General features: G+C 39.3%; 2 protein-coding genes, 1 long non-coding RNA gene and 1 pseudogene across 4 annotated transcripts; all 4 read left to right on the top strand.

Moving 5' to 3' along the window:
• The first annotated feature begins 6,286 nt into the window (after positions 1 to 6,286).
• LOC146460310 (putative ATP-dependent DNA helicase Q1) lies at positions 6,287 to 7,214 on the top strand. Its single transcript, XM_085088328.1, has one exon. It carries the CDS (start codon positions 6,324 to 6,326, stop codon positions 7,212 to 7,214), a length of 891 nt encoding a protein of 296 aa, XP_084944454.1. The 5' UTR covers positions 6,287 to 6,323.
• A 19,505-nt stretch (positions 7,215 to 26,719) lies between these two features.
• Positions 26,720 to 30,807, top strand: LOC146460308 (uncharacterized). 2 transcript variants are annotated; one of them, XR_014857664.1, is made up of 4 exons: positions 26,720 to 27,175; positions 30,222 to 30,320; positions 30,456 to 30,516; positions 30,648 to 30,807. It is a non-coding gene; the product is annotated as an uncharacterized LOC146460308 (long non-coding RNA). The 2 variants fall into 2 exon arrangements; XR_014857663.1 differs by having other exon boundaries at positions 30,456 to 30,807.
• LOC146460309 (uncharacterized) lies at positions 27,464 to 28,341 on the top strand (annotated as a pseudogene).
• A 15,811-nt stretch (positions 30,808 to 46,618) lies between the features above and the next one.
• Positions 46,619 to 51,039, top strand: LOC146460307 (uncharacterized). Its single transcript, XM_085088244.1, has 2 exons — positions 46,619 to 46,841; positions 49,779 to 51,039. The coding sequence occupies exons 1-2, from the start codon at positions 46,656 to 46,658 to the stop codon at positions 49,911 to 49,913; spliced, it is 321 nt and encodes a 106-aa protein (XP_084944370.1). The 5' UTR covers positions 46,619 to 46,655; the 3' UTR covers positions 49,914 to 51,039.
• Positions 51,040 to 70,000: the final 18,961 nt, after the last annotated feature.

The raw sequence follows: 70,000 nt of genomic DNA, 5'->3' as shown, positions 1-70,000 counted from the left end.
ACTGATTTTATATTCAATGGAGGGCATTTAAAATTATACAGAAACGACCCATCTGTATTGCAAAGGTAAAATAAGCATCTGATAGACAACCTCTTTGCTAAAATACCAGCATTTACACATACTCCGGTAGGACCCCTATTCGAAAAGAACTTGGCAGTTGTAAATACACGACAGGTTGTTTCAGTTTATTTGAAAAGGCGAATGGAATTAGGATTCAAAACAGGCTCTAATATACATTTTCAATTTGTAGTGCATTGTTTCTTTCAGATAATTCTGAAAGTGATTGTTAAACATAGGGATCGTCAAGATCTTCCACAGCTAGCAATTAATTATATTATGTCTTTGTTGTTACCTGGGTTGCATTAGTCAATAATTTAAGAATGAAACAATAAACTGTGACCTTGTTATCAAAACCAAAATAAAGCTGATTCTTAAGTTCTAATTAAAAAGCTATCTCCCTTAATTTTTTTCCCCCTTAGAGTGACTTTATACTCAATTGCCAGACGATTTTACTCGTGAAATGGATACCCCTTAGGAGTGAAAGGGTTAAAGTGCAAATGGGACAAAGGGTATTTTTCAGGCATAATTTCATCAAAAGATTAACATGAATTTTTCCAGCTGAAACAAGACAATACTTAACTGCCCTAAGTCAGTCCACCAGTACACAACAGATGGACAATGGTAAGTTTGAATAGGAAACATACCAGAGTATAATGTAAATTAGCCTCGAAACTACTATTGTGAAAGGTTAAAAACAGTTATAAAGCCAAACGACCTTCCCAAAAATTAATAGTTCTGACAAAAGTAACCCAAAATTGCATATTTACAACTGTATATTTACAAAATTTGCCATTATGCTGTTTTAGATAGGCTCTAAAAAATTAATGCAGAAGCCATGAATGAAAGAACTTACCCAGTAGCATACATGTAAGCCAGCACGACACCTGGAATTCTTAAACAATTCTGAGCCACATGATTCCTCCTGGAATACGTTCACCCATGCTTGTTTACATTGCTTCTCATGACTTTGAACCAGTAAAGTTAAGTTAAGAAAAGATAAGCTTAGAAAAAATTAATAATGAACAAGTGAAAAAAAAAGGTCAAGTTCTTTCTCTGCTTAGCCATCCAACCTAAATTTTCACTCCATGTTTGGAAGTATCCATGTAATATCTGCTCGTGATATGTCAATGCATATTTCAACAGATGCCAATTTACTACAGAGTCCATTTGAGGAAATGATAGATGTGGACCAACCTCGTTCCCAGGGTCTCTCATCTTCCCGCCCAAGCGAGAGAGGAGAGACCCTGGTTGGGTCTGGTCACGTGCTACCTTGACAATTGAGAACATCAGGGAGGGGTCCTCTTGTAATCAGGCAATTTCCCGCTTTGAGCTTTGTCGAATTCAAAGCGAGGCTGATCGCATCGCGCTGTGTCCGCCATTACCCGCGATGTTTTACAGTAGCCTTCAGGCAGCAATTTCGAATAGTATTTATTCCAACGTTAATCTAAAGGTTAAGCAAGTATCATGGTCGTGATGTTGTTGACGTCTTACCAACTGGATATGGAAAGTCTGTTATATTTCATCTTCTTCCTTCGCTGTTTCTCGACAAAATCAACTGTGGACGTCGAGCAGCGCAATCGCATCCCGTAGTAATTGTTGTTTCTCCTTTAAATGCGCTGATTAAAGATCAGATCAGAAGGCTTAAGGAAGGAAATGTCAATGCAGCTATATTAAACGTGAAGAACAAAACGAACTTGGAGGATTTGGAACTCGATTTCAGCGACGCGAACCTCTCACAGCTAAGAGATGCGAAATACGAAGTCATCTTTAAGGTATAAATATATATCATCGGACGCCACACATTATCGGACAAAAACGGAAAAACTTTGTTTTCCACTAAAATAATAAAAAAAAGGTTATGAAACACCAACACTTTGACTAGATGGCATGTAATCGCCGCGTGTACCAAGTTGTCTGTCGTAAATCCGCCGAAATATAAAATAAAATTAGTTTTCTTACCTTCAACAACCATGGCGCTTGATTTTCCCAACAAATTTCCGTCGACAAAAAAAAAAAATTTCAATAACGGGCGCAAAACTGCAGAGATTGCCCTGAAAACTGGCCGATCGCAACCTTGTCCTCCATTTTCTTTCCCATGAGTCCATTGGGGCTGTTTTTTGCGATCAACCGCTGGTTAAAGGTGTTTTTGCCTGTATACGCCTGCGATCTATTATCGGACGGCCAGCTTTCATACCGAAACAGGATTTGCGTGCGCAATGTGTCTGGCGGGAATTTTGTCCAGGATTTCCAAATATCCAGGTAAGTTAAGCTTAAAATGCTATATTTTGGCTTATTTATGTGGTCCTTGATCAGTTAACAAGGGGAAATGAGAAATTAGCTCCTCAATTTATAATTTTACGTGATTTTCTGAGTTTTTTTTAATACCGACCCATGTCTTTCATTGACAAAAGGGGATATTCCAGGAAACGGTTTACAATACTATGTCTGACGTTCTAGTGGTAAAATGTAGTAATTTTACAATTTTAAAAAACATACTATTCGGTGAAAGGAAGTGGATCTGTAAGAAAAGGGGTGGGGCACTACCAGGAATAGGGTGGGGTTCCTGGGTGGGTCAATCGGTGAGTAAAAGAAGTAAAGGAAATGTACTTAAGAGCATTTCTAAGATAATCATCCACATCCTTAGGGTCAAAATGCCACCAAAAAAAAGAAAAACTTGGACAGAAGAAAACATGGTTGCTGCCATGGAGGCCGTAAGAAATGGAGATTCCGTAAGAAAAGCGGCTGCAGATTGGAATGTCCCTAAATCAACTTTTGGGGATAGAATAAGTGGGCGAACTGAACACGGAGCTCTAAGTGGCCCAGAACGAATGTTAAGCGCGGAGGACGAAAAGAAACTTGCCAGTTATCTGATTGACGTCAGTAAGCAAGGCTATGGTAAAAGTAAAGAAATAATTTTGTACATGGCCACGCAGATCGCCGTTAAGCGAGGAAAAAAGGTAGAGGGGTGCCTTTCAGAGATGTGGTGGCGACACTTTCTAAAGCGAAATCCTGAAATTTCTATGCGAGCGACGCAAAACTTTGGAATCGTCCGCACGTTAGTAACCAGGACAACGATAGAGCAATTCTACGAGCGCCTTTATGAAACCCTCACAGATAATCCTTATGAGTCATTATTGGAGAAACCGCACTTGATTTTCAACTGTGACGAGAGCGGCTTTGAGTTTGACAGTATAAATAAGACGGTGGCCGCAGCAAGAGGTGCAAAACACATTCCACGCGTTTCCAAAGGGCAGCATGAAAAAGTGACAGTGCTGGCCTGCTCATCTGCTGCAGGGAATAGCCTACCTCCCATGTTGATCTATAAGAGTCAAAGTGGGCGCGTACCAAATGGGGTTCAAGAGGGCGCACCGACAAACACCTTATTTACAGCACAGAAGTCTGGCCGGATAGATAAGGACCTCTATTTAAAGTGGTTCAATGAACTGTTTCTGAAACATATTCCCGAGGAACGGCCTGTCTTGCTTTTGGTTGATGGCCACAAAGCGCACGTCACGCAAGACGTAATCGAAACAGCAATCAGAAACAAAATCCTTGTCTTCTGCTTGCCTGCTCATTCATCTCATCTTCTCCAGCCTCTGGACTTGTCCTTGTTTGGCCCGCTGAAACGGGGATGGGTGAGGGCGTGCGCAGCTTTCAACCATATTGCTTCAATGGTGGTCAATCAGCGTAATTTCGCTAAGATCTTTAACGTGGCCTGGCACTCAAGTAATACTCCACAAGTCATCCGGGGAGGATTTAGACGGGCTGGTATCTATCCGTTTGATCCGACCCTGTTTGACTACTCCAAGCTAGCGCCAACCATTGGTTCATCCAGCCGAGACGCCATCAGGAATTCAGATCCACCCACTAGTGAAAGCTCTCCTCCAACTGAGGATGATACAGTGGGACAAGATGGTTTTGCTACCGAGCCTGCTTCCCCTTGCATGGAACTCCCACTAATGCATGAGGTTGATGTGCCCATTACTCCACCACGCCCATCGCTTCTTCAAGGGGACCCATTTCTCTCATCGACACCCAGTGGGCCAAGTACGCCAAGTACACAATCCAATTCTCCTGGCATATCAGCAGCCTATGAAACACTGACATCGTTAGAGAAGAGAATTGGGAGGACGGAGAGAGAGAGATTCAGACGGCGATTTCAGAACGGTTATGACATAGACGGCGACCACCAGTACGACACATGGGGGGAGTTGTTCAGAGATATCGGAGGAGACAAGGTTAACGCAAATTGCCCGTGCCAGTCCGCCTGCCACTGTACTTGCGATGGATTCGGCTTTTGTGACTGTCTACAAATGGGCTGTCCTCTACTGCCGACAATGTTGAGTGTACCACCAGCTGCCACCTCGCCCGTGAACATGTCGCAAAGTGCTGAAGTCCCCGTGTTCCCTTCTCCTCCTTCCAGCGAACCATCGCCTTACAGCACCTCCACACCATTAGCACCAGCTGCCACTTCGCCCGTGAACATGTCCCAAAGTGATGAAGTTCGAGTGTTCCCTTCTCCTCCTTCCAGCGCGGAACCATCGCCTTACACCATCTCCACACCATCTGGATCTGTTCATATCGACGGAGATTTGTGCAGCATAATGTTAGATCCGAGAAGAAAAACTACCGCAAACAGAAAACGGGGGAACAACGCGCTGAATCCTAGCAACAGCTGTATAACAGGCCAATTGTTTGTAGCTGCGTTACAGTCAGAAAACGAAAGAAAGGAAAAAGAAAAGAAGGAAAAAGAAGAAAAGAGAAAAGAGAGAGAGAGAACGGCAGCGGAGAAGAAAAAGAAAGCAGAGGAAAGGAAAGAGAAAATGAAGGCAAAGGCAGAAGAAAAGAGAAGAAAGGAAGAAGCAAAAGAAGCCCAAAAAAAAAATAGGGGAAAGAAGGGGAAGAATGGTTCACGTGCAAAGAGAAAGAAGACGGCGACCGCAGAGGAAAAGGAAAAGTACCATTGTGCGAAGTGCGGCAAAGAATACTACACCGAAGAAGAAAACCCATGGGTAGAGTGTGATTACTGCGGGGGATGGTTCCACTTTCAATGCACGGATCTGCCAGTGCTTGATTCTTTCAACACACTCGTGGACTACACCTGCGAGGAGTGTGAAGTTCGGGGCTTCCCAAGCCACAATGACTATTAAAAAACCAAAAAAATTTGTAAGCTCTTGTTGCTCCTAGATTAAAGAAATAATTTACGTTCTTCTACACTAAAATTAGGCCCTCATGCAGATCATTTAAGAAGAAGTGACATTGAACTGCGAACAGTTGACAGGTAGCTTTAAGTTACAAAGAAACTTTGTTGTTGATGCAAGCTTCTGTTTTGGGTCATCATAAGCAATAGCATTCCGAAATATTAAACTAACAGAATTGTATACAGTACCCCTTTTTCCCTCAGTCTGTATCATAAACAAGAAGAAACTCTTTGCTCACATATTCTTGTGTGCTGAAGTCCAGCATGATTTTGTTCTTGAATACCTTGTCACGTGAGAATAAACGTAGCAAACTTACATATATCATAGAAATATTATTGATGATCTGTCTGATCTGGTCAGTACGTCATGTAAAGTTATCTATAAGTCATGTAAAGTTATGTATATTACACATGGTTATGTCCCGGGACATTATACGTAGGCCTACATGATGTTCTGACCCTCACACTTCCCAAATTTGGGCACCAAACAATAGTTGTATCATATGTCCGATAATAGATTCGCATGTCCGATAATCGATCAATCCAATCGAGCCTCTGTGAGTAAGTTTTGTGGGAAATGTGACGCTTTTTACGCAATTATCTTCTGGGACTATAAAGAGTACTCTATTACTATTTTAGAGGAAGAATAAATCGGCTGTTTCTCCATCGCGAGCTTCAATAGAGCCGGAGAGGTAAAAAGTGTCCGATAATATATATTTATACCTTACACATCCCGAAGCCTTCATATCTTGCAAGCAAGGACTAGAGTTATTCCAAACTCAGAAGTATCAAAGAAATGTTCACGCGATTGTAATTGATGAGGCCCATTGTATTTTGGAATGGTGAGTTTGGGAGTACAGTATGTGATATGCGTAGTTCTTTGCTTAGCAAAACCTCGCTGAAACTTCGCTTTTCTTTTCGTACAAGCGTGTGAAATTTAAAGCAATAAATATTTTACTGAAAAAGTACATGGTAGAGTCCCAAAATATCCTTAAATAATATTGCCTCTTTTCTTTTGTTTATTAGGGGAGATGGTTTTAGGAAAGATTACTCCCAATTGGCAATGCTGTGTGCTACTTTTCCACAAGTGCCAGTTGTTGCATTAACTGCAACAGCAAGCAAAGCAGATGTCAAGGCCATAAAGGATTCCTTAAACATGAAAAAACCATTGGAAGTGATAGGGGATCCAAACAGAGCAAATATTTTTTATGAGAAGGTATTTCGTAAAGGCGATAACATAGACTTCTTCGAAGAATTACTGAAGCCTATGGCAAGTGAACTGAAACAAGTTAAATTAAATTATCCATTGACAATATTATACCTTCCCTTAAAATGGTGCGGGTTTGCATTTACATTTTTTGAAAAACAGTTAGGAAATGAGCAGTACTATCCCTTGGAAGCTGAAGCCTTACCTGAAAATAGACTGTTTGCACAGTACCATGCCCCACAGACGAGTGCTATGAAGGATCAGATTCTGAAAGAATTGGCTTTACCAGCATCAAAAGTCAGAATAATATTCGCAACTGTAGCCATGGGAATGGGTGTTGATATCCCATCAATAAGGTGCGTTATTCATGTTGGACCACCGCGTACAATTCAGGAGTATTTTCAGGAAACTGGAAGGGCAGGCCGGGATGGGGAGCCTGCAACTGCGATACTGTACTACAACAATCGAGACATTGCTAAAAATCGAGAAGGAATGAGTGAGGACATTAGGACTTTTTGTCACCTGGAGACTGCCTGCCTGAGAAAATTCCTTTTGAAATGTCTTGATACCTGTGGACCAGGCACAAAAGTTGCAGCTCACTTCTGTTGTACATACTGTAAATCTAACTGTGATTGTCTAACTGAAAATTCACAAAACTCTGCAGCGATCATAGCAATGATTTTCCGCCTATATTATTACAGCATATATTTGAATTCGAAAGAAAGGGAAATCTTGCCTTCTGCCTGACAAGTCAGGAAGTTTTACCATTGATGCGTCGGAGGCACAAAAAACGTTTACAGTCAATGGAATTGCCAAGAGTATTCCGATGGCTTTTACTAGCCTAACGAGTCCGTCATCCATGTGTCTCTATTCCAACAGAGTGACGGGACCAAGCTCAGTGCACGTTATATTCCCCACATTGCAAATGCCTATGCACATGAAATATTCTTGTTTACTGAAATAATAAAACGGCTTTCCTTTTTTAGAAAAAGAAGAACGAAATGTTCAAGAGCAGAGATGGGAAAATGATGAGAAAACGCGATTTCGGTTTGTGGGGCAAGTGGGCAGATTTTTCCTTAAAATTTACGGCCCAACTTACCCCGCAAGGGGAAGGCAAAAAAGTGGAAGGTAGTTGGCTTGGACGATGCTCAACCAGTATTGGCCAAGAACTTGTAACGAGGTATTTTTATTAATTTACGGACGTATGTTATCTAACATTTAAATGTAGAAGAAAAAAATTCCCTTTTAACGAAAATATGATCATCTTTAGTTTAGTTGTAATAGGTAAGCAAGTTAAGAAACTATAAATTAACCCCGAAAAAGTGTTTTCCTTCCTTAAAAGGAATCGAACCCATGGCCTATGAGTTTGTGCTGCAGTGCTTCATTAACTGAGCTAGGAAGATCCATTCAACGAAAGCAGTTAACTGTCAGAAGTTGTTTTAGTTTATTCCTTTTTTCATAAATTTTCTGTTCTCAGGAGAGTGGTTGTTCCTTCAAGCGCTTTCGAAAGCAGGAGGGGCAAGTTTGTGAGCACTCTTTGACAAGCGTTTGGCGGGGGTAAATGTTTTATTTTCGGAGAGTTTACAAACAAGGAAGTCATAGAGTTTTATGAGTGGCTCAAAGACCAATACGAGGAAGCAGGAGATTACGCTTTATTGGAAGAAATATACCACCTTGGCTACCACGGTGAAGGATACTGGGTCCATTCTGACCACGTAAGTATATTTACCATGAGTATTCAGTCTATCAGGGACTCCTTCGGCATATTCTCAGTCTATACCTACAGCTCTGTTTTTCGATTTTTTAGAGATTTTTTTTTTGATTTTTTAAAGGTGACTCGGGGTTTTAGCGGTGTACCTCAAGGCACCTTGTATTTTCAATGTTAGACATTGACTGAATCTTTAGTTAATGAAACATAAATAGCCTTGAAAGTTGCGCGCAACTCCCCATCAATGTTCTAACAAGTTGGATTTTATATTAAGCTCCACGTTCAGGATGGCCAACTGTTTGCCGACTACGCGCACAAAAAATTCATGAGGGAGGACCTACATATAAGAGGAAACGTCACTTTATGATCATATATCTGAATTGTGGATCACATAATTTGCAAGAATTTTGATTGGAATTTATCTTCCCTACGTTCCATTTTGTTTGATCGTTGTTTATTTCTTTGAATGCAATGATTTAGTTACTTCGAGTTGGGCCAAACCTTGGCCAGCAATGACGCTTCCTTTATAATGGCTAGTTCCTTTGCTGAGTGGCGGACAATAAGGAGTGTCCATAGCGCTCGGACAGGTGCCTTTTGGATTTTTTTTAATTTTTAGAATATGATTTTTTGCCAATTGAAATTACCAAATGAAGGTGAAAATAACACACCTTGGCATCCCATTTCAAACATTTTTCAAACACCAAAGGCTCCTTGAAAAGGTCTCTGCTTTAGTTAACGTCTGTCGAATTTAAAATAGACCCGATTCTCCATACTCAGTATGATATTTGAATATTTAAATATTTTTAATGATGAAAAAAAAGTTGTAGTTACAGTTTATTGTGATTTTCGAGCTCTATTTTTGGACTAAGTATCGATCTACAGTTTAAGCAGATGGTGTAAAATCTTGAGCTTGATTAAAATAAAATACAGACTAGAGTCATTAAACTTGAGTTTCAAAACTTATGGCGCAACTCCTATAAGGAGGAAAATAGGCTGACTGGTTTGTTTCAGAAACAGATGAAGCCAACATTGGGTTAATAACTAGCAGCAAAGTTATGAACGTGGGGAAGTCTACCTCCGCCAAAATCATTGCACAAGGGATGGGTGTTGCAGAGAGTCATCCCCTTTTAATGGCAGGAGGCGATGGGATAACACCCAGGACCCTCCTTGTAAGTATTTAAAGAAAAGGAAGTTCAGGTTGAAAATCAGGTGAGGTTGAATTAATGGATTTCGTTGAATAGAATTCATAAGTGGAATGCATATTAGCTTATCTTATCCTGACATCTTAAGAAATATCTACTCTCTTTACACAACCCCGCAGAACCTGGACTGATTAAAATGCGAGGCTTATGTACGTAATGTAATTACAAATATGTTCATAACGGAGAAGAGTTAGAAAAAGAATCAAAGGATCAAACAGTTTTAAATTTGACATTGTCTTTACAGAAAAGTAGTTATGGACATCATGAGCAAGACAACTTGGCTTGGGATATTGGATGATGCCAGATTTCCCAAACCAACTTCAGAATTCCTGCTGCAGTTGCAAGGAAGATTTGCAAAAAGGGGTCCACAACTACGGGCAAAAAGGTGCCACTCGGTAGCCTTCTATTGACCTCAAACGAAACTGTTCCTGCCAGGTAAGTCCGCCAATCCCAATGCTAGATTCTTCCTAATATCACCTCCCTTCGAATCTTTACCCGTATATACACAAGACGTAACATTACGACGATGGGTTCATCCTTTCCTCATATAAATAACTAAAAATAGGCAAATAACTATAAATAAGTAACTGTATAAAAATGTCTAGATACTTTTTATCTTTCAGGCTTGATGGCAGGGTTATTGTTTTCCCTTATGTAAACAGTTTTTAAAGAACTCGACCAAGACCTGAATAAGCTTCGAGCTCTTGTTGCCAATAATAAGGTACGCTCAGTGTTAGGTTACTTATACGGGACAAATAAAATGCATCCCACATAAGACGCAAACTACCCTGTGTAAACAACACATTAAGACGCGTTTGATTGTGGAACAATGTTCGTCTTAGATAAGACGCATCTTCGCTACATTTCAACGAAATGTGTTATTTATACGGTACAGTTTGCGTCTTTATTCGGCAGTTTTGGAAATTGTTCTAGGGACTATTTCTGATTGACAAGTTGCATTGCAGGGCTTACTGGCTGCATGGGCGATCAAACATTCTGAATTATGAAAAATGCCCACCGATTTATTACGGTTGATTCCATTCGCTGATATACAGCTTGCCAATAAATTAGCCAATTACAAGTTACCGGATATAGAAAAAATAAAACACTTCCACCATCTTATCAAACCCGCGAAATACTGTAAGTTGGAGTCCCGGAAACTCCAGGCGATTGCTGCAGTGTTTCTCAGTGCAATTTCAAGGTAAAATTTGGAACAGTATCTAAACCTGGTTATATTTCTTCAGAAAATCTTTTCAAACCATTGAAAAGAAAAGATTCATACGGTAGAATCCTTGCCGATACTTGCAGAGCGGTTGGACTTGAAGTGGAAAACACCAAGTTATTTACTGTGCATGTGAGCAATGCTTGCAAAATTAGAAATTTGCGAACTTGTGCAGTCAGGCTGCTTGCAAAACTCTGCCAAAGCAGAACATTAACGTATCCAAGCAATACAGCAACATCAGCAGCAGGCAGCAGGAGAGGAAAGAAGTCTACAAATAAGAAACAAAGAGGAAAAGAGTGCTTTGGTGGCAAACAGGGGAGGAGTGCTTGCGTTGCCTAAGGTAAAAGTGCCAATTCAAGCAATACGCTTAAACAAAAAATGCCAGAATCGAAGATCACAGCGTGGGAAGAAAAAAACAAAGGCGCTCACCAGGAAAGAACTGGATGATCTCGGTAAAAAGCTAGAGGGCAAACGTCCAAAACGGTACATTATGAATCATTACACTCTTAATTTGCCTTTTTCAAATGTTCTTCGCCCAAGAAACGTAATTCTTATCAGAAAAATAGAATAGAATGCTATTCTTGTTAAAAGAATGAGAAATCTTCCGACGAGAATGAATTCTTCAAGCAAGAATAGATTACATGCAAATCTTCTGGGAAGAACAGTCATGACCAGAAATCTTTTGAGAAAAATAACCAGTCCTTTTGCAAAAAACCTTTAATCTTATACGAAGAATGCGAACCAATGTTTTTATTCACCATGAGCATGCATGCCACATGAATGTTTTGAGTTTTCACGCAGCTGCACGTGATAATCAATGATTTACTAAAGAAGACAAATATAATATTTTCTTAATTTTTTAACATATCAAATCATATCATCTCAATTAACATTACACACATTTCTTTTAGAAGCTTAATAAAATATAAACAATTAAAGTGTACACACGTGCACAATATAAAATTGCAACAGCGTGGGCTTGAGATGAGATGTTAGATAGTTATTGAGGTGCGCAATCATCTCATTATATCTAACTAACGAGACAAAACCAAACAGGGCAGGAACAGACGGGACAAGAGCAGACGGGACAGGAACAGACGAGACAAAACCAGACGGGACAGGAACAGACAGGACAAGACCAGACGGGACAGGAACAGACGAGACAAAGCCAGACGGGACAGGAACAGATGGGACAAGACCAGATGGGACAGGAACAGACGAGACAAAACCAGACGGGACAGGAACAGACGAGACAAGACCAGATGGGACGGGAACAGAAGAGACAAAACCAAACAGGGCAGGAACAGACGGGACAAGACCAGACGGGACAGGAACAGACAAGACAAAACCAGACGGGACAGGAACAGATGAGACAAAACCAAAATTCATTAACTAAAGCTAGCTGTCGAATCCTTTTCTCTAAAATATATTTGCCCAAGAAAGCAGTACGTAAACCGTGAACTGAATGAAGATAATTGAATTGAAGTAATGAATCAGGTAATACGTCAAAGTTCAACCTTTTACTCAAGCTTTGACCAAAACTGGAGGCTTGAGTCTTTAACGTTAATGTTAACATGCACGCATTTAACATTTTGACAGCAAAATGTTCATATTTATGATTCCAGGAAGTGTATGACTGGGTTGGCTCTCAGAAGAACATGCCACTGCATTTCACCCTACACAGGGGAGATGTACTGGTGCTCCACCAAGATAAAATCTTAGGAGATGAAACTGTCAACCTTGCAGAAAGAGTAAGTGCGCAGGAATTAAAAAATGTAAACCATTTGAAGTGATGGAAAAACACTATTTAAAGTAAATGGAGGTGGCACGGTCAGTTCCTGATGCAAACATTACATTACTGAACAACATCAGGTTAATAGTAGCACCTAGCTACAAAATTGATATTATTTCGTCTGAACAGCCTTTCACCAATTGATCAATCATTGTTGTAATTTCATTTTTTTTTTCTTGTATTACCTACAGGATAAACAGGAAGTGACGAAATTGTTGTTAGACCAGGTAAGGGACCATTTGTTTTTTGGGTATCTAAATTGGGAAAGCAACAACCTTGGGCAGCTGAGATTTAAAATCCAGCATCCCTAACAAGATGGAAAATTGGCATGTTTTGCTTTGCGTATAAATTAACCATTGATTTGGGGGAGGTGGTATGGGGAGATTTAATGCATTTAGCTGGTAGTACAAAGAAACATGTAAAAATCTCATTTTTAATCATTACACAAGCTCATGTTGGATACAAGATGATGGAAAGCCAACAGGGTGCAGAGCACCTAGCTGGCTATAGTTATCTTGTATGACTCATAAGTTTACTAAAACAGCCATGAAAGATAGCTAAATCCTATTGTTTCATTTTTGTTTAGAGGTAAGCTCTATGCTCAAAGCGAGCTGTCTCAAAATTATCTGGTATTTCCAATCCCAGAGTGTCGACGATTAGTTCTTTTAAAATGCGCACAGTATGTCCTAGGTCCGCAAAGTCCTTTGTCCATGAAGACCTTGTTCCACTTTTGGTGGGTGGTCCATACACAATCAAAATCGTCACGTTCTGTATGGCTTGATCTCAGGAGGTTGCTTTTTTCTTGGAATCTATTGTAGAGGGAGTGGGTAGTTCATCCTGTGAATTTAATTTAATTTTTTCTTTTTCGAAAATAATACTTTTTCCAGAAAAAAATTCTGCTTAAATGCTTCAATAATGGTTTATGGTTTAAAGGGCTTTATTTTCAAAAGCCTTAATATCTCTGCGCTTCATATCTCTCTATCTTTTGCACTGTCATTTCTGCACCAATGAAATGCATGTTGCCATGCGAAGTCAAGAGTTTTTGGGCTGTCACCTGTCAGCTTGTTATCCCCAATCAAAAATACGTTGCCTCACGATCTTAACCTGATTTCGCTGTCAATTCCCAACTCATGGGATGTGACGTCTGTGTGCCCTTTTTGGCTTTGCTTGGCGCACAGTAAAATCGAAATTTGGTCCTTTTTCTTTTAGTCTCAGCGCTAATTTCATATCCTTTTTCATTTTTCCTGCCAATAAATATAAATATAAATTTGGTATCTCTTTTAATGTTTTTCCAATTGCGATTAACAAGTGGTGACGAGTGCTAAATACAACTGAGTGACGCATCACGCCAAACTAGGAAGACCAGCAGACAATGTGGCCCATGTTCCATTTGATAATAGACTGTTGGAGGTTTCAAAACGCAAGAAAATGATCAAATGATAGAGTAAGAGAATACTTTTCTGAGTGTTAAGAATATTTTTGTTTTGGCCGAAAGTGTTCTCAGACCTTTGAAGACTGTTTTATGCAATAAGGGCAAAAGGTTTGCTGTTATCTCCCTCTGGTCTTCATCCACGTGCGTGGGTTATGTAAGCGACCTTGCAGACAACGGTAATTATGTCCTTCCACAAGCCATGCCACATGAATAGAATAGAATAGAACTTTAATAAATACTCCCCCCCCCCCCCAAAAAAAAAAAGGTTTTTCAGTACCTATTTACAAATATAAGTGCAAACTATATCTAACAAGTTAATATTGTTAAATGCTTACTGTACTGCTCTATAGGCGAAGGTCCGTTGGCCAGTGGCTGACCTGAATAATGGGATTTCGAACTTCTCATTAACACTTCTCATTCTCACATGCCATTCCGCAAACTCATTCCACCTTTTAACCTTGACAAATGTCTAGTTAGTATTGCTGCAGAGTACCAGCAGTAATGGATTTTATTAAACTTTTGTTTGGGGACAGAGAACTGAAAATTCACAAAAGTCTGCAGCGAACATAGCAATGATTTTCTGCCTATATTATTACAGCATATATTTGAATTCGAAAGAAAGGGAAATCTTGCCCTCTGCCTGACAAGTCAGGAAGTTTTACCATTGATGCGTCGGAGGCACAAAAACCGTTTACAGTCAATGGAATTGCCAGGAGTATTCCGATGGCTTTTACTAGCGTAAGGAGTCCGTCATCCATGTGTCTCTATTTCAACAGAGTGACGGGACCAAGCTCAGTGCGCGTTATATTCCCCACATTGCAAATGGGTATGCACATGAAATATCCTTGTTTACTGAAATAATAAAATGGCTTTTCTTTTCTAGAAAAAGAAGAACGAAATGTTCAAGAGCAGAGATGGGAAATGATGAGAAAACGCGATTTCGGTTTGTGGGGCAAGTGGGCAGATTTTTCCTTAAAATTTACGGCCCAACTTACCCCGCAAGGGGAAGGCAAAAAAGTGGAAGGTAGTTGGCTTGGACGATCCTCAACCAGTATTGGCCAAGAACTTGTAACGAGGTATTTTTATTAATTTACGGACGTATGTTATCTAACATTTAAATGTAGAAGAAAAAAATTCCCTTTTAACGAAAATATGATCATCTTTAGTTTAGTTGTAATAGGTAAGCAAGTTAAGAAACTATAAATTAACCCCGAAAAAGTGTTTTCCTTCCTTAAAAGGAATCGAACCCATGGCCTATGAGTTTGCGCTGCAGTGCTTCATTAACTGAGCTAGGAAGATTCATTCAACGAGAGCAGTTAACTGTCAGAAGTTGTTTTAGTTTATTCCTTTTTTCATAAATTTTCTGTTCTCAGGAGAGTGGTTGTTCCTTCAAGCGCTTTCGAAAGCAGGAGGGCTAAGTTTGTGAGCACTCTTTGACAAGCGTTTGGCGGGGGTAAATGTTTTATTTTCGGAGAGTGTACAAACAAGGAAGTCATAGAGTTTTATAAGTGGCTCAAAGACCAATACGAGGAGGCAGGAGATTACGCTTTATTGGAAGAAATATACCACCTTGGCTACCACGGTGAAGGATACTGGGTCCATTCTGACCACGTAAGTATATTTACCATGAGTATTCAGTCCATCAGGGACTCCTTCGGCATATTCTCAGTCTATACCTACAGTTCTGTTTTTCGATTTTTTAGAGATTTTCTTAGATTTTTTAAAGGTGACTCTGGGTTTTAGCGGTGTACCTCAAGGCACCTTGTATTTTCAATGTTAGACATTGACTAAATCTTTAGTTAATGAAACATAAATAGCCTTGAAAGTTGCGCGCAACTCCCCATCAATGTTCTAACAAGTTGGATTTTATATTAAGCTCCACGTTCAGGATGGCCAACTGTTTGCCGACTACGCACACAAAAAATTCATTCATGAGGGAGGACCTATATATAAGAGGAAACGTCACTCTGTGATCATATATCTGAATTGCGGATCACATAATTTGCGAGAATTTTGATTGGAATTTATCTTCCCTACGTTCCATTTTGTTTGATCGTTGTTTATTTCTTTGAATGCAATGATTTAGTTACTTCGAGTTGGGCCAAGCCTTGGCCGGCAATTGCGCTTCCTTTATAATGGCTAGTTCCTTTGCTGTGTGGCGGACGATAAGGAGTGTCCATAGCGCTCGGACAGGTGCCTTTTAGATTTTTTTAATTTTTAGAATATGATTTTTTGCCAATTGAAATTACCAAATGAAGGTGAAAATAACACACCTTGGCATCCCATTTCAAACATTTTTCAAACACCAAAGGCTCCTTGAAAAGGTCTCTGCTTTAGTTAACGTCTGTCGAATTTAAAATAGACCCGATTCTCCATACTCAGTATGATATTTGAATATTTAGATATTTTTAATGATGAAAAAAAAGTTGTAGTTACAGTTTATTGTGTTTTTCAAGCTCTATTTTTGGACTAAGTATCGATCTACAGATTAAGCAGATGGTGTAAAATCTTGAGCTTGATTAAAATAAAATACAGACTACAGTCATTAAACTTGAGTTTCAAAACTTATGGCGCAACTCCTATAAGGAGGAAAAAAGGCTGACTGGTTTGTTTCAGAAACAGATGAAGCCAACATTGGGTTAATAACTAGCAGCAAAGTTATGAACGTGGGGAAATCTACCTCCGCCAAAATCATTGCACAGGTGACGGGTGTTGAAGAGAGTCATCCCCTTTTAATGGCAGGAGGCGATGGGATAACATCCGGGACCCTCCTTGTAAGTATTTTAAAAAAGGAAGTTCAGGTTGAAAATCAGGTGAGGTTGAATTAATGGATTTCGTTGAATAGAATTCATAAGTGGAATGCACTGATTAGCTAATGTTATCCTGACATCTTAAGAAATATCTACTCTCTTTACACAACCCCGCAGAACCTGGACTGATTAAAATCCGAAGCTAATGTGCATAATGTAATTACAAATATGTTCATAACGGAGAAGAGTAAGAAAATGAATCAAAGGATCAAACAGTTTTAAATTTGACATTGTCTTTACAGAAAAGTAGTTATGGACATCATGAGCAAGACAACTTGGCTTGGGATACTGGATGATGCCAGATTTCCCAAACCAACTTCAGAATTCCTGCTGCAGTGGCAATGAGGATTTGCAAAAAGGGGTCCCAACTACGGGCAAAAAGGTGCCACTCGGTAGCCTTCTATTGATCTCAAACGAAACTGTTCCTGCCAGGTTAGTCTGCCAATCCCAATGCTAGATTCTTCCTAATATCACCTCCCTCCTAATCTTTACCCGTATATGCACAAAACGTAACATTATGACGATGGGTTCATCCTTTCCTCATATAAATAACTAAAAATAGGCAAATAACTATAAATAAGTAACTGTATAAAAATGTCTAGATACTTTTTATCTTTCAGGCTTGATGGCAGGGTTATTGTTTTCCCTTACGTAAACAGCTTTTAAAGAACTGGACCAAGACCTGAATAAGCTTCGGGGTCTTGTTGCCATTAATAAGGTACGCTCACTGTTAGGTTACTTATACCAGAAAAATAAAATGCATCCCACATAAGACGCAAACTACCCCGTGTAAACGACACATTAAGACGCATTTGATTGTGGAACAATGTTCTTCTTAGATAAGACGCATCTTGGCTACATTTCAACGAAATGTGTTATTTATACGGTACAGTTTGCGTCTTTATTCGGCGGTTTTGGAAATTGTTCTAGGGACTATTTCTGATTGACAAGTTGCATTGCAGGGCTTACTGGCTGCATGGGCGATCAAACATTCTGAATTATGAAAAACGCCCACCGATTTTTTACGGTTGATTTCATTCACTGATTGACAGCTTGCCAATAAATTAGCCAATTACAGATTACTGGATATAGAAAAACTAAAACGCTTCCACCATCTTATCAAACCCGTGAAATACTGTAAGTTGGAGTCCCGGGAAACTCCAGGCGATTACTGCAGAGTTTGTCAGTGCAATTTCAAGGTAAAATTTGGAACAGTATCTAAACCTGGTTATATTTCTTCAGAAAATCTTTTTAAACCATTGAAAAGAAAAGACTCATACGGTAAAATCCTTACCGATACGTCCAGAGCGGTTGGACTTGAAGTGGAAAACACCAAGTTATTTACTGTGCGTGTGTGCAATCCTTGCAAAGTTAAAAATTTGCGAACTTGTGCAGTCAGGCTGCTCGCAAAACTCCGCCAAGGCAGAACATTCACGTATCCAAGCAATACAGCAACATCAGCAGCAGGCAGCAGGAGAGGAAAGAAGTCTACAAATAAGAAACAAAAAGGAAAAAAGTGCTCTGGTGGCAAATAGGGGAGGAGTGCTCGCGCTGCCTAAGGTAAAAAGTGCCAATTCAAGCAATACGCCCAAACAAAAAAGCCAGAATCGAAGATCACAGTGTGGGAAGAAACAAACAAAGGCGCTCAACAGGGAAGAACTGGATGATCTCGGTAACAAGCTAGAGGGCAAACGTCCCATGTGTTGAAAATTTGTGTCAGAAAGACTCGCAAAGCAGTACATTATGAAGCATTACACTCTTAATTTGCCTTTTTCAAATGTTCTTCGCTCAAGAAACGTGATTCTTATCAGAAGAATAGAATAGAATGCTATTCTTGTTAAAAGAATGAGAATTCTTGCGACGAGAATGAATTCTTCAAGCAAGAATAGATTACATGCAAACGTTCTGGGAAGAACAGTCATGACCGGAAATCTTTGGTTTTGCACATGTTGTGCGATGGCATCTCAACCACTGCAGTAGAGACTGGTCTGCTTCCGAGGCTGGGCGTTGCAGGTACTTCAGGTACACCTTGTTGTTGTTGGTTTGGCCAGGAAAGGGCGCACGGAACAGCACGGTCATCTTGTCTGTCCAGCAGACTTTGATGTTGCTCAGCTGAAACACCATCTCCGGTTCCAAGGGCTTGACTGTCCGTAGGAAGGAGTTTGCGGCCTGATACCCAGTGACATCAGTACGGTACAGACCCTCTGAGGTTGCAGAAGATTTAAACTGTTCTTGTCAGAACAACCCGTAATAAACCGTTCAACTGTTCTTTTCAGAACAACATGTATTCAATTGTTCAACTGTTCTTTTAAGAACAACCTTGTATTCAACTTTTCTATGTAATTGTTCTTTCTTTCTTGTATTTTCCTCCATTGCATGACCATTTAAGAAAGGTTCAGACGTAACTCTGGTGTCGGATAACACGAGCTGAGGTAACCAACCCTTGGGGAGTGCTGTAAGGGAGTTACTTCTGATTCCAATATTTGGAAATGCAATGGTCTAACGCTTAACCTAACACTATTTCGACTCTCCAACAGTGCTACCTCGTCGTGGTGGGAGTCCCCAGTAACCTGTTGAATATGTGCCTAATATGTCATAAGGCCACATAGCAACAAGGGGTGAAGCTAAAGGCACTGTACAAAAAACAATCTTTCTGCTTCCTCTGGAAATCAGTAATGCAGCACTTCTCGGTATTACATCACATGCAGACAAGTTCCACGACATCATAGGAGACCAACCCGCTCGACAGTAACATTTCTATACACTGGTATTTCCATTACTAACGTACTTTCTTTTTTGTAGGAATGTCTCAGTCGTCAAGTTCCAGAGCATATAAACCCAACTACAACAAACACTTTCCACGTAGTTTCCTGCTCAATTACGGCGAAGCGTTGCAAAACATGCCTGATGAGAAAATACTTGCCCGTTTAAAGGATTGGAACTGTGAGTGGCTGTCACGACCCAACATTGCAATCAGCAAAATGGCTAGTACACTCAAAGACAACATGGAGCATGTGAGACATCACCGCGGCACAGTTTACACTTCGTGGACCAAGTGGAACAATTTATAGAGCCAATCATCGACTCTCTGCGAAGGTTGGACAATAAAGATCGCACGCTAATAGATCCTCCCACTGCAGATGACGTCATTGACGTCCTCAAAGCAATAAACGACAATCAGCAAGTCGAGGATCTCTTTGTAGATGCCTTCAATGCTGCAGGCCCTGTTTTAATGATGTGTATACATGTCCTTGCCATCAACTGCCTCCTCCAGAACCCGGACGCCTTTGCGCAGCAGGCAGTAAGAACTGCAGCAACGGAGAACTTCAAAGCAGAGCCATCCTCCCAGAAGATGATGCAGTATCTCATGGATGGGATAGTCATGCGCAGGCGCACCTTCCAAAGATCAAACAACATATGGGACAGCAGTCTCTATGTCCGATCAGAGGATCAAAGGTATAAGAAGAATATGAACCAATGTTTTTATTCACCATGAGCATGCATGCCACATGTATGTTTCGAGTTTTCACGCAGCTGCACGTGATAATCAGTGATTAACTAAAGAAGACAAATATAATATTCTCTTAATTTTTTAACATATTAAATCATATCATCTCAATTAACATTACACACATTTCTTTTAACAAGCTTAATAAAATATAAACAATTAAAGTGTACACACGTGCACAATATAAAATTGCAACAGCGTGGGTTTGAGACGAGATGTTAGATAGTTATTGAGGTGCACAATCATCTCATTTTATCTAACAGACGAGACAAAACCAAACAGGGCAGGAACAGACGGGACAAGAGCAGACAGGACAGGAACAGACGGGACAAGACCAGACGGGACAGGAACAGACGAGACAGGAACAGACGGGACAGGAACAGACGAGACAAAACCAGACGGGACAGGAACAGACAAGACAAAACCAGACGGGACAGGAACAGACTAGACAAAACCAAACAGGGCAGGAACAGACAGGACAAGACCAAACTGCACAGAACACTACAACAGAACAAAGAAAGAAAAGGAAAAAGGTAGGCTGTGGGAATTGCCCACGATGTACAACTGCTGATTGCGGCAATTGCAGAACTGCCTTGACAAGCCCTAGTTCGGGGGTGCCAAATAAAAGGTGTCGTAAATGTTCAGAAAGAATTTGCCAGAATAATTGACAATAATTAGACAAGTGGAGATTTTATGGATTCTACTCTTTAATAATAATGTCAAATGCTTTTACTGTGCTTCCTTCATGTTCATAATACTACTTAATTATCATTCTACCAATGCCAAAAAAAGGGTTTAGGAGGCCTTTGCAAAAATGTGGAATGAGGAGAACCCTGTGAGGAAAAGCACATGCAAACAGTGCAAATCGGAGTTTGAGAAAAAGAATGTTGAAGTGAAGCCAGTCTCGGACAAACAGTTTTCGTACCACAAGTCCAAGCTTCATGAGAAGGTTAAATGCTATTCTATTTCAGGGAATTTTGTTTTTAAGGAGCCTGGGTGTGTGGGGCAGAGGGAAATTTGTCAAGTTTAGACAACTTGGACGGGGGGTGTGATTGGGTTTGAGCTTGCTTACAGGCTAGCTTTTGACCAAATAGATAGAAAACATTTCAGCTTGACATAATTGGCGTGTTTAGTTATAATTTAATAACGTAGGTAATTTTGCACAATTTGCAAACTTACTTAGGGCCTGTTAACAAGGATGTAGGGTAACCCTAGTGCTAGGGCTACCCTAGCAGTCGAGACAAAACTGTCCCAGGAGGGCGAGTTGTCCCTTCCTTTAGTGTTTACAAGACAAAAAGTTATCCTGTAGTCAGGTAGGTAGGGTAACCGTAGCTGCCTTCTAAACACGACGAAGAAAAAAGAAACGTATGAGTGCTAGGGTAACCCTCTTGGTAGGGTAACTCCAGCACTAGGGTTACTCTACCTCCTTGTAAACAGCCCCTTAGTACAACCTCCTGGATTGGCCTTTGTGTTGCACTTATTTCATTGTTTGATGTTGATGACACACTTTGTAAAGTGAACATATTTCTCAAAAATTCAGTAAGTTCTTTAACAAATGGTTTGACAGGTTTTTTTTCGATTAGTTTTCATAAGTTACAGAAACAAGAATATCATTTCACGGGATGTTCAGTTGAATACGTGTACATTACATCCATTGCGTTAATAAATACTGATTAGCATCGAAGGAAGCACATGTATTGTGAACACTAAGGCCCACTTCTGACGCCGTACTTCACATGAGCTGAATCAAATGCATATATTGTGAAAGAGATGAAAGTGTTGTGCGCTGATCAGAATGCGCAATAGCCGGTTCAGTTTTGTATTCTCACTATTTAACTGGAACAGGCTAATATGGGGAATATCATTAAAATTATTCGCATTGGAAAAAATTCCCCGATAATACGAGAATGGCCTGTTATCATTTAAGTTCAGCTGGCATTACATGCAAGTTCGCGTCTGAATCAATTTAGCCGGGTAAACTATTTCTGGTCGGCCAAAATTCAGATTTGTTTCAGCTCATGTGAACTGAGTACGGAGACACTAGGTCAAGTTTAGTTAAGGTTACAAAAAATAAAGAACACAATTCTTGATGAGCTTCCGCATTGCAATGATTGTGTTATATAAAAAAAACTTCCAATTCATACAACGTAGTTAGAATTCCCATTCCAAAAAGGAAGCCGATATGGAAGTCTGTTTAAAATCAAAACGTTTTTAGTTAATTTAACCGTGGTTCGTCTTCATTTAATTTCTTACACAGTGTTTAATGCATTTTGTTACCAAATTTACCAAGAGTTAACACTGATGCAACACCTTTTTCGTGGCTTCAGAGCAAGCCGCGCAAGCACAGTGACAAGCAACTTGATTTTTACCATATCACAGAAAACACAACACAATGTATACACTTATGTAGGTTTCCTGGTCACGTCCACATCGAGTTATGGAAATACTGTACCGTGTAACTTAAGATCAACTAAATGACGTTTTCAAGCAAAATTTCGCAGAAAAAAATAATTCGGCTCCACTCCAAAATTAGACGTTCTGATGTAAAAAATTATGTAGTTACATTGTTGAAAATGACAAGGAGATAATTTGCAAGAAGTGTAGTGAGAAAACTGAATGACTTTTGATCAGTAACTAGTCATATAACTGTCGACCATGTGAAATAGAAAGTATGTTAAATTTGGAGTGGCTGATTACATACGGGGAGGGGGGGGGGATACTCCATTATATGGGCTATATAAGTATCTGCGGCCCCAAAGGGTATGGTTTTTCAGCCGCTTTGGTCATAAATAGGGTATCGATTTTAGCCATTTTGGTAATAGATAGGGTATCGATTTTTGCACTCTAGTCTTGAATTCGTTTTTTTAGAAGCTACTTCTTCATCGTGATGTTTACAGCAACTGTGTATGTGCCGCAACGGCTTGTCACGCGCTGGGCTCCAGGGGTTTTTGAACTGAAATTGACCAGACACTATCAGGTCATAAATAGGGTATCAAATTTTTGCTCAGGTCATAAATAGGGTAGGAAAAATTGCAGCTTTTGGTCATATATAGGGTAAGGATTTTTGGAAGCGTGCCGCACACCCCTATCCAATTTTTTTTGGGAGTACCCTCCCGGGATTACATAGGACCAACGGAATTAGGAACACTTTGAGAGTTTTAGCTGGTTGTTTACTTATCGAAATTCACAGAACACAACAACCTCAATTAATTGAGCCTGCATGAAATCTTTCGCTGTCTTACCAGCAGGTTTTCTTCCACTCCCCTTGGAACGCCTGCCACGCAGGCGTGCCAGCAGGACATCAGGTTACATGAAAAAAACGTATTCATGACTTTGTGAACCCTTTCATTGTTCGTTGTTACCAGAAGCATTTTTCACAGTGGCACCTCATGGGGCTTGTGTATGACGCACATTGATTCTATTGGTTTACTTGGGTTTCAGCGATTTTAAACCCATTGCTCAAGATTCAATCCGATCATTGTCTTGTAGACCTGCCTCCGATCGAGTCATGGAAGAGCCAACAAATCCTGGTGCTAATACAAGAGGGAAACAAGCAAACGGCCGGCCCGTGGAAGTAGACAGTTCCAGGCTTGTGAGGTAGAGTAGACTAGTAGAGGGTTATGTAGGCGATGGAGGCCACTTCATCAGCTACTTTCTTTCCATCGAGACTGCAGTATCGGACCCACAACTTGACGATACAGCAAAGAGTTCGCAGTAAGTAAAACACGTTCTTATAATTTGTCTACGCTTTTTATTAATCGGGGATGCTAGATGCAGCATGCAGAGTTTGAAAACTGTGAAAATCAAGTTGTGCTATCTTTTTCTTTGGTAGCTCAATACGTCTATTTCACACGATGGCACTTCAAGTTCAGAGCGACTAAAACCGTTTCTTTTGCCCTCATCAAAACTCGTTTAAAATAAACACTTATCAAGTCAAGGCTTGGGGTACGTGATTTACTTTTCCTGGCAGATAATTGGCCGCCGAAATCCTTCTAAAGTTTTTCGGGATGGGGAGGGGTTAAATAGTCCATTCTGATGATCACAAGTGCTCCCGTGTTCTTTAGTTGCTCCCTTTTCTTAGAAGCCCTGAGATGTTATTTAAGTACGCCACTTTAATAGAGCTGACATTTAACATGTTTTCGATAAGAAAGAGCAAAGTTGTTAAGATACAGTCAAACCTCTCGTGTCCCTGCTAGGCCTCTCAAAGTAGCATTAGAAGTAACCTCTCGTAATATGATCTCTCAGTGCCCGCAGAGCAATTTTTTAAAGTGTGGGGGCCGCTCCCGCCTTTTCCTTTGAGAGGAGGGTGCTGACTCTAAAAAAGTAATAGATTCAAGCTTCAACGACCGTAAACAAATTTTTACAATTTCACACAAACCCTTCTAATCATAATTCTGAGAAGATCTGACTCCAATTTACTGACGTCATACCTTCTCTGATGGCCTAATTTTCTTTTGCATGAACGAATTCAATCAAATTATTTAAGATAGTGTCAAATGTTGCCAATCCACCTCTTTGTATTGGTTCAAAGTCGGCCAAAATCCCATACAAGTTTCATCTACTGTACTTGTATCTGCATTTGCCCCCCACATTGGCCATCGTTTACCATTGGTACCTTTACCAGCAGCGTATACTGCTGGAGCATTAGGTGTTTTTCTGTGCTGGTCGTGTGACTTAGTAAATATGGTTATGACTTGATAATCTTGAAAACCTGTTTGATTGTGAGAACACAGCCAGACAGCTTGTCTGTGCAAGTTGGGATTCCCAAGATATGAGGGTAAAGGGAACTTTTCATAGCAACAATCATGTAGTTAAGGTAGTCTCCCTTAAGCATAAACTGGTAGGAAAATCTGGCATTTATGTAATAATTAATTTGCATATGGCTTTGTTGTGTAGTGTGGACAAGTGAGACTCTTGATTGGCTGGATGCACATCCATTTGTGACAGTGTAACTGTAGTTGTTATTGTGTTGTCCTATTTCATTTTCTTGTTTATTGTGCTGTTAACTTCTACATATCAGTATACAATTGAACATCGATTATCTGGAACCTAATTTTTCGGACCTTCCGATTATACGGACTTTTTTCGTGAATTTTTAATTAGTACAGAATTTTGATTTACAGAACCTGTACTGAAACCGTTTATTCTATGAGTTTGTCTTACTTTTGAACCTTTAATGGATTTGCCGCATTGTAAATTACGTTTTCAAGTTTAAATTTGGCTGGTTTGAGATTGATTGCCTGGATGATCCTCATATTTGTTATGTACGGTACCTAGAAGCCTCAAGATATTCAGCCTTTCACTGGGATTCAAACCCATGCCCCCTGTGGTAACAGAGAAATGCCAACACCAATAGTTATTAAAGTGTGAAGCCTGTTTGGCTTTTGAGTTCCTGTGAAATCATTTGAAGAGTTAAAAGCAAATCTTTAAATTTAGCTTGAGGTGTAAAATGTCAGTTTGTCACAAATATGTTTGCCATGAATATTCTACACAGCTTTAGTTACTACCAGTAAGTGGGTATCGAAAATCAATGAGACCCTAAACACAAACTTTAAATTAAATTTTAAGTTCTTTAAATTGCAATGCAGTAATACAGATTTAATTTATGGACTTTTAAATATAGAATAAAGTCAAGGTTGTTTCGCATCAAATTTGAGAGGCTGGACCCCCAGTTAAAGGGAATTGAGTTAGAGAGGGCGGAAACGGCCCTGCGGAAGGCGATGATAGATGCGCACAGAAGTATTTGGATCGTGACAGCATCTGTGTACAAGGCTATCAAAGAGCGGCAGATGGATCCGTTCTATCAGGAACTTGTTGACGAAATTGAGGGAGTTTGTGAAAGCTTAGAAGTAGACCTTCGAGCACAACGAATGTTTACCCTCATGCTGTTTTGTGCCAATAAGGTAAATTGTCTCTATTAACAATTTTCAGGGTTGGGGGGGGGGGGGGGGGCATTTTCTTTTCTTGTGGATCATATCACGCCATCTATATTTAAACCTAAAAATTTCACTGTAGCATCTTTGATGTGGGTTCACCATTGTCTTTCAGTAGCTTGAACTGTTTCTTTTTTTTTCTTCAATGCAATGGTCCTTATGTCTCCTTTACTTGTTCTATTGTCTTCTTGACTCTTTCTTACTTCAAAAAAACAAATTTATTCTTTAGTAATTATTGTTGTTTCGACATTTCATTCCACTTGAACAGCACAAAGTACTTGGAAAAGGGGATTCCAATGCATCACATAGGTAGGGGTTGCATTCAAGGACAAACCTGTTTGGATAAGTGTTTGACCTGTCATCGCTAGCCTCAGACAAGCGCAAGCCTTATGTCATGCTTACCGACATACGAGCTTTGCAGGGCATAAGATTAAAGGAGCCGATAACCTGCCTCGGAGCAGGTCATATCGGGAAAAAGAGGTAAAAAACAATGGCGTGCTGTCAATAATATGTCAACACCAGGTTTGAAGACAGACAGATTTCCTGGTACCTGCAGGGTTTCGCAATATAGAGACTCGACCGCACTTTCAGCTCACCATCATGGCGAACAGATATCCAAACAATCCTTTTAAACAATCCTTTTAACCAGTACTCTCCTTACCAACCTGGGTCACCATTGAACTTTCCTGGAAGTGGCTCGAGCGAATTTCTCCAATTTCCTAGGTTTCATTATTCTTCAAGTCATAGTATGCAGCAAGGAGCAGAGCAGTTTAATCCCACAGTACAAACGCCATCACTCCCAACTGAGCCATCAAAGCCCGGACCTTCAACTCCGAAGAGCCGCTAGCGATGACAAACAAGACAAGAGATAAGGCTGTCCTGGTCCAGTTAAGGACAGTAGGAAAGCTTGGGATGAAATTGTTAGAGCTTTGAACGATAAACAAGGCATCTTCTGCCCCTTCAACTTGCTGCAAATGCAAAAGTGCTTGCACTACGAAACGAAAGGAGAACAGTAACAGAGGATGCCCTTGCAAAGGAAGAAACGTTCTCTGTGGCAGCAGCTGCAAATGTGGAACAATGGATAAACCTTGCAGGAACAGGGTATGTGTACGGTCTAAAATTACCCGAATCTACTTTCAGTTATAAATTTTCTGCGCCTTTCCAATTTTAGGGTTCGCTTGATAACACATCAGGACCCGGTGAGAGAAGAGCGAGACCAACTAGAGTTGATGGTTTTTGTCTTTCAAATGCCTCTGACGTTTCAACGGAGGAACAACTTAAAGAAAACGACGACGCTAAGGTATTACATTCTCACTTTTATTTTACAGTTGCTTGTCTGTACGTTGAGGAAACTTTGTTGTTGTAAGAGCGAATACTTTTGTACAATATATGCCACGTGTGTGAATGTTGTTTGTGTTGTTCGCCACTGATACCACGACGCTCAAATTCTACACATTACCACACTGACCCAGCTCAAAATATCAGAAAATTATCTTCAACCATTTGTAAATTATGCCTCTGTGTTTCTTACATCTTCATTGATGTGCTTCTGGGAGTACACATTTACTCACTAACCCTAAGTGTTTTGCTTCTCATAAACAAATCAATTATTGTTTTGGATAGGTCTGCTTTTTATATTTTTGATTATTTAATAAAATGCTTTTAAATGTTGGTAGGAATTTATTGGAACACTGGATGAGAGTATGGTGAGGAAATAGCCATACGAAGTCTTCGCAGAGGGGGTAGGAAGTATGGATTATATCCATACTCTCATCATGGGAGATGACCTTGATGCAGAGGGAACTGAGAATGCAGAGATGGCTGATGAGATCAATGAAGCCAATGAAACCAATCTAGCAAATGGAGCCACGAAAACATTGGAACCGCCAGCAGGCAATGTTGATCCTGGCCCATCAGGTAGTGTTGCAGCTCCTGAGAGGTGTATATGTTGCCCGTGCAGGCCAATACCACAAGAAATCGAGAACAAATGTTGTTGGCAAAGAACTTGCATCTCAACAACAAACAAATTATGTCTAGATCACGATGTGTTGCAGCTGTCTATTCGCAACACAGGCGATATCCGTAACGATAGGGAGGATAACAGCACGCTCTCCTTCCATAAGGCGGCCTATAGACAGTTAATATTTGCCAGACATGGGCATCTAGGGAAGGGCAACCACCGTGTGTGCCCTTCTTGTGTTGTTCTCAAAATAAGGGCACAATTCCCCTCAGTCACTGGGGTATACATGGGGTATAGTGAGCATTAGGTTATGTGTTGAGGGGAGTGGATTTCTTCCCACTTGTCATCAAGCTTGAACATGTAATTTATTCGGAGGCTACAATTTTAATTTCTGTCACAAAAATTAGAACCAGCCCTTTTTTGAGCCCCAGAAGTGACCAGTATACTCATCAGTACTAACTTTGTGCCAATGTGAAGAAAAGGAAAATCACATTCGTTTGATATTTCAAGCCCACGAATATTGCATACCAAATATATTCTCTAATTTATAAGAATGAGAAATACATACATATTCCTAGCAACTGGACCTCATGCTCTCTGTAATCTATATATACCAGTGACTGACAGAACAACCTCCCAACTCATGACACCACTTGTACTTCATGCAACAATTGTAAGTGTTCTTGAACAAGAGACTTCAAGTAACCTAGAATATTAATGGCAATCTTCTTCGAACAACAAATAGCTGTTATTTCCAAGATAGTTTGAAGAGCCCTCAATACATCCGGACACTCGTCGCAAAATGGTTCAGCAAAAAATGAAAAGACACGACTAAGCAGCCAGATTTGCACTGCTGTTTGCCCTAAGTTCTTGGAAGGGCTTGTTAAGTCATCAGCTGTAATGTTAACTGGGTTTATCTTTCAATTCTGAGTACTCATAATTAAAATTGTGAACAAAATTATTTAGATTTTGTAGTGTGAACGATGAATGATCAAGAAACCAGTGTATGACCTAGTATAAAGTTCTGGATAGCGCTCCTTCCAAGATGATGTGCATTATATCTTGTGGTAGCTGGCATGTAACGTCGAAATATGGAGCATCGAGAAGTACACTTCTTTTGACAACTCCGTACTCCTTAGAGTAATGTTCCCACAAGGATGGGTGCTCCTTTCACTGGTTTAGATGGTACTCATGCAGCCCCTTGTTACGCAAATCGAATACATCTTTTGTAAACATATGTTGCATGGCTTCCAAATCTGCCATGCAATGGCGGCACTTTCTTTTGGCCTCATCAACAGATTCTTTGAATGCACCTGGCAACTGACTAGCTGGTGTATCAGCCACGACAGCCTAAAAAGCACCACGTAGACAAACAGTTCCAACCAAAACTTTGAACTGATGACCCAAATCCCCTCCAATTACTTGCAAGTCATTTCATTATCCATTCCATTTAGAAAATGACATTGATGGGCCAAATTTTAGATCACTATCTGACAGGGATCTCAAAGACATCCTGCCACTTTTTATGCACCGGAGAAAAATCCGAGAATGGGCCCAGTCTTTGGTAAGTTTAAGTGCATGCTACACTTGTCAGCTTTTAGAAAAGGGTGTTGAGCATTGTTTTGATTTTAAAAGTGTCTATTTTGGTACTAAAGTAAGGCCAAACTTAGCCATATTTGAGAGAGAGAAAAGTTGATCAGGTGATCATAACCCTTTCCCCAGAATAACACTCTACATGAAAATTTCAAAGCTTGTATATAGCACATCATTTTGACATCCATCAATCAGAAATTAGTTTAACGGTTCTGTCTGGTCCTACATGTATATACAGATGGAAATGATTTGAACTAGCCAATGCGAATGAAGTTAGTTTAATGGTTTTGCCTAGTCCTATACGTGTATGTAAATTGTTCTGCCCAATGCGAATGGATATGGTAATCCACAAGTTTGATATTTGTACGTACTATGATTAGATTAAAAAACAGGCCAGGGTAACTTTAATGAATGTGTCAATACCCCAGAAAGATGAGGCATGAAGTGATACATCCAAGGCTTTCATTGTTCTGAACGGATCATTGCATTCAGTTTGTGCATCCACGCATGTTGAATCCTTCAAAACCAGGCAATGTTTGAACCCATTGACACTGCTGAGCTAATCTTCCTCTTTAGTAACTTATATGCAACTAGATGTCAGGGGACAGGATTATTGTGGAGGCTGAAGAAGATACCTACAGCTCAATTCCACCAGAAAGAAGTCCACCTGAGGCTACCGGAACTGAAGATGAGGTAGCCTTATAAACTGTCAATCAACTTTAAGGGTAATCAGTAAGGAACTCTGGAATCTCATGAAGTAGGTTAACTGTAAATCTTGATTGGCATAATGCTTTTATGCTAACTTCAAACTTTCCTTGTTATTTGCAGGCTAGTATATCTTCTACCCCAGTGAGTTCACCACTGGATGAAACTCAGTGACAGTAGAAAGGTAGGTGCCATCAAAGATTGTTATTAAAGCAATATGCCAATTAATTCATTTAACCAGACATTTTATTTTAAATTTTGTCATTAACCTGGCCTGTTGGCTCCAACCTTACATGATTTACCTTAAGCCTTTAGCGTTGCAGCCCCACCTCAATGCCCACTCCACCCATGCGGCTAATTCAGAAAAGGAAAAGGGGATTAAGCCAGGTAGTAAGTTTCTGCGGAAACTTCATTATTTTTTAAACTCCACAATGATAATAAGAAAACAAAAAAAACAACAATAATAATGATTATAATAATTAATACTTATTACTATTGATGTATAGTACCAAAATGTTTATGTACATGGTTTAACCCTTTAACTCTTTCCGCAATAATTATCGTTTGCCAGCGAACGATGACTTCATGTGTGTTTTACATGAAGGATGAAAGTTTTCCGATTCAACCAATCAAAGATTTTGATAGAAAATACAAAAGCCAACTAGAATATAAAGTTTGATTCGATTGGATACTTATGACGTGATGCAGGCGACTGAAGTTTCATGTTGGCGTCCCCACCCCGCGTGGGGACACCATTTGCATTTTGTTGTCAAGGCGTGAGTTTCAATTGAACGACTTTGAATGCGAATATCTTGCTTCAATGGCTTCGAGACAACCCAAACCATGGAATACAACTGAAGAAACAGCGGCCTTAGTCTTGGACAGCGATTTTGTTGTCACTTCGGACTCAGAGTTCAGAGATTTGTCTTCAGAAGAAGAAGAAATGATCGATGCGGGTTGTGATCTTGTGGTTGAACCAGAGGAACCGAGGTATATTTTAGAAATGATGCGTATTTTCTTTTCATTTATCCATAGAGACTCTCGACATTGATAAATAAGATGTTTTTTTACTATTGTCTGTGGTTTTTCTTCCTTTTGTCGTTTCTGGAAGGCTTTCGTGATGATAAAGTTTGCGTGTGTTCGAAGAGCTTATTGTGAAATATAGTTGTATCGGATTTCACTGTTTACTGTCTTTTCTTCAAATGTATGGAATTGAATTTTGCGGTTTTCAGTAGTAAAAAGTGTTGGGTTTTTTCCCTGAAACTTTCATAAAGGCTTCCAAGTATCTGCTTCGTTTTTTTAGGGAGGAAAGGGTTAAAAATGAATAACAGTAGCATTTTACATTTTTATATTTTGTTTTGTGTAAAATAATAATTATTGTTTTAGTTTCTTTGCCTTTGCACTACCTGTCAATCCTTTACAATATAACTTTTATGATATCAGCATAATGTTTAGTAAATTTAAAGGTTGTTCGGGATTTGAATTTATTATAGAGACACCCCTTCTGGTCCAACTGTTGCTGAACCAGGTCCATCCATAGTACGTGACAGTGATGACAGGGCACCCACCAGCAGACCCAGGAAAAGAGCCCGGCGAGTTACTCCCCCAGAAGACAGCAGCAGTGATGATGACGATGATGATGCAGGGAATGTGTGGAGGAATTCCAGTGATCCAGATGCAGACCCAAACAGAATGCTGTTCACTCCAACGCGTGATCCTGGTTTCCAGTTACCCAGAGACCAAAACTGGAGTCCTTTTTTATTGTTTTCTTTGTTTTTCACTAAAGCCAGTATAGATATTATTGTCGCAAATACTAACAAATATGCAAATAAACTCAAATCTGATAAATCATATTTTCTTTGGTTTCAGCTGACTTCTAAAGAGTTCCTGGCTTTCCTTGGAATCTTGATCTTCATGGGCCCTGTGGAAGTTCCGACACTGACAGAGTACTGGACAAGATTTTGTGAGAGCTTCTGGCATGAACAGAACTCGCTTTATGAACATTTTAACTGCCCTGCATTTATGTGATTTTGAATTAGATAGGCAAAATGAGATCAAAAAGGCTAGAAAGGAACCCTATGATCCTCTTTTCAAACTGAAACCCCTTATGAATGACTTGCGATTGGCGTGTAGATCGTATTTTGTACCATATCGAAACATCTCTATTGATGAAAGAAAGGTTGCTTTTAAGGGGAGAATTGGAATGAAGCAATATATCAAAGACAAACCAACTAAGCGGGGTTTCAAATTATGGGTACCTGCTAGTTCTGAAACGGGCTACACATACAAATTTCAGGTGTATGCCGGGAAACGCCTAGCCCCTACCGCCCATCGGTTGGGTTATGATGTTGTTATGGGATTGATGGATGGACTCTTTAGGCAGGGATACCATCTATTTTGTGATAACTTTTACAGTAGTCCAAAACTATGTACAGATTTATTTTGCAAGGGATGTTTTTTAACAGGAACAATAAGGGAACACAGAATAGGATTTCCTAAAAACCTCGGAAACCCACTTCCACTCAAATCAGCACGCGGGACCTCAAGATGGTTTCGTGATGGGCAAACAGTATTTGTCAAATGGAAGGATACTAAAGTTGTTTGTGTGATATCTAGTTTTTACCCAGCCACGGGAAGGGATGGTCATTGAAAGAGGGAGGGGTGTCCTTGTTGATGGCAGATATGTAAAACAAAGGGTAAACATTCCACCTCCTGTAAAGGGTTATAACAGTAATATGGGTGGGGTCGATTTGTCAGACCAGCTTCTCAAATGCTATGAAACTATAAGGAAAACTAAAAAAAATGGTGGAAAAATTTGTTTCTTTGTTTTATTGATGTTGCTATTGTAAATAGTTTTATTATTCATCAGTCAACTGGTGGGGAACTTGACCACAAAATGTATCAAGTCAATCTAGCGAAGTCCCTTATCACAATCAGTGAAAAGCAGGTAAATCCTGCCCGGGGGGTTGGGCGCCCACCAAAAAGTGATATAAGGGCTGAACACTGTCCAATTCCTATTGACAATGAAAGACTGGACCAGAAATCCACTAAGGCTTCATTAGGAAGAAAGAATCGTAAACTTTGTTATGAGCTGGAGAAAAAACAAATGAAAACCCCTTGGCAGTGTTCAAAATGTCAAGTCCCCCTTTGCATTCAGCTTGATAGAAATTGTTTTCAGAGGTGGCAAACAGCAGATTGTGACAATTTCAGAAACTAATGTAATGTAGGAACCTATAAGTGAATTGTAAGGGCATTTTTATAATGATTAAACTGCAATTTTATGACATAATTTGATCTTGTAATCAACATGTTTGTGTGTTGCATCACACCACGTGTCTAATGCAGCATAGATGTAATCAATATTAATGAGAATTGCCATTGCAGAATGTATGAAAGTTAATTCATGACTTTTCAGATTATTTTTATTGTTTTGGTTTCAGTTGCATGTCTTTAAACCTGGTGAAATACGGTCAGACTAAGATGGTCAGAAAAGAAGGGTAGAAAACGTGACAACTTTGAAGCCACCTGTCAATCAAATGGCTCACAGAGTGACATTGAAAAGTACATCAACGTAACTGTGGAATGTGCAAGTTTCTTTTCTGAGACACAAAAGGCTCCCAGCTACAAATGCCTTGGGTACAGCAAAGCAAAATACCGATATTTCCTAAGTAAAACACCAAAAAAAATTAGCATAAATGACGTCACATGTCCGTAGGGGGTCACCTGTCAATCAAAAAATTTTTATGAAAAGAAAGGAAATTTTATCTTCTCAAAAACGATGTATGGTTTTCCATGCTTCCTGTGCATTGTTATTTTACCAAAATTATTAGTAGCTAGTGCCCTCAAAAATGGCCAAAAAAAAAAAATTTAAAGGGTTAAGGGAGACAAGAAAAAGCAGAATATTGGTGGTATACTCAGCTCTGTCATTTGCATACTTGCCATGCACTAAAATGACTTAGTACAGTGGAACTCCGTTAATGTGACCACCTTTGGGCGGCAAAAATGTGTTCGTACTAATGGGATGGTCTGATTAACGAAGTTGTAAAAATAAGAAAAAGACTAACATTCCAATTATTTCGGGACAAAATAAAGTGGCCATGGCAATGAGGTGGTTGTATTAACGAAGTGGTCATAAGGCGGGGTTCTACTGTAATGCTTTATTTTTAATTTCTTAAAATCTCAGGAAAATGCAAGTCCACATGCGGCATCTCTGGAGGCCTCCTCTGTTGCCATTACTGAGGAAAATGGCGATATTCTATCGCTAGCTCAAAAACTCAACTTGGTGGTGCCATCAAGAGTTAAGGAATGTAGGAGAAAGAAAGAATCACTTTCCTCCAGAGCCAGGAATGACGTTATCAAGTCATCCCTCATTATTCTCCAGGCAGGAACTGGGAGGGATAAGCCCTCCCAAAGTGAATTTGAGTTGTGCGCACAACAGATAGTACTTGTGGTGCCTGAAATGAAGGACCCCATGAATCCAATTCGTCAGGATGCCTTTAAGCAATGGGTACGTACCTAAATAAATATAAAATTGTGTGCACAGACCCTTAAAATTCACTATTTCATTTTCTGTCAGGATGTTATGTAAAAGTTCTGCTATCAATATTATGTTGTGAAATTACACTTGCAGTCAATCTATATCACTAATGTGACCAGTCTTTCACAAAATGAAATAAACATTCAAACTCCTCTTTTGTGATGTCTGGCATTTGAATGGAATCTTGAACATTTCTCTACAAATCTTTCCAACAAAGACTCATTTAACTGAAGTTAAAATTCAAAACACTCGCACGGGAAACATACAATAATAAATTGTTAGTTTTGAAATAGTAAATACTGTAATGTAAGGAAAAATTCCTGGCTTTATACTCTCAAACTAGGAAAATTGCTTACCAATTGAGTACAATTGATTCTAATACGTTATACAATGTGTATGAATTTACATTTTAAAATGTCAATCTTGTTGTCCAGGGAGATCAAATAATTGCTAAAAATTACAGAGTCAGTCTTTATTCTGCTAGCTAAGTGGACATCTTCAAATAACTATTGTGCCCATTTTCATCAGCCATGTGTACCAGCTTTATACAACCTCAACTGGTGTTTTTTTGTCACTCTAGAACACTACCCTCATGCAGCTAAAAAAGGCATATTATAACAGAAAACCAGTAGAGACCCTGCAAAAGAAAAGACCATGATGGAAACCTGAGAAAATGAGTCAACCGAAGAAGGCCATGCCAGCCAAATTATTAAGGAGACGAGAAAGAAAAAACCAGAAGTCAAAACCATCCACAGCCTCTTGACAGTTTCCTTCAACCACAGGAGAAAGTGGATTACTAAATTACAAGGGAATGGAAAACTCAAGTAGCGCTGACACTACTTGCGTTACATTTGAACTGAGCAAATTTGTAATCTTTGATCCCTTGTTTTGACATGTCTGACTGCTTTCATGTTGTTCAACCAATCAAGTCATTTGAAACATTCTAACAAGGATTGTGATTGGCTGGTTTTATTGGCTTTATCAGAGTACATAGGGTGAATGTAATGGAAATAAAATATTATTAATCATAATACAAATAAAGAAGCCTCGACTGTGCTCTGTTCTGTTGTAAAGCACTTAGGAAGTAGCTAGAGCAATGAAAAAGTAGGAGAAACACTCGACTTTGTCTTGTGTTTCCCCCTACACTTCTTTCGAGCTCTAGCCGCTTCCTGCCTGCTTTACAACAAAACAGAGTACAGTCAAGACTTCTTTATTTGTTAAAATGTCTGCTGATTCATTATAGCTAGTATTCTGTAAAACTTTGGCGAGATACTCTGAAAGAGCAATTGTTGTTTTCAAAAGCAATATAAATATTCGGGAACCCGAATCTGCCAAACTTATCCGGGTGCAACACTTCGCAAGAATAGCATATTACAGCATTAATCGACATTTTCCTTTTTCATTTTCTCGAAGAACAGTTCATCCATAATAATTAGGGCTCTTGGTACTAATGGCAGTATTTTGGGATCGGATGCTACGAGACACTAGTTAGAATACGACCGAAACTTTTATTTCTCCTGACTAGCTGTTGTTGGGCTTTTTTTTACATTTAGCTTGTACTAAGTGTAAAATCTAAATCAGATACAGTTCGCATTGTGTTTTACCCCATTCAACTGGTTATCAAGTACAATTCAAATATCATTTTCATTTATAATTTTATTAATTTTAAATAACTAATGTGTGATTGCCAGGGGGTCTCGTCCGGCCGGCCATGCTGGACAACCCCTTAACAATTTTGTCAAAAAAATTGCCCAATGCCTCAAGGTTCGACAGATTGCAAAAAATGTTCAAATGCCAAACGGTACAGTTAAAAAGGCACCTTTTTATCAACATACCACTAAAAGTTAGGGGAAATGGTAATAGTTGAAACTACTTTAATTTAAGAAAGTGCAGACTAGCCAATGTTAAGGACACCTATAAGGCTGCTGTCTGCATCGGTCAACAGCCAAATAGTAAAGTTTGGGTTTTTGGCCCTGACCTGCAGCTAACTGGAGATGGATCAGTGACCAATCCAGAATCCTTATCCATCTTGTGGATGAAGGAGGTCTCTAAAATTGAAGGAGGAAGAAGGAGGAACCAGCCTGGGTGTCCACCTAGCATCAGACTTCCCTTATATGGCCATGCCCTACACCAGGTCATCAATGCACAGGTAAACACAGTTCATGACAACCTGATGGCAGCAATATTTACAATTGGTATGACATTTTATCATTGAAATATGAGTATTTTTTTCATTTATCATGCATACAAATTGTTGCCAAATTCATCATGCAAATTTTCTAATAGAAATTAACTTCGCTCCAGCAGTTAGTTATATGTCCACCAAATGTTTTAGAGTGTGTCCCCCAGTTCCAAAACGTTGACTTTAAATGTCTGATAGCACATATACAGTCGAAATGCAGCTTTTCTGGAAAACAAAAATATTGTTTTGGAGCATACATATAAAAAAAACCAGGAAGGATTAAAATACCAGGCAAATAAGAATGATTGTTTTTTTTTTTGTGGGGGTGGGGGTGATTGTCATATGCCTTTCCTTGTCACTTTGTACCACTTAGGATGTTGACCTGTAAAATAACCACTGTTAGAGTTATTCCAGTACCTTGAAGGGTATTGAACGGGGAAATCATATGGAAGGAACGAAATCAAAATTTTGCACCTATTTTGGGGGTAAAAGTGAATTTCACCCACGCCCACAAAATGAGTTTCTGATACCTTTTAGTATTCCAATCCTTCAAAAATTTAATGATTCCCCACTTTGCTGGGATATAAAAGACCCACGGACTTTTTAAACAAACATGAATGATTTCATGGTAAAAATATAACGTAATAGATAGTTTTTGTATTAAATTACAGCTGGAATGATTATTGGCTTTCATTATGAGGCAATGACATCTTAGGCTACTGTCCAATACCAGTGGTATGTGGTATAAATCGGCTGGGGAAGACAAAATCAGCGAGGGCTGTCTTAAGGCTAAATGGAAATTCTGGCTCATTTTACTCTTCGGCGAAGAACAGGTTCATTCCTCGTTTTTGTGCCTGGACAACTCTGCCTTCTGTCCTTGACGACGTCAAGAAAGCAAAGCAGATTGAGGATATCGCAGAAGCATTTTACAATAGGGGGAAGGATTGGACATGCTTTCTCGAAAGCACTCCCAGAACTTGTCCAATCCTGACTGTTAATTAGAAGGCCCTCTATGCCCTCAATAAAGACCCAAGGTACATGTTTGTTGCAACGAATTAATTTAGACCTTGCACTCTATAACTCCAAAAAATACTTTAGGCACTACTAGCAAGATATCAACTGGACCCCATTTTAATTTTGGCCAACAGAAAATTTCAACTTTTGAGCAAAAAAGTAATAATCAAAATACCCAATGTCAGGGGCCCAGTTAAGTCTTGTCTGTTAATGGGCTGTCACTAGATAACTATTTATAGGGCATTTTTGAAACACAAGATTCATGTCCTTACAGCATGTCACAAACACTGACACAAATGCCTCTTCTAGATTCAGATCATCACATATGACAAGTTCTTTCAGTCATGCTCCCACTTGACCTTTATGAAATGCAATTGAGCATCAAAATTTATGGAATTATTTTAAATAGGGAATGCTACATTAAGAATTAAATTAAGCATTTTTTCTTCTTTTTTTCCGGGGTGTCTGGACGCTTGGTATTAATTCCCTTTTTGGAGGGAAGAAGAAGTCCGTATGGGCTTGATGCCCAACAAAAGGCTGAAATTGATAGCGAGGAGGTTTTTAGTGGGGCATCAGGTGCTATAAGGATGATTGTTGGTCTCAGCCAGCAACTGGAGCACATTATAAAGACAAGGACTCAAGGAATTGCTTCAATCCTAGTCCAATCCCTTCCTGAATTAGACGACAGGTGCCCAAAAAATTATGGACTTTTGATCAGCATTGCTGAAAAGGTAAGTTTCAGTAATTCTGTTGTTTAGAGCTTGGTTCTAAAGTTGCAGTGTATGAGGGTGGGGACAACAAAACCACCCACGAAGAAGACAGTCCAAGTAATATACTTTAATTGGAATTCATTAACTGTCATGATATGACACTTCTCAGCTGTTGTCATGTTCAATAACACTCGGTACTCTTGGGGTAATGCAAACCATTAACAATTATTGCAATAAATATTAATAGTTTAAATCAATTGAAAACTATTTTGATTGGCTAATAAAATTAAAGGACACAGTTATCAGCCCTTGTTGTCACTTAGCAAATTATATGATGGTTAACTAGAAATATGTCCCTCTTAAAGCCTCATGAAGCAAGGGCTGGATAAACAGTTGATTCGAAGTGATGTCCTCTTTTGTCTTTGCTCTGTGGTTTCCTGATGTCTCCTTCTAATCTTCTTCACTGCTCGAGTTTTGTTCTTTAATCTCCCTCGGCAAATCTGCCATGTCCCTTGTGCATCCTCCTGTGGTTCATTTACATCACAATTTGGTCGAGTTTCACCAATATACATATAAATACGTATACTTTTCACTCGAATTTGTGCGGCTTAGCTCAGCTTGGGCCTTTAGCCTGACAAATTTATTAACCTTTATTATTAATTACAGAGAATTAAAATTTGATTAATAATGTTTTTAAGGTCATCGAAATGGCAGAAATACAGACTTACTCCAGAACTGGCAACCACCTTCTTTAAAAAGAAGGTTTATTCAAGTGTAAAGGAATACCAAGTGGATTGTACAAACTTGGAACTAGATGCACCAGAATCTGGTGAACCTCTAATTGCAGATCTCCTTATAAAGTGTATCACAGAATACATTTACCAATTAAACAGGTAAGGGTAAATCACTCATTAGCTTTGCATTCAAGCATTTATGGTACAATTCAGTTTTAATAACTTCCCCCAAGCCAGTATATTTTGATTAAATCTAACTTGTACTGATTTTACATTTTGCATTCAATTGTGAAGCTTGTTTTTAATTTTATGTCACTGCACAAGATTATGCTCAGAGACTAGTAATGTTCATTTAAGGTGTAGAATGTTGAGCTTTCAAGTTATGTGTAGAGAGTTATTTGGCTTTGCAACCTGGTGACATAGGAACTGCTTGTCGGAACTGCTTATTGGAACTGCTTATTGCATTGGGAAATGCTTACTTGGGGAAATAGAAAACATTTTAATTTGTTGTGCTCGTTGCATTCATCTTTCCAACATTGAATTAAGATCTTATTTACATGTATTTGTTTAAAAGGGTGATGATTGTAACATCAACTTCTTATTCTCTCTTCAGAACAAACGGAAGAGCCAGCACAAGAAGAGAAAGAAATGGACAGTCGAGAAGATCAAGACGAAAATAGGCAAATTATTGAGGGTACGCTAATGTTTATATCGTTTTATCAGTTTAAAGCGTGAACTACAATGAATCATTGATAGCGTTTCTGACTTTCTTTCATGCTACCGTACCCCTAGATGTCGTCAACGACGATCAAGTGGAGATTGCAGAAGATCATCAACAAGCTGGACCATCACGCCAAAGTTAGTTATTATAAATTTAAACTAATAGCGTTAATAAGTTATTGCGTGTAACTTATTTACAAAAAAACATTGAGGGTGCTGTCCTTTTGGGGGTCTACGGAATGCTTCAACATGAAAATTGGAAATTGCACCATAATCTCAGCACGTTTTTAATTTTATTGAAGCATAAAATAATGTAATTGGAACATTTCCAAATTTCATCGATGCGGTGATGGTTATTAGCAACAACATTAACAACTTACAACCTCCTTTATTTGAAAAATTTTCAAGATAAATCTATGACTCAGTAAGGCTTTGCATTATGCATCAGTCAATTCCGGCTGTGCCCACCCCCTCCCCCCTTTCTCACTTACGGCAATAGTGCAGGAATAGTGGGACATTTTTGCATTCTTTTCATCCTGGGATCTGGCATAAGCCTTCCACTTACATTGTAATTACTCCCGGTTCAATTGACCATTTCATAAGTTGTATCTTCCAATGACCCATACTTTGGCAAATTCGGTAAGTTTCTTCTAGAATACATCTAGACAGGAAGTAAATGGGATGCTAGAGTTGCAAAATGACCCATTTCTCAATCCTATTTTATTGTAGGTAAGTCTTGAAATAAAAAATAAAAAATTAAAACATTTTCGATGAATTGCCTGAGAGTATTTGAACAACTTTTTTGTCCTTACATTTGGACTTTGTCAGCTTATTTCTAAGATTATTCCTTGTAGAATCACAACTACATTCATGATATACAGGGTTGGAAATTATGAATTTTGACAGTACTAGCTATATGGGTGATTGACCTTGTTACCAAAACATTCACAACTACAATGATTTGACACTCGCCAAGGTGAGTGGGCAGGTGCTAATTTCTATCGCTGATATAAAAATAACTAAAATAAAACAATTTTTGACGGTTATATATCAGGTTATAACAGAATTCCAAGGCAAGATACAGGTAATGAAATAATTTTTCATTGGTAAATACCTGTATGTTAATGCACACTGCTCATTTAATGTTGTAATTTTGTAAGATTATCCGTTTGCAAATATACACTAAATCTCTGAGTGACTGTATTAAAAGTACAAGATTCAAAGTATATGTGAATGTACTACTCCGACTGGAATGCATGTGATAAGACACAAGTTAACTTTCTACTGTATGTTGCCTTTGAAAAGTAGTACATTGTCTAAATAATGCCATTGAGATTATAACTCTACTGCATAGGCATGTCATTTTGTTTTTTTGTATAGGCAAAGTGGAAACTAATTTTGATGGACCACTTAATCAACAACTTTCATCATTGTCCTACAGTTTCAACATACATGTTTATTCTAGCTGTCACTCTTCAATGGAAATCAAATGCTTTAAGAACGTTTTGTAACTATACAGTCATGGACAATAAGGCCAGTACATTGTAAATACATATACAGCAACAGTATTTAGCTGTTTTACTGTCTTTTCAGTTGACGTTAGTGATAGTGAAGACGACGTACATGTACATCAATCAACGCCAATTCCAAGGCAGCAATTATCAGGTGCAGTGTATAAAAAGTTTGAAAATGTATTCCAAATCATCAATGCACAAAACCAACCTACTTTTAAAAGTTAACCTTTATCGTGTAACCACCCTGAGGCAAGTGAAGTTTTGGAAGGTTCTGCAGAATTGCACAAGCCTTAAGGCAAGATTGTAAACCTATACACTTCTGCACACCAAATAATTTTGAATGTTTACAGTTGTTGGTTCCACAACTGAATAACAGACCAGTGTGATCAACCCAATCTTGAAAATAACTAATCCAGAGAAAATCTCTGGAACTGTGGGGGATGTTATTTGAAAATGTGGGTGATACCTTTAAAAAGTTTATAGTGAGTTCTTTGCAAGCCAATCCCAATGACTCTGATATTGTTTAATACAGTACTAGTCAACTTTGAACTTTGTGTCTGGGCTTCACAACATAAACTACACCTGTAAGGTAAATCAACACTCAACAGACAGTATTTTTATTATTGGCAAGTAATAGGTAGTACTTGTTGGAGACAAGTACATGTTAAGACAAAAGTCAGTATGGACACTCTACCATGCAATCACAGACTTTGTTTTTTTTATTTTACTTGAAGGTCCTTCCATTTCAGACGTGGAAAAGCTTTATCGAAGATCATATGGTAAGTGGTCTGTTTTCTTGGCAAGAGTAGTGAAAACAAAACAATCACAATTATGAATGGTAGTTTGTCAAATTTTTGTTAGTTGCTACCAGTGTATTAATTAATTTTGAACCCATTTTAGACAGAAAAAAAAAAGCATGGAACAATAATTGAATTCAGTCCAAATGCACCACTGTATAGTTTTAAGTGATGTAGAAGAAAGCAATTAACAATAGTAAAGAAACATATCTAAGGAGTGAGCTTAGATGGGATTTAAGTCACTTATGCATAAAGTCTGCAAACCACTTGAGCAAACTGTCATGTATACAGACCAGAACAAAGATTATTGATGTCCATGTCTGATAAAGTGGCAGGTGAGATAGAGAAAATCATGTTGCCTTTCACTGTTTGCAATTTTGTAGATAAAATTGAAAATGTGCCCATGGTCAGAATCGCATGGCGTGATGATGATAGGTCAACATGGGATAAAGATGCTAGAGAGGGTGAGTTGTGGAACCATTAACCGAGACTCACATTTGAAGAACTTCTAGTACTTTAATTGCTTTGGAGTACATGTATATTGCTGATCAAGCTTATGACCTTCGACTGTACCATTTGGTAGAGTTTCATTTGTGACATGCACACTCAAAACATTAAATGTTATTGACGGGTGTAGTGCGTAACTGGTTGAGTTACCTAAAGATTTACATGTATAAAGTCATCTCCTGAGGATTTATAATTGCTGGAATTCCCAGTAGAGTTTACATGGTTATTACAGACACCTTAATACTAAGTTTAGTATGGAAACTTACACTTGCAATAAGTGCTTTGTAGCACTTAAGCACTTTATAAAATATGAATAATTTCAATATAAATAATTGTTTAATATAAACAACAACTCTTTTATTGCAAAGTTGGAGAAGTACAAGAGATGCCAGACATGCTAATAGCAGCTGAAATAGGTAAGTTGTTCTTTGGATTGTTACAGTTAGCTTAGAGGTAGATGCTAAAATTGAAGACTGGAGAGTGAGCGATTTGGTTTGAAACACTATTAACACATGCAGTGTACATGTAGCCTTGGATTAACAGTTTGCAAACATTTACTGATGTTAACTTATCAATCGTTATTGAAAACATCATGCAACTTTTTTGTCAATGCTCCCATCGCCCACAATTCCGCAACACATCCGGGGCTTTTATGTGGCGTCCGCGCGTAAATTCAAACTGAATAATGATCCCAGCTGTCCAGACAATAAGAAAAAATGGCCGACGTCTGCAAACAGTATGTGTGTTTTGCGTGATTACAAGCTTATTAGCCAAGTTTCGTAAAAGTTTGCATATGGCTTTTCAAGATGACACATCAATAGAAGATACGAGACCTTTTCTGAGATTTTACCACAATTAGAACTAGTCGCAAATTTTATTTGAATCTGGTCTATTTCAAGGAATTTTTGGTACGAGCGTAAACTTCGAAGCTAAATTTTTCTTCGCTCGCGTACTTGATCAGAAAGTTTGCATATGGCTTTGACCGTATATTGCTTGAGACGGCTTTACGCCAAGTTTCAAATGAAACTGATAGTTCAAAGTGGTCGCAAACTCCAACTTTAGATTTTTTTCCACAAAGTTCTTGCTTTCCCTCTCCTTAGAAACTCCCAGGGGAATAGAACGAACCTATTTTGAATATCCCGCTAGAATTTAAATGTAGTCAAAGCTTCGCCTCCGCAAACAATAGGACCCCTTTGGGACTATTAAGCGTTGAGACTGAACAAGAAAACAGCAGTTTAAAGGCTAATATAAAAATGATTAAAGAAGCAACAGTTTCGATTCCTAGGCCCCGGCAGTTTCTACACTCTTAACGTTAAAGATAAAAAAAGAATCAGCGCTTTGCGTTTATTATTTAAAATAACCTTATATGATAATTGCGGGCTGTTTAAAAAAAAAAGATTTTTTACTCACAAGTGTACCGAAAAGGCGGTATTGTGTAACCATTGACAACCTACATGCAAACTGTTTCAATAGTGCTTTTATTCACATTTCGAATGCGGCCGAGGAGGTAGTCAGTTCGCTATCAGAAACCATAAGTCAAGATGTCGTCCGTACAAGAAATGCAGAAGGTTGATCGGGAGCTCTTTTTAGAGCTCACTGAATCCCCGATCAACCCTGCTTTTTTACACATATCCACACCGCTAAAACACTGTGACCCGATGTTTTATTTACAAATTAACGGAGAAGCTCTTTGGCAATGTCGTGCCATCAAGAAACCTGAGCAGATGTTCCAGGTGCCCAAGGATAGCTTGCTGCAACTTGGATACAGATTGTCTTCCCTTTGCAAATCTCGTGTCGGGATCCTCGTCTATGGCAAGGTGAATTACCTTACTAAAAAGGTTCGAAATGCCACCAACAACACAAGCCGCCACGCTCTGCGATCAAACTACTGGTGTACGATTGCCCTCAACTCAGATGATATCGCCCAAGGGCCCGAGGAGATCATCACTAACCTAAGAGAAACGGAACAAGAACTGGTTCGTGAAAACCAAAAACTAACAAAAGAACTTGAAGGTAAGAAAAATAAACGTCAGATGCAGCTACTTTCGATGTATTTATCAAAAGCTAGGCCAACTTATTTCACAAAACACAATTATCTCTTGGTTTTGAAAAGGCAAACTAACTATACACGATCGTACCGTATTACTTGATATTTTTACAGAGAAAGCATCAGAGTTGTACAACGCTATGGTTCAGCTGAAAGAATCCCAGAACCAAAGTGGGCATAAGGGGAAAACAATCGACCAAGTCGGCCGTCGACAACAACAGCGCCACCTCAAAGACATAAGGTACGCAATCAATGTTGCTTCTTTCCAAAGGACGTTTGAAATGCCGGGTTTAAGTACTTAAAAAACACTCGAAGGCAACTGACTCGTTTTTATATTGAGCGAACAAAACACAAACTCATTCAAGCTTAAGTTAAATTTAACAAGCGGCAAATCGTTAAAAGAAGAAGATAAGAAGTGCTTATACAACAAAACCATTATTTTGCAGAGAGAAAGCAGAATGTGCCCTCTGGTTTGCCGAGACCTATGGCCTTACACCACAGTCTCTTTTGCTTAGTGGCCAAGGTATGCACAAGGTTTTAGTATAATTACTCAAGTGATCATAGAAGACAAGCATAGAGCACAAAATAGTATCAATTTTACATGTGCGGTGAAACATAACTGAAGTGTTCCTCAAACATAGTTATATCTTAAGTGCTTTTCAGTAGTGCATTTTCTTTCATTCTGAATTATTTCACTTCCATGGCAAAGGGTAAACATTCGAAAGGAATAGCTATATGATTGAAAATAAGACTATTGCTACCTTCAAAAATACATTTCAACGTTTTCTTGAAAATAAATTTGTGAAGAGTTTTTGTTTTCAAGTTGTTTTTTTTTTTGCTTAGAGTTAAGGAGCTTTAAAAAAGACCTCTCTCCTTTGGAATTTCCAAGGTGGTATGCATATTAATTTTTCTGTACTTAAACATTATTTGTTTTGCAGGCGTTGAGAAGAAGAATGACGACTTGCGAAGATATTTCCACCACAAGATAAACCGGTGGGATGCGGCCACCAATCTCTTGCTGGTCAAAGAGCGCCAAGAGGTGCTCAGAGACATGGAGCGTACCAAGTGCTCCTATGAAAAGAAACGAGCTTCATTTTGGTTTGAAGGAGGAAAGGCAGAGTCTGCACGGAAGGTGGTGAGAATATCAACTACTCAGCCTGAGCAACCACCTGCTGAAGAGGGCATGAATGAAAGCCAACTAAAAAAGAAAAAGGTTTCTGAACTCGTAACAATTCTGGAGAGGAAGTCAGGAAAAGTAATGAATGAATATAAAAAGTAAATGCATATTTTCGCCCCAAACTACAGTGTAGATGTGAAGACTGACTGAATTTTGTCAGTGTTTGTGGTGGTTGTTGTTGTCGTTGGAATGAAAAAAATATTAAGTGTGCCTCCTTCAATAATTTTATTATTGTGTACTTGCCTCTAATAAGAACCACATCAAAAGAAACTGAAAGATGGTTTTAAACCAGCTACATATAAGTAAATACTTCATGTTTCCCTGGATTGAAATTGTATTCCTTTTTTTTTAGATAATGGTCCGCATTATCATAATACTGGTTTCATGTTGTACCTGGCTGAACTTAACGAAGTCCTCAACCTGACCCTTGTTGAGTACATTAATTTTGAAGCGGGAGAAGGGAAGTCGCAGCTGGATACTCACTTTGCCCATATCTCTCACAAAATTGTGCGGTGGGTGAGAGTGGGAAACAATTTAGAGACAGGAAATCAGCTTGGAGAGTTGATTGGGGTATGCTTAGTTTTTGTATAATTATACAGTCCATCTATTGCAGTCAGCTCTCCACGGACACCTAACTATGATGGACAGTCAGGAAAGGTCCTGATGGTGCCTGTCTTAGAGAGAGATGACTGTATTGTTTCAGGACCGAATGATAGTTCAAAAGAAGAAAAAGATCACAGTCACTATCAGGTTATTTATTAATCACGTACTACAAAGAAAAGAAAATTTATCTCATTTTAAGTTATTACATGATCTTAAAAAAAGTTGCCAATTTTCTCTTTAATTTGCTGAACGGGTTTATAAAAACATTTAATTCTATCTTTAGATCTTATGAGTAGTAAACTACATCCACGGTTTAATTTAATATAACATTCTACAGGTGTAATTTACAAGTGTAGCCATCGTTTTAGCGTCTCAAAACAATAGCTACACTTGTAAATGACAGTTGTCAAAGTTTTATTTAAGTGACCACGAGGGTCAATTTAATAAAGCTTTCACATGTGTAATTTACAATGGCTACACTTAAAAATTACACGTGTAAAAGATTTATTAAATTGACCCCAGGATACATAAAGTTACTTTGCCCGGGGAGAAATGTATAGCTGAATTTTGAAGTTACACAACAGCTGCTCACAGAATTTCTTACTTGTAGATAACCTGTTTAGGGGCTGTCTTTGATTATCTACATTGAAGTGTATATGACAGATTTTTTTTATTTGCTTGATTGAATCTTCTTGTTGTTCTCGTATGAAAATCGAAAAAATAAATGCGCTATCGATTTTTCTTCCCCTCGTTTGAGGCGGTCAAAGACGCGAAATTTCACTTCCAGGTGTGTACAAAACCGCGCAAGGCGGGAGACTAGGGATAGTGAACCTGTGATGTCAATACAAGAACGCCACTTTCACGGATTCTCTGTTTCAGTGTTTTTCTTAATGCAAAGGAAGATAGGTGGTGCTGCGGTGCGTTGTTTACGGCTGCAGCAACACGAAAGATGTTTAAAAGTGAAACAGAGAATCCCGCGAATGTGGCGTTCTTGTATTGACGTCAGAGGTCCACTATCCCTAGTCTCCCGCCTTGCGCGGTTTTGTACACACCTGGAAGTGAAATTTCACATCTTTGACTGCCTCAAACGAGGGGAAGAAAAATCGATGGCAATTTTCTTTTTTAGATTTTCACACGAGAACAACAAGAAGATTCGATCAAGCAAATAAAAAAAATCTGCCATATACACTTTAAGCCTTATAACCATGTTTAACCTAGTTAATTATTACTAAGAGAAGCTGAATCCATATTTTTCATGTTAAAATAATAATTGTTATTCTTGAAGAAATTCATCAGGCTAGATAAGTGAACAGTCGATTTAAAAGTTCTTACAACATAGCCAGTCTTATATTAACGTCTTATTAATGCTGACAGTTTCGATGACTGTCAGCCATCTTTATCAAAACTTGAAAAGCATGAAAAGTGTCAGAAACCATCATAAGACAACGCTTAGATCAAGATCAAGATCAAGATCTAAAGAAAAGAACAAACCTAGAGGTTGAGGATATAATGGATCTCACAGAAGTTATTGCCACCACCACATACTTCAGTTTCAGAGGACAATTATTCAAACAGAAGTTCGGCACAGCCATGGGCAGCCCAGTATCCCCGATCCTGGCTAACTTTTTTATGGAATGGCTTGAACAACAGGCCATCGCCACTGCTCCCATAGACTGTAAACCTAAGCTATGGAAACGATATGTGGATGACATCCTAGAAATCATTAAGAGGGGAAAGGTGGAGGCTCTGACAGATCATCTTAATAGAATTGACAAAACAAACAGCATCAAATTCACGCACGAACAAGAGAAAAATGCCCAGATCCCATTTCTGGACACCCTTATTACCAGGAGGGAGGACGGATCCATGAAACTACTGGTTTACAGGAAAGCCACACACACAGACCAGTACCTGTCGTTTCAATCGCATCATCCACTTCAGCAAAAACTTGCTGTCATACGGACGTTATTGGAAAGAAGTGACAGCATTGTTACGGAGGAAGAAGACCGTAAACAAGAGGAAGAACACATAAGAACAGCCCTCCATACATGTGGTTACCCGGATTGGGCGATAAAGAAGGTCAAAGAGCAAATGAACAGCAAGAAAGCTATTAGAAAAGATAAATCCAAGAAAGATAAAGCTCAAGAAAAATCAAGAGCAGTGGTGACTGTCCCATATGTCCGTTCATTCACAGAGAAAATACAACGCATATTCACCAAACACAGGGTAGCCACAGTGATTAAACCTCAAACCACCCTCAGACAGGTTTTAGTTCACCCGAAGGACAAAGTGGAGAAGCACAAAAAGGCTGGAGTGGTGTACAAAATTCCATGCAGCCAATGCCAAAAGGTATATATCGGTGAAACAGGGAGACAGCTGGGAACCAGGATCACAGAACATAGAAAGGAAGCAGAAAAGATCTCTAACAGAAATTTCACAAGAACCACCTGCAGAGCTTCTACCAATGAACACCATAAATCAGCCATAACAGACCACGTCTGTCAGAACAATCATATTATGAATTGGGAAGCAAGTGAAATAGTTGAGCAGGACGGCGACAAGTTTAAGCGATGGATTAAAGAAAGCATATGTATTAGATCGAACACTCCTACTATGAACAGGGACGAGGGAGCCTATCAGCTTTCTCCCATATGGACACAAGTGATCTCCACCCCCAAACCAGGGGGGCGTCTACAGAGTGACTTTGCGCATTTATCGCAATAATCAACACCTTCAAAAGCCTATTTAAGGCTTCTGACACTTTTCATGCTTTTCAAGTTTTGATAAAGATGGCTGACAGTCATCGAAACTGTCAGCATTAATAAGACGTTAATATAAGACTGGCTATGTTGTAAGAACTTTTAAATCGAATAATTGTTATTGCTTTATACTTTTATTTTATAGTCCATAAAGAATGTGACATGTAGGAAGCTGACCATTGATAGAAGTAAGACCCCAGAGAAGCTTGGCACTCTCAAAGATATCTCTCTTTATGGCAGCTTTCAGTTCCAGCCATGTGGAGGCTTGATTGGCCGTTAATGGGATTGGAAAAGAGTTGAAGAAGACAAAACAACAACTTCAAGCCTTGTCAAATCGCACTCATCCAGGCGCTGGTTCAACTGGTGCAACAACAAATGAAGACATTCCATTATCCTCCTGCAGTACTGCTAACCATAATGAGTGTCCAAACTACAGTGTAAATTTCATTCAGCGCGCCACCTCAGCCCAACAGCCAGCAACCCACTGCTTCGAGGCTGTCACTCCTCAAATTCACCACTTCATTCCACCGTGTGGATATGCTTTGAAAACTGGGGAAGCAAAGCGTACAGTGTTCACTCAACAGCAAAAAGAAATTATGATTGAGTATTACAATCGGCAAGCCAACTACAGCATTTGGGCTGATAAAGGTGAATGTGCCGCTACCATGAAAGAGAGGGGCCTGGAACCCTTTAAATATTCGCAAATAAAAAGCTGATGGAGTTCCTATAACCAGAAACACAACCGAGAAACAGAAAGGATGGCTCAGCATTTACAGACCGCATGTGAAGGAACTACAGGATCGTCCAATCAGCCAGCATCAACCACCCAACCAACTAAGTCAGTACCTGAAGTATCAGCTTCACTTCCCAACCAAACAACTGCCACTGGTTTGGGAACATCAACAAGGGTATCCAGCCAAATACCTTCCCTAGTTATTACACAGTCAGTGGTGACAACACCTAGCCACCATACCTCCTCAGTTTCTTCAGCTTCGGCAAGAACCCCTAATCAACCAACTCCCTCAAATTCAGTGATGTCAACAGCTGGACCATGTCACACAACTGCCCCAGCATCTGTTGCCTAAGTTTCCTTTACATCCACAAGAATTCAAAACCAGCCAACTTACTCAGTTTCCACAACAACAGCAGTATCTTTCACCTGCCAGCCAACTGTCTGTGTCCCTGCAGTGTCACCAAGAAAACCACGTAGTAGGAACTGATGCCGGTCAGGGGATCACAGAGTGGCTTTTCCGAAGAGAAATCAGTCAGTCTACAGTTGACGGCCGAAATGGCAGCAGTGCTTGGGTCTTTATAGCTTTGAGCTTTGCATCACTATACAGAGATTATACTTTACAAAACATCAAAGATAATTACCTCAATACAGAATGACAGGAGGAATTGAAGGAGGCCATGGGCGCTTTCCATACAACCAAAAATTCCTGAAATTCCGGGTTTGGGAGCGAATGGAACAGACATTTCCCGAAATTTTGGGTGTACCTCGGGAGGTTGGCCTAAAATTCCAGAAAATCGGAATAACCGGAAAATTCCGTTCCATTCGACCATTCCTGCCCACACCCAATTTCTCAGAGCCCGGAAATCAAACTCAACATGGCTTTCAATTCTTCTGCTCAATATCAGTGTTCCGCTTGTTATCATGCGACAGATGACTTGAATGTTCTTTTGCACCAGAGCCACGGCAACCTTTCGTAAGTAGTGCGAAAATGCTTATAAGCAACTCTAAAGCAAGTAATGATGATGTACGTGATGGACTGGGACAGCTTGGTTCATAACAACTGGAAAATACTGTTCCATTTGTCACACGGAATACGCGAAATTTCATTCCGGAATTTTTGGTCGAATGGAAAGCCCCCCATAAGAACGGGGAACAGCATACATGATGAGCTTTTTGACAGGCAAGGTGTGAATGTTTCTCCAGAGGATGCTATAGCTGCAGTGGGAGAACTTTGCCAAGTTGGTGGTATCGCACAAGAGTTCGATTTGTTTGGAGCACAGCCATTCCATCAACTAGAGAACATTGTGCATTCAGTACTTCAAAAAAAGTTGCCATTCCACATCATTGTAGCGCACTTCATGGCAATGCTGATGATTGTTGCCTCTGATGGACAACTCATTTTAGTGGACTCCTATATGCATGGTAGCAAGGGAGCATTAATAGCTAGAGGTATACCTTTTCAGGGTCTCCATGCCCATTGGTTTTCACTTTGGTTTGATCGCATGTTGATTTCTACGTGTGGTTCAGGTCTCTCTGTTTGCTCCATTTCGACCCTCAGTATCTTGTAATACTCTCAACTAAAATTAGCTGTGGGTCTTAGAAGAAAAAAGTTTTCCTCATTTTTCTAAGGTTAACGCTTGTACCAGCTTTCGTGACTGGAATCAAACAAATGAGATTAGGACTAAAAGGATTTCAAGCACATCAAAAACACATTCTTTTCATTTTGCAGGTCATTGTGTTTTTGGGGGTTGATAAATTTTGATGTCAATTTTGGACTGCTGTACAACCCTTTTGTCCCAGTAAACAGGGTATTCTGTGCTTTCAAGATGATTCAAGGGCCCCACTCACAATTACAGTGTCTCCCCCCCCCCTTAAAGAAATAATAGCAGTGAATGCTTGGTTACACAGCAGTTCAAAAATTTCTTATCCATACTGACCCAGTTAACAAAGAAATGATTATCTTATAGAGAACTTTCTTGCTGTGCGTGTTCATGGGTTTAGAAAATCGTTTATGTCTGTAAAATTTAAGTACACATATATTAGTCAAAATTTGAAGTTAAAGAAAACATATTTTGTGAGAGGGGAAGACATAATAACAGCCCATGGGAGGGTTTGTTGACAGTGTTTTGTTAGATGAAGTCTGAATTAAGACTTGAAACAAACATTTTTTATGTAATCTGTTTACTCATGGCGGTTTTAAACTCAAGTGTTGAGTTTTTTTTTTTTTTTTGACTGTATTAACTCTTTAATCCTCAACAAAGCTCAACCTGAAACAATTCTTTTAAGTAATTAGGCGGGAAAGGTGATTAGTAATTTTTATTTTTAATGTTTTTTATTGAGATATAATTACTTAAGAGCCGTCCTCTGTAAATATCGACTATCGTCGTTTGGAGGAGAAAAAATGAAATCCTCAAACTTTCTCAGAAGAATGGGCTATATAAGTGATTCACATAAATATAACTTTCAGCTCAGTTCGATTCGTATTTTAGCTGTACTGCGACCATCTTGGTTTTACCGCTCTGGGAGGGCTTTTAGAGGCCATTTTAGGCCACACTTTTAAGAATTTGCCTTACAAAGAAAGCGTCACAAATCCGAACAAAATCTCATTATTCGAAACAAGCAAATGTTTGTTGTTGTGCTGAGAAGCTTTTTTGGGAATTTGATCGAAATCTGATTTTTTTACAAAAATTTTTAATTTCTTCCCTATTGAACTACTCTTCAAGTGCCAAAAAAATGGCCGACTTTAAAGGAAAATATCGCTAAAGATACATTAGTTGGCATCCCAAAACAGCATCCCGGTTAAAGAGCAATGTCTCGTCTGTAAGAATATGCAATAAAATTTTTGGGCAGTTAAAGAGAGAAAATTATAGAAGAAGAAGTTTTAATCGTACTTTTGTCAACAAACATCGCCTTCCTAATTAGATTAACAACGGGAAAATAACGATTTACAACGAAAATAATGATAAATTCCACTTACCTCGTGAAATATCGAGAACTGGATACTTCAAAAGACATCAATTTATAGTTTCAGTTGGATACAGTTGCACTTTCGATGATTTGTTGTGCGAAATCACTGTAATACACCGCAGCCATTAAACTGAGTTGAATTCTTCAAAGTCCGTCAGGACAACCATCGGCCGAAAAAATTGCCTTCCGCCCCATAAGCTGCCGTGTGCAAGGTGTCAAATACTTCTTTGCTATCCTTAATGACCAAAACTTCTTTCAACAACCATTTAAATCCTGCTGTGAACTGGAGATTCTCGTCAAGAAATCGTTTATGTTCCATTGACCTTCCGCCGTGATTAAACAATGAGATTGCATTACAGAAACGCGCGCACATCCAGTTGGGTTGGGGTTGGGGGTGGGGAGGAAACAAAAATGGAAGTGCTCCCAAATTAAAAAAAAAGGGCCATTCAAGATAACTGTCAAAGCTATTTTATGCATTTCGGGTACTAAATAGGAAACATCTGTCCCAGAATAATGTGGAATATAATAAGCCCTTGTGCTCTATTTCTTTGGTTGGGGCGTGGGAGGGGGGGGGGGGGTGGTTGGCAAGTAAAACACTAATTTACAGCATCAGTTGATTGTTGCTCTTCTGTCTAGGGTTCATACATGTTAACAACTGTCCCAAGCTCACTGACAGCTATATATTTGTAATACTAGGTAACAGTGAAAAAGTTATAATCACCGGCACGTAAAATTAATATGAGGATTTGCATGGGAATGCATGCAAATTAACAGCTTACATAGAATTCCAATAAAAAGTGACTAAGTTACTTACTTTTTTTTTCCTTCTTTTTTTTGTGTGTGTGTATTACACTTGCCTGTTTGTGTTTTGGAACATTGTAATAGCGTTTACCAGTACGAGGACTTGGAGCCAGAAAAACTACTAAATCTGAACATCGTTGGAAATGCTATCAAATGTTACGAAGGGCAACCGACTGACAAATAGGGCACAACAGCTAATAGTAAGTGGCATTTAGTTGAGAGTGGCAAAGGGTTTTTTTTTCGACGCGTGATGGCCCATAAAAAAAAAGCAGCGTGACGGGGGATCGAACTACAGTCGAACCTGTACATAACCGCCCTGTATTAAGCGGCCACCCTCTATTAAGCGGTCAATTTTCAAAGTCACGATTTTTTGCTCATACAAACGCTATTTGTTACCTGTATTAGGCGGCCACCTCTATTAAGCGGCCGCGGCCACCCTGTAGCAGTCCTATGTTTGTCTTTCTTTGTTATTTTTACCTGTATTAAGCGGCCACCCTTGAATGGAAACTAAGCCATATGTCTTTTTTATGCGGTATTTTATTGTTTAAAATGCGATCCATCGTCACGATAACGAAATAACATGTACAAAGCTACTATAAGCTGATAAGTCGGCCGTTTAGTATCGTTAACGTCCAGTTTCGGATGTCCGCAATGTGCTGAAGTACAGTACCATATTACAAACGCTAAAACAAGTTTGTCTTGAATATGCTTCACTCTTTAGCTAGAAATTCCTTTTTAATTAGCTTGTTCTTCTGTCATGTGATGGAGAATGAATCGCCTTCAAAGATCACTGTCAGGTGCTATAGAACATGCAGAACCACTACGGGCGTTTGCGCAGTACCATGGATAACAGGAATTGTCGCTGGCAGTGTCGACAGTTAACGACTTGCTCTACAAACAAAAGTTTCAAATGCCGAAGCGCCAAACGCACGTGTCCGACTTTTTTAAGTCGCCGTAATTCTTACTCTATTCCTTTTTTAACTTGAAGAAATTTTTTCTATTGTACTTCTTTTAATTAGCAACATTTCGGTTATAACTCCATTTCGAACGTAACAACTATGAAATGACGGAATGAGTTATTTTACTGTGAACTGTAAGTCATAGAAATACAATACTGTATGCCGTAGAAGAGTAGAGGACATCAGTGCTTTTACACAATGTTACGTATATTATAGCTGTTACAAGCTGGCACTGAACTTTTTTTAAAGTATTGATCGCTTAAAAGAGTGTTGATTGTCCTACTGTTTTCTTTGCATGAAATGTTTTTGTATGATACGCCATTAAAATTGACATTAGACCACGCCCAGTCAGTATTTTTAGTGATCCTGTATTAAGCAGACACCTGTATTAAGCGGCCAGTTCCTCAAGTCCCGAGGGTGGCCGTTATATACAGGTTCGACTGTAGTCTGAAATGTCAGCCGTCTCAGGGTTAGGGGGAGAAGACGGCTGACATTTCAGACTAGTGATGGAACCTGTGAGTGAATACATTAGTACATTTTTTTTTACACACTGTATGGGCGTCAATGAAATTCGCACTTTCCCACGGTCTCCTAGCACGTGATTAATATACGCCTCAGACCAAATTTGATAAGGAAGAAAATTTGATAAGAAAGAATTTATGAGATTCAATACGTGTTTTTCAAAAGCATTAGTTTAGAGAGTACGATCTAATGGGACAGTTTCCTTCTTACCAAGTTACACGCTTTTCACTCCGCAAATGGTTCCATTTTTAGCGTCTTCGTGTGAAAAGGTGTAATGAAGTGTAATTGCAGGTGATAACTTGTGATTCGAAATGGCATGGAAACCAGGTTGTGAATTTCGTGGGGGAGTTCAAAATAAATGTATTCGTTTCAAGGAATGAATACTTATGATTTGTACTTTGGTGTTTCTTAAGAGAAAACTGCTAAAATAAAATTATATCAAAATACTCATACTATACCTGCCCAAACGAGCAGTGCTTTTAAATGGACACTCACGTCCCCTCGGCAGTCACTCAGTAGCACACACTGCACATTTTTATCGTTTTGGATACTGGATCCGCAAGTACCTCCAACATACGACGAGTACCAGGTGGCCATGACCAGGAATTTTCCATGGACCAATTAAAACTGCGGCTACTAAGTCATTTGCTTTACGCGTGTCAAGAAAAGAATATATTTATTAAAACTGGAAACAATACGTTTTGATTGCCACATTATATTTCTATGGTTCTCTTTTGCGACCAGAACAACTTAAAATATTAAACAACGTAGACGTCCTTAGAGGTTCGTCACGCGTTTCCTCCCCCACGAAATAAAATGAAAAGTAGCCACACCTATGAAATTTAATTTGATGTAGTCATTATATAAATCTACTTAACGATCGGCTTCGCGTTTCCGCAGGGCAATTTGATCACAGTGAGAGAGGGAAAGAAAACATGAAACGAATTGTCGACTAAAGTTCCAGAAGTCCATTTAGGCCTCTAGATCAACCACAAAATATTTGAACTCGCTGGAAAAGGTGCCCATCTAAATAGGAGACCGTGACTTTACAGAGGGTACTTCCTACTACGACCGAAACCAGAAAAAAATTATAACCTACACAAATTTCTCAACGTTCCCTTAAGTCACTAGTCATGTTCCATTATTCCAAGATAGGTGTTTAATTTATAGCCCCGAATAGGCAAAGAATGGCTAACACTTTCGCAGCATCTTACAAGCTAAAGTCCGTGACATTTTTATTTCCTCCCCACCTCCACCCCACCCGGATGTGCGCGTTTCATTAACGTTATCTCATCGTTTAATCATGGCGAACGGCCAACAGAAAATAAAAAAATTCTTGACAAGAATCATTGACCAACATCATGTATGAAACCTAAACAGAAGAGCAACGATCAACTGATGGTGTAAATTAGTGTTTTACTTGCCACCCCCCGCCCCTCTCTTCCACGCCCCAACCTAAAAAATACAGCACAAGGGCTTATCATATTCCACATCATTCTGGGACAGATGTTTCCTATTTAGTACCCGAAATGCATAAAATAGCTTTAACAGTAATCTTGAATGGCCTTTTTTTTAATTTGGGAGCATTTCCATTTTTGTTTCCTCCCCACCCCCACCCCAACCCGTCTGGATGTGCGCGCGTTTCTGTAACGCAATCTCATTGTTTAATCACGGCGGAAGGTCAACGGAACATAAACGATTTCCTGACGAGAATCTCCAGTTCAAAGCAGGATTTAAATGGTTGCTGAAAGAAGTTTTGGTCATTAAGGATAGCAAAGAAGTATTTGACACCTTGCACACGGCAGCTTATGGGGCGGAAGGCAATCTTTTCGGCCGATGGTTGTCCTGACGGACTTTGAAGAATTCAACTCAGTTTAATGGCTGCGGTGTATTACAGTGATTTCGCACAACAAATCATCGAAAATGCGGCTGTATCCAACTGAAACTATAAATTGATATATTTTGAAATATCCAGTTCTCGATATTTCACGAGGTAAGTGGAATTTATCATTATTTTCTTAGTAAATCGTTATTTTCATGTTGTTATGCTAATTAGGAAGGCAGTGTTTGTTGACAAAAGTACAATTAAAACTTCTTCTTCTATAATTTTCTCTTTTTAACTGCCCAAAAATTTTATTGCATATTCTTACAGAAGAGACATTGCTCTTTAACCGGGATGCTGTTTTAGGATGCCAACGAATGGATCTTTAGCGATATTTTCCTTTAAACTCGGCCATTTTTTTGGCACTTGAAGAGTAGTTCAATAGGGAAGAAATTAAAAATTTTTGTAAAAAAATCAGATTTCGATCAAATTCCCAAAAAAGCTTCTCAACACAACAACAAACATTTGCTTGTTTCGAATAATGAGATTTTGTTCGGATTTGTGACGCTTTCTTTGTAAGGCAAATTCTTAAAAGTGTGGCCTAAAATGGCCGCTAAAAGCCCTCCTAGAGCGGTAAAACCAAGATGGTCGCAGTACAGCTAAAATACGAATCGAACTGAGCTGAAAGTTATATTTATGTGAATCACTTATATAGACTATTCTTCTGAGAAAGTTTGAGGGATTTCATTTTTTCTCGTGCAAACGGCGATAGTCGATATTTACAGAGGACGGCTCTTAATTTACAATACTTCACATTACAAAGTTTGTTGTATACACACACACAAAAACAAAAATATAACTGGTCGTATCCTACAAAGAAATGCCAACTAATTATCACAAAAAGAGTTATAACAGTACATTTTACAATTCTTTCTATTATTATGAATACAAATTTACTCTAACGATGGATAATACACTTGCAAACTACAAAATAAGGCACAACTGGAAAAAGAGCCGTATGAACTGCTCTTTAACAGAGATCAAACTAAATATCAATAAATATAATTCAAATTCATGGCAAGAGACAAGTCATGGGAAAGAGGCTCAAGAAAGGATAGAAATAAATAATTCCCATTTAGTGTAATGTTTTAAGAGAGCATCGTTTTTCTTTGCCATGAAAAGTTCTAAATTATAAGTAGCTCTTACTTTAGCTATAAAAACATCAATGGATAGATTGATTTTATCCAACTTACATTTGTAAATATAAAATTTCGCCAATAATAATATATGATTAATTGCTCTGAAATCTTTATCGATATCAAATTTACCAAATAGCACGTCAATGAGGGAAATTTCCACTTCTTCATCTTTATAAATAGCTATCCATGATAGAACCTCTTTCCAAAATAAATCAACAATCTTGCAGTGAAACAGTAGGTGTTCGAGGGATTCTTCTTCTTTTTTACAGAATGTATAAAGAGGAGAGTCCACAATTTTAAACGCAAACAACTTACTATTAGTGTATAAAATACGGTTTAATATTTTATATTGAAAAACCCTTCATTTCGTGTCTAGAGTAACATTAAAAGATAGAGAATAAATTTTCTTCCATCCAACCGAAAGATTTGGGTATTCAGCATTTAGTCTGGCTTGAGCAGTAGGTGTGGTAGCTTTGTGTGAGCAGAATTCCTTGTAAAGAGTTTTGGAGGATGTGCTTAGAAGATCAACTATCTCTCCCTTTACAGGTAAAAGGAAAGTGTTTCCATTGAAAGGGTGCGGTTCAGTAAGCGTATTTTCTTTGATGATAGACTGCCATTTACCTGGTGTAGCATTTACAATCCCCATCAACGAAAACAATTGACTTGGCGATAGCCGAGCTCTAATAACTTTCTCGCTTTTAAGGAAACTACGATCCTTTGATACCAAATCACCTACTTTAACTATGCCACAATTTCGAAGATGGTGTTGATATATGGATTTTCCTTGGCTAAGTATATTCTTATTATTCCAAATTACTTGGTTCATTACATCCTCATAAGTAACAACATTCCTCTTTATGAGAAAAGACCATGCATCAAGACAGTCCCTATAAAACACAGGAAGAGCGACTGGTAACTTACGGGTATCAAACTGACACTTCAGAACAAACCTGCCTCCCATTTTCCCCAAATAATGATCCAAGAAAAACTTCCAAGGGCTAATGTAGTCGTCAATGTACTTCTTTAAGCAAATAACCCTTTGAGCTTTAATCATACATTCTATATCAAGCATCTTCAGACCGCCTTGGTCAATATCATTAATTAATGCTGTACGCTTGACCTTATCCTTGCCGCTCCAAATAAAAATAAAGTGTTGAGTTAGAAATAGGTCCATTAGTTTTTGGATTTTTTTCTCTACCTTTCCTGTAGCTTGAACATTTACATCATTGTATGGACTGACAAAGGACATGGGTCACTTATTTGCTAAGTCTTTTAGTGGCATTTGCGTCACTGACAGAGGTCCTCTGGTCCAAGGTACTGAAAAATCAACTGCCAAATGAAACAATCCACGGAAGGAGACATTCTGAGAGATAGATATAAACTGTAATGACAGTGTATATTTACGAACGGGCGCGGATTGTGAACTGCATGTCATTTTTTATTAGGACTTCTCACCCGAGTCTCAATTGAAACGACGCATTGTCCTGAGCCTTTCATGCTTTGTGTTCGGCTAAGCTGAGAAATTTTATCACCTTGGGATTGGAGTATTCTTGTCATAATTTCCGCTTCATTTGTTTACTTTCAACTGCAGTTAGTTTTCAGTCTTTCACTTAGCACAAACACTCTCAGAGATCATTATTGGAATTCCTGTGATCTGGTTTAATTTCGCAGAATGGCTGAAAGGTAAGTGTTACATCAAATTGATACTCTTCATACGAAGAAGTGTAGGTGCATTAATTTACCAACTGTTGTGATCTGTCCGCCAAGCTAATACTGCAACTTTTTCTCATTTTTCAGAAAGAGAGCAATGGACGAGGAACCATCGACATCATCAAAATATTCCAGGCACGAAAAAAGCGTAAGTACACACGTAATTTACCGATAAAATAAAAAAATGCTGAAACTTTCATAAACGTAACATTCCCTATTGGTTTCTTCTATTTTAGAAGAGGGATCTATGCCAACTGTATGGAAAAAACAATTCTTCCCCGAAGAAATGTGCAGTTGTCAATGGCCTAAAACTTGGAAAAAGTTTTGAGTTGTTTGGGTGCGAGTTAGCTGTTGCAAAAGCCACTGCGGGGGTGTATGGAATCGACTGCCTTGCAGCTGGTGAGGAGATCGAAAGTTGGAATCATGTCAAACTGCAACAACAGTCTTCGCTACATTCGGGACGAATTGCAGGATTTCTCATACAATCAAATTAGATTTGTTTTAGCATGTCTAATCCAAGAACTTGAGTTATGGCGGAATAGGAACATTTTAGATGCCAGATTCCGTATATTTTGGAAACAGACGTTCCTTAGGTCACAGTTATGTAAGTCGTGCGAGTATGATAACCTTTTCTTTCACACTTGCTCTGGAAAATATTGAGAATTGGTTTTAATTTTTGAACTGAATAAAAGAAGTTGGTTTCATGAGTCTGTTTGTACTTGTTGTTATCTCGTATGCTTTTAAAACATACTCCACTGTCAATTGTTATCCACCGATGTTGTCTAATCATTGGGAGACTGCGAGTGGTCTCGTATCACAAAACATGCTTGCAACATGACAATCGCCCACGAGAAATGAGGACATTATCCCAAGAGTTCGCCCGCGTGCTGAGTCCTGTGATTGTGGGTCCCTGTCAAATACCTCATGGTAGAAAAGTAAAATATTACTATATTGGTGGGGAGGTCTAAAACACCTAAAACAAGGGGCACAGGGAACGCAAACTTGCGAATCGGTGATTGAATACAGTATCATTGCTTCTACAAAAGATGCTAATATAAAAGATGTGGGTTCGTTTATAAAAAGACGATTAAGATGATGTATTTTTTAAAAAAAGGCGTTTACAGCGGTTAGTGGCTCTTATGCACTCCTAAACCCTTTTCATTGCAAAGGAATAAACCTGAGACAAAGCTTTTGCTAAACGAAAAGATGGTATTTTCGCCTTCATTGCTATGGTTACAACTCTCAAACTTCATCAAAAAGATACGAAAATCTCTGCACTGTTAACTTGTGGTTATGCATGGTGGAAGATTATTTTTGGTGGCCGTGGAGCGGTATATCGCAGGTTTGAAAATGCAGGGAACTTGACTTGCCAAACATGGGAAATCTTTACAAGAAGATGCCCCTTCGGTTCTTCCACTCATCAAGGAGACTAAATTTAAAAGGCACAACGATATCAACAGGTGATTTTGGAAGAGTAACATGGGTGGCCAAATGTTTACGTTCTCTCAACATTGAAAACTGCATCAACATCGACGAGTCCTCGATTTTCAATGCAAAAGACTGTTTCTCGCCTCGAACACATCAATATTACTAATAATATGCACTTCAGTGTACGTGCAATTGCGTGTCTCTGCTCATACCGTTCCCCAACAGAGGTTTGCACGAGCAGTATTCTTCTTGACCACAGGGACACGTTATTCTTGGCGAGGACTTTTCCCCGTTTAAGGAATGGAGATGTTCAGCTGGAAACTGACAGAACAGGAGATGGTGACTACTATTTCGACATTGTGGATATTGCCGCCGAGGATGACATTTTTGAAGAGTTATTTTAAATTTATCCTGGCTTTTTTACTTCTTTTATTGATAACTTGTTATGTTTTGGGAGCCGCTGGGACAAAACACACGCGAGCGCACATAGATTATAGCTTCCCGCCAAGTATCGGACCAATAGTAATGATAATGATTTTTTTCTTCTGATTAATGAATAAACACTTGTAGATGTTCATGTAAGTAAAATAAGGATGAAATACCCAACAACATGAAATACCCAATAGCCTCATGCCGTATGTTCTCTCTTTTTTTTTAACTTAATAGGTGACATTCAACAACCAAGAAACATAATCATTTTTATTACAACGTATTACGCCTTTTGCTGTTCATTTGTGTAAATAATTTTTTTTCATCTAAAACACTTGTCAAAGGCATCATAAAGCTCGGTTTATCGTTACTCGAAAAACCAGGCCCTGTTTCCATTGTATTTTGTTTGGCTTTCCTTAGATGTTCACTTTCTAGCGATTGAAGATTGTGCTTTTCGATCGAGTTCACTGTTTATGTACTAGTAATAAATACCCAATTGGAAATGCTACAAAATAGTCCAACCTTTACTATTTTCGTTCCCATATGACAGACTCCTGTGCATTATCCGTATTGATTAGTTGTTAACTTAGAATTAAAGTTTACGGTAACCCAGGGTTTGGGTATGAAAAACGCCCAGATTATTAGAAGCACAAAGATACTTAAATCGTCTCACCCGATAAGATTTTTGTGACGGTATTTCCAATATTTAATTGTTACTTTCCTAAAACAGATAACAATGTCCACTTATTTTACTGAAAAGAACCGAAAATCAAATTTCATGCTTTTTGATGGGTTGACATTTGAATCTAAATAAGGCACTTTTAAAAGAAACACTATTTATTTCTTTGTTTTATTTACTATTTATTAAAGTAATAATGGGTTAGTATTAAGAAATAAAACTTAACAAAACCTAAGGCGTCTTATAATCGCCGTTTATAAGGAGTCTTATAATCGCAGTTTGTAAGGCGTCTTAAAATCGTTGTTTATAAGGCGTCTTACAATCGTGGTTTGTAAGGAGTCTTATAATCGCGGTTTATGAGGTGTCTTATAATCGCCGTTTATAAGGCGTCTTATAATCGCCGTTTGTAAGATGTCTTATAATCGCCGTTTACAAGGAGTCTTAAAATCGCGGTTTGTAAGGAGTCTTATAATCGTGGTTCATAAGGAGTCTTAAAATCCCTGTTTATAAGGCGTCTTATAATCGCCGTTTATAAGGAGTCTTATAATCGTGGTTTGTAAGGCGTCACAAAATCGCGGTTTATAAGGAGTCTTATAATTGCCGTTTATAAGGAGTCATAATCGCGGTTAATCACTGTTTATAAGGAATCTTATAATCGCCGTTTATAAGGCGTCTTACGATCGCCGGTTGTAAGGCGTCTTATAATCACCGTTTATAAAATCGCGGTTTGTAAGGAGTCTTATAATAGCTGTTTATAAGGAGTCTTATAATCCCTGTTCATAGGGCGTCTTATAATCGCCCCTTGTAAGAAGTCTTATAATCAAGGACTCTTACAATTCATGTTTATAAGGAATGTTGGAAGCCGCAAACTTACATAAGGGCCTCTTTCAGTTATGTATTTATATAGGGTGGTTTGTTGGCACTGAGTTATATACGGTGGTCTTTGGTTATATTACTAGCCCTTTTTATATAAGGGTCTGTGCCCAGCTACTGATAATGATCCCTCACAAGACGTTACAAGCTGTTACACACCCTCACAAGACGTAACAAGAAGTTACACACACTCACAAGACGTTACAAGCCATTACACACCCTCACAAGACGTTACAAGAAGTTACACACCCTCACAAGCCGCTACACTCTCACAAGACGTTACAAGCCGTTACACACCCTCACAAGACGTTACAAGCTGTTACACACTCTCACAAGACGTTACAAGCTCTTACACACCCTCCCAAGACGTTACAAGCGTTTCACACTCTCACAAGACGTTACAAGCCGTTACACACCCTCACAAGAAGTTACAAGCCGTTTAACACTCTCACAAGACGTTACAAGCCGCTACACACCCTCACAAGACGTTACAAGCCGTTACACACCCTCACAAGACGTTACCAGCCGTTACACACTCTCACAAGACGTTATAAGATGTTACACACCCTCACAAGACGTTACAAGAAGTTACACACCCTCACAAGACGTTGCAAGCCGTTACACACCCTCACAAGACGTTACAAGAAGTTACACACCTTCACAAGACGTTATATACGGTGGTCTTTGGTTATATTACTAGCCCTTTTTATATAAGGGTCTGTGCCCAGCTACTGATAATGATCCCTCACAAGACGTTACAAGCTGTTACACACCCTCACAAGACGTAACAAGAAGTTACACACACTCACAAGACGTTACAAGCCATTACACACCCTCACAAGACGTTACAAGAAGTTACACACCCTCACAAGCCGCTACACTCTCACAAGACGTTACAAGCCGTTACACACCCTCACAAGACGTTACCAGCCGTTACACACTCTCACAAGACGTTATAAGATGTTACACACCCTCACAAGACGTTACAAGAAGTTACACACCCTCACAAGACGTTGCAAGCCGTTACACACCCTCACAAGACGTTACAAGAAGTTACACACCTTCACAAGACGTTATATACGGTGGTCTTTGGTTATATTACTAGCCCTTTTTATATAAGGGTCTGTGCCCAGCTACTGATAATGATCCCTCACAAGACGTTACAAGCTGTTACACACCCTCACAAGACGTAACAAGAAGTTACACACACTCACAAGACGTTACAAGCCATTACACACCCTCACAAGACGTTACAAGAAGTTACACACCCTCACAAGCCGCTACACTCTCACAAGACGTTACAAGCCGTTACACACCCTCACAAGACGTTACCAGCCGTTACACACTCTCACAAGACGTTATAAGATGTTACACACCCTCACAAGACGTTACAAGAAGTTACACACCCTCACAAGACGTTGCAAGCCGTTACACACCCTCACAAGACGTTACAAGAAGTTACACACCTTCACAAGACGTTATATACGGTGGTCTTTGGTTATATTACTAGCCCTTTTTATATAAGGGTCTGTGCCCAGCTACTGATAATGATCCCTCACAAGACGTTACAAGCTGTTACACACCCTCACAAGACGTAACAAGAAGTTACACACACTCACAAGACGTTACAAGCCATTACACACCCTCACAAGACGTTACAAGAAGTTACACACCCTCACAAGCCGCTACACTCTCACAAGACGTTACAAGCCGTTACACACCCTCACAAGACGTTACAAGCTGTTACACACTCTCACAAGACGTTACAAGCTCTTACACACCCTCCCAAGACGTTACAAGCGTTTCACACTCTCACAAGACGTTACAAGCCGTTACACACCCTCACAAGAAGTTACAAGCCGTTAAACACTCTCACAAGACATTACAAGCCGCTACACACCCTCACAAGACGTTACAAGCCGTTACACACCCTCACAAGACGTTACCAGCCGTTACACACTCTCACAAGACGTTATAAGATGTTACACACCCTCACAAGACGTTGCAAGCCGTTACACACCCTCACAAGACGTTACAAGAAGTTACACACCTTCACAAGACGTTACAAGAAGTTATACACCCTCACAAGACGTTAAAAGCCGTTACACACCCTCACTAGACGTAACAAGCCGTTACACACCCTCACAAGACGTTACAAGAAATTTAAGGACAACATACCGTCTTATCTACGAAACCACCCAGCTCATTTCATTAACCACTGTATTTGCAGCAAGTTCCCGGCAGAGGAGCTTCGAGAAAGTGATGTTGATTGTGTAGATTTGGAGCAGGGCGAATTCAGGGTCAGAAGCTCAGGTGATGTGAAGATAGAGTACACCGAACAACTAGAAATCCCAAGTTGCACCTGCGAGGCATGGTTGAAGACTTACTTTCCATGCAAGCATTTCTTTGCCGTTTTTAATGCGTACGAGGAGTGGGATTTTCCTCGTCTGCCATACACCTACCTTAACAATGTTTTCATCACACTTGACAACATTGGGTTTGAGGAGAGAGGGGAGGGATTTTGGCAACAATCTGACGAGGAAGTGCACTCAATGGATATAGATGAAGCAGAGACCGAAGATAATTCCACATCTCAGGATCATGATGTGCCAAGCACAGATAGCCCATGCGACTACAAAAATATCCCTGATGGTCTTTCAAGTGAACGAAGTGATTGTAAGTCGAATCGTGAGCCAAATAGATATATCAATTCAGACCCGTCAGTGGCAAAATTGCGCACTCAGTTACGGGAAAAAGCAGGTCTCGTCCGTGATGCCACCTACCATGTGAACAATATTGATTGCCTTAAGGAAGCGATAGACGCTCTGAAGAAAATACATCAATCTCTCATGTGCAACAGCCTCAGAGAAGGAGGTCTTCCTATACTCAGCAGTTCCACAAAGAAGCGCCTAAAGGTAACAAGGTTGGACTATCACAAAGTATTCCACAAGAAGTTACCTCTGCCTCGAAAAAGAAAAATATGTGTAAAATCCCCCCCCCCCAAAAAAAAAAAACCACACGAAGGCCGAGAACATACCTGTGGTAGACCTTACTTAAAGCTCACCTTTGCCATCAGCTGGCACACAGGTAGACTACACACCAGGCCCTCTACAAAGTACCAAATTCCCTGTTAATTTTTTCTCTCGTTGTCCTTTACTTTCACAGTTAGTTATTGAAGTTCAGGCCCCAAGACTACAGTGGGACCAGATGAAACTACTGTAGACAGGTGAAGTTATTTTTAACAAGTGCGAAAAATCTTTCCGAAAACGTCATACAAATTATCAATTTGATTAAAAAGAAATATTTTCTATTCTACAAATGGCCGACAGAGGAAGAGCGAAAGTGAACTCCTGCAGATAGAGTAAAAAGAGCGACAGAGGATGGCACGCAGTTTGTCGATGCTATGTTGGAAATTGGGGCCGTGAAAATCACAGTGGGCGACCTGTGGACCTGCATAGCCCCTGCTGAAATGACAGCAGGAGAATCTGCGAAATTAAAGAATGCAGGATTTTCTCGGATGGGTGGTTACATGATAGCGTAAGTATCTAGGAAGAAGCAGACTGGCAACAATCTTTACAAGAATGATGACACATTTACAAAACATGTTTCAGTCGTACAACGACCATCTTCAGTTGAAAGTAGAAGTAATATGAAGTTACATTTGAATTTATAATGTAATGCTAAATAAAGATAAATAACAAGCGCGCAATAAATTAGGAATCTATCAAAACAGCCAAAGGTAACAAAGGAGGTAGGAATCTTACAAAATAGCCAAAGGTAAGAAAGGAAGTATACCTTTGTTACCTTTGGCTATTTTGTTAGATTCCTAATTTATTGCACGCTTGTTATTTATCTTTATTAAGCATTACCGTATTTATTCGTCTACAAGCCGAGCAATTTTTTCACAAAACTTTACCAAAATCTCGAAAATTTGAACTAGAGAAGGGTCCTCGGCTTATAGCCGAGTGTTTTTCCAAACAAAATTTTTCCGAAACAGCAAATTCATGGGAAACATAGATTTATTTGTCTATAAGCCGAGATAGTACTGCATACAGAAATATATGACAAAACAAATTGAAGTTGGTCATTGACTTTTATATATGTGGTGGCTCCTAAAGGAGCCGTTTGTTAAAGAGCTTTCAACTGACCAACAGTTTACTCGCCATCGCTCTCGCCTTCACTTTCCGTGTCGAACTCGTTGTCTTCTTCATCGTCGTCGATTTCCTGCACCTCTTCAGTATACACGACGTCGTCCTCAGTTCCATCCAAAGAGTTGGAGATTCCACAGGTCTTGAAGGACTTAGTAACCATCTCCGCCGGAATCTCTCGCCATGCTTCGTGCACCCATCGAAGTACAAGATTTCTCGATGGTGCCTTCTTCTTTCCAGCCGGAGTATACTCGAACGGGCCGCTGATCATCCAGGCCAAGTACTTTCTTCGGCCATTGTCCTTGAACGGCTTGTTCAAACACTTGTCTAACGGCTGTAAAACAGGGGTCAGGCCTCCAGGAATAACTGCTACATCAATTTTCCGCCGGTTGAGGTCTTCTTTCACTTCATCGGTCAAGTGAGCTCGGAATGAGTCCCACACTAACAGCGATTGTTCATTACGAGGGGTCCACGGCAAACACTGGCGAATCCACTCCTTCACACCTGACTCATCCATCCACCCTTTCTTGTGGAAAGAAACACGGACGGAATCTGGAACGACGAGATCTCTTGGAAACCGGACGCCTTTGAAGATGACCTTGGGTGGAAGTTTTGTTCCATCCGCAGCGACGGCAAGTGTGACAGTGAAGGTTCGCTTTTCTGCTCCGCAGGTTTTTATGGGAACCGTTCGGCTGCCGGTGAACTCCAGTGAACGTGTTGATGGAAGTTTGAAGCGCATCGGTGTCTCATCCATGTTGTAGATTCTGGATAAAGGATACCCAGCTCGTTGCCTGGCTGCTATGATGAAGCGGTGAAACTGCACAATTTTCTCCTCCATGTCTTCTGGCAGACGCTGGGCTAGGGTTGTCTTCGCACGCAAGCTCACCGAGTGTCGTCGTTTCCAGTTCTGATACCAGCCAAGGGAAGCCTTGAATGCGGGATCAGTTGAAAATTCTTTTGCCTTCAGGCGTAGCATCAATCCACTCAGCAAAACCTATGAAAATAAATGAAAAATCATGTAAATGAATAAAATTCAAGCGACTCGAGGGTTTGTTTACTTTGAGCTGACAAGCATTGTTAATTTGTTATGACGATTAGCAAATCCAACCAATGGGAAGTGTCAATTCCCACGCTTTGAAAAACAAACTCACGTGCGTTCATCCTTGTGAACGTGCCTGTCATTTTTTAGCAATTCTTCATTTCACGCTCCTTTTGAAACAATTTCAAAACAAATCAGCGTCAAACATTTATTCACCTTGATCTCTTTGCTCGGTGAACCACTCCAATATCTGCTGGTCTAGCTGAGGATACTTTGGGGTAAAGCGACCCATGGTTGTACGTTTCGCCGACATCTTCAGCTCACCGTTGAAGAGTTTGGCCTGATCTCTGCGCCAACGACGGACCATGGACTCACTACTCTCGAGCAATCTCGGAGTTGTTCTCGACTGCTTTCGCTTCTGCAACAACTTTAAGCTTGAAAGCCATATTGTACGATGAACGGCGTGCTTTCAGCATGATGACGGCAAGCGATTGATTATTGGCTTTGGTAAGCAGTTGGTAGTTTGTGACGATAAAAATCAGTCTGGTGGCATTCGTTTTAAGTTTTCTGCTTTATAGTGCAGTTAGAATCAATTAAAAAGCTTTTCATTGTTTCTAAAAGGTGTGATTTTATTCTAAACAATAACTTTCAACATGTTTCCTGAGAGGAAAGGTTTCTTGAACGAACGCTCAAGTAACTTTTTGTTTAGAAACCTTGGTCTCGGCTTATAGCTGATATTTTTTCGATTTTTTTCTGTAAGCTTTTGCCCACTATCATGTCTCACAAGTTTAGAGTCTCGGCTTATAGCCAAGCTCGGCTTGTAGACAAATAAATACGGTACATTATAGATTCAAATGTAACTTCATATTACTTCTACTTTCAACTGAAGATGGTCGTTGTACGACCGAAACCTGTTTTGTAAATTTAAAGGTGTCGTCATTCTTATAAAGATTATAGCGTTAGTAGTGATTGATCATCCATTTCTGTCTGTTAATTTGATGAAGGTGTGGGACTCTTCTTATCATTTCTGTATTGTTTGTTTGCATTATATCGTTTAT

The sequence above is a fragment of the Pavona decussata genome, unplaced genomic scaffold (assembly GCF_977016875.1).
Source record: "Pavona decussata unplaced genomic scaffold, jaPavDecu1.1 SCAFFOLD_214, whole genome shotgun sequence".
In the NCBI taxonomy this organism is placed as follows: Eukaryota; Metazoa; Cnidaria; class Anthozoa; order Scleractinia; family Agariciidae; genus Pavona; species Pavona decussata.
The sequence above is the reverse complement of the archived record's forward strand: the minus strand, read 5'-3'. Positions and strand labels throughout refer to the sequence as shown.

Excerpts from the sequence above, each read along its gene's own strand:
- LOC146460310 (XM_085088328.1), top strand. The coding sequence starts at position 6,324 with ATGCTGTGTGCTACTTTTCCACAAGTGCCAGTTGTTGCATTAACTGCA.
- LOC146460307 (XM_085088244.1), top strand. The coding sequence starts at position 46,656 with ATGTTGTACCTGGCTGAACTTAACGAAGTCCTCAACCTGACCCTTGTT. Across the intron at positions 46,842-49,778 it reads AGCTTGGAGAGTTGATTGGG|TCCATAAAGAATGTGACATG; the intron begins GTATGCTTAGTT and ends TTTATTTTATAG.